Source organism: Amia ocellicauda, chromosome 7 (genome assembly GCF_036373705.1).
Source record: "Amia ocellicauda isolate fAmiCal2 chromosome 7, fAmiCal2.hap1, whole genome shotgun sequence".
Taxonomy (NCBI): domain Eukaryota; kingdom Metazoa; phylum Chordata; class Actinopteri; order Amiiformes; family Amiidae; genus Amia; species Amia ocellicauda.
Genome location: NC_089856.1, coordinates 3,588,443 through 3,645,309, shown reverse-complemented (window position 1 = coordinate 3,645,309; position 56,867 = coordinate 3,588,443). Strand labels below are relative to the sequence as shown.

At 46.4% G+C, this 56,867-nt stretch overlaps 2 protein-coding genes and 1 long non-coding RNA gene across 3 annotated transcripts; all 3 read right to left on the bottom strand.

Annotated features, from left to right (window-relative positions):
* Positions 1–15,410: 15,410 nt before the first annotated feature.
* LOC136752553 (ral guanine nucleotide dissociation stimulator-like 1) lies at positions 15,411–31,690 on the bottom strand. The gene is made up of 17 exons (XM_066707974.1): positions 31,135–31,690; positions 24,897–25,180; positions 24,380–24,436; positions 23,887–24,056; positions 23,603–23,730; positions 23,152–23,370; positions 22,933–23,036; positions 22,674–22,755; positions 21,799–21,870; positions 21,234–21,320; positions 21,049–21,081; positions 20,381–20,502; positions 20,091–20,186; positions 19,709–19,850; positions 19,260–19,508; positions 18,886–19,000; positions 15,411–18,695 (listed from the first exon to the last, which is right to left on the bottom strand). Exons 1-17 carry the CDS (start codon positions 31,153–31,155, stop codon positions 18,547–18,549), a joined length of 2,130 nt encoding a protein of 709 aa, XP_066564071.1. The 5' UTR covers positions 31,156–31,690; the 3' UTR covers positions 15,411–18,546.
* A 12,267-nt stretch (positions 31,691–43,957) lies between these two features.
* LOC136753797 (outer dynein arm-docking complex subunit 3) lies at positions 43,958–54,247 on the bottom strand. Its single transcript, XM_066710187.1, has 8 exons — positions 54,164–54,247; positions 53,575–53,722; positions 52,886–52,977; positions 51,366–51,526; positions 47,260–47,416; positions 46,370–46,513; positions 45,820–45,895; positions 43,958–45,172 (listed from the first exon to the last, which is right to left on the bottom strand). Exons 1-8 carry the CDS (start codon positions 54,245–54,247, stop codon positions 45,036–45,038), a joined length of 999 nt encoding a protein of 332 aa, XP_066566284.1. The 3' UTR covers positions 43,958–45,035.
* Positions 54,248–54,827: 580 nt separating this feature from the next.
* On the bottom strand, positions 54,828–56,116 carry LOC136752552 (uncharacterized). Its single transcript, XR_010817314.1, has 3 exons — positions 55,917–56,116; positions 55,103–55,269; positions 54,828–55,016 (listed from the first exon to the last, which is right to left on the bottom strand). It is a non-coding gene; the product is annotated as an uncharacterized LOC136752552 (long non-coding RNA).
* Between the last annotated feature and the right edge of the window lie 751 nt (positions 56,117–56,867).

Sequence of the window (56,867 nt, the reverse complement as noted above, 5' to 3'; positions counted from 1 at the left end):
TCTAGTGGAAGAGATTAACTAATTAAGTAAAATAAGTCTGAATTCAACCTAAACCCTAAGACTGATTTCCTACCTCGTTTTCAATGTGGAACTTAAAGTCACCCCCTGACTCTGTGCTTCAGTCCAATACAAACCCTGATGCAAAAACAAGCGCTATAATTAGACTACAGGTTTAGGTCTATAAAAGGGTCAGGGTACAAGTCAGCAGCTAATGTGTCACAGAAGATTAAGTCTAAAAAGTCTGTCGTTTCCTCTGCACTGCTGGTATGAAGATATGAACCTACTAGGTATCCCCAAGTCCAAGAACACAGATAACTACATAACTGACTCTTCTGATTGAAAACGCAGTTGGTAGAAACAGATGCTATAAGCAAGAGGTCCACCAGTCAATAGGGGGAATCGGTCAATATCTGAAATTGGGAGGAATGGCCTCAAGCGTTATTTTAAATGGTGAGCACCTAAAGCGTTTTACAGGAGCGTGGGACAGGGTCACACTGCAGGGCTGTGGAAGAGGGGAGAGGAAACATGGCGCACTTCGTAGGCAAGACCTAAACCCATGTTGTCAGGTACTGGAGACAGACAATGACCTGGTGCCCTTCCTCACTGTAAAACTAACTGAATTATCCAATTGCTGCATGAATAAATAAGGGAGAGACTGAATGGACGAACGAATGAACGAGTGACAGCATGCTTGACATTCCTTTGGAGTTGCGTTGGCTCACTGTGCGGCGTTGCCGGCAAACACACAAAGACCTGCATTGTCCCTGCGGCTCCTCCCTCTCCGCTGGACCACAAGGGAGGAGTGAGGCTCGCTCACTGGAGCCGCACCGCCATCGCTGCGGTCACCATGCTGTCGAGGACGACGGTGACAATAATGGCTTCCTGTTCTGCGGTCAGGGGTCAATGGTAGCACGCCACGTTAGCAAGACACAAGACTCCCCGGTACGCACCAGTAAACCCTTTCATGGCAGCTGAACCGGGGGCCCTCACTGAAGATCTCGCATTACCACACTCAGGATATGATGGTATTTATTTTGCGTGTTTATTTATTATTCATGCAGCCGACACCTTCGCCCAAGCCGGCTTACAAGGTTTACACAAGCATAACACCGGGCGATAAACAATCCACGGCTTTACAACATTACAGTCGGTGCTTAAGCAATGATATATGAAGATTAATACTGGATTAGAATTAATAAAGTGCAGAGAAAAAATATTGCCATAAACCATGAAGGAAACCCATTATCCTTGCATGTGTAATACAACACTCCCCCCAGACCCCTAAAAAAACAGTGACCTACGACCTCAAACCAAGACCGAAACCACATCAAAACTCTGACCTGAATTGCAACAGGACAGCTTAACTTATGGTTAAAATCCACTTTCTACTATATATTATTACAAAAACGAGGTATGGTACAGGACTAAGTTCGAGGCCAGCTCGGAGTTTTGATTTGGTCCCAGCCTGAGACTACTAGTTTTTTTGTTTGTTTGTTTATTGTAGTTTGTTTATCATCTTTCTTATTTGCATTATTCATGTATAATATACATTATGCTTATTGTACATGTATAATAATGTACGATAAGCAAGTTACCGCTAAATCCCAGGCATGTGCTACAGGGTTGGGTAGGCATAGCACAAGCTATAGTAAAATGATAGAAGTGCTAATTATACTTCAGTAATCAAGAGCACGAGGGAGCAGAGTTTACTGAGAAGAGAAGTGCATAAGAGCAAGAGCCCAGGGCAGTCCTGACCTCAGTCTCTAAGTTGTTTCACCTCAGATTTACAAAATAAATGTCAGCACAGCACACACAAAAAAACAAACTTTGTGATGGAGATAACTTTTCAAACACACTTTACATGCAATTGTGCACTGCAAAACACATGCTGCATGCTTTTAAATGTTTTTAAAAAGCTGCAACACAACACAGGCCATGACCGAGCACTGCGGCTTATTGCAACACCTGACGCTATCTCATTCTCACTCACTGGCTTCCTTCTCCAAATTACGGCAGCACTTCTCTTATCACCGCTGACAGGAAACGGCAGCCCCACTCGTATCTCGGGCAGACATGGGCCTTGCGGTTCCCAAAATGCACTCGGTCTCTGTGAGTCACGGGCCCGACTGAGTCCGTAGTCCAGGGCTGTTGTTACAGGAAGTTAGAGCTGGGACTCGTGGCTGGTTCTGACCCAGGCTGCGTCACTGTGGTCGGGAGAGGGGGGCGGGACACAATGAGCTTGTATTTTTCAAACCCCCTGCAGGCTCAGATCCAATATTTCTGAAGGCTTTTAGGTAGAGATCAGGAGCAAGTGTACCAGTATACTACCACCGCACACAACCGATAATATGAAAGCGACAACAGAGCAAGAGGCTTCAATCCCAAACTGACAGCTACCTACAAAACAAAACAAGAAAAAAAAAACGCATTTTCCACAATGTACACGTTGCCTGTTCACACCTCTCACACCAGCTGCAGGCTTTCCTGTTTTGTGCAGCAGTTGATACTTTCCACACCTATACTAAGATCAGAAGTAGCGTCTGAGGAACTGTGCCTATACAACTCAAATCAAACTGCTGACTAACAGCTTCAAATAAAGGGTGTGAACACTTTTGACTATGACTGCATGGAGTTCAGGCAGTTTGTCTTTTGAACTACTTTCTGGTTTGGGTGGGGGGGGGGGGGCAGGATAACGATTTCCTTGTAAGCTATAAAGATTGCCCAGTGGTATTTACTGCCTCAAACCCAGTTCTTTACTGATTTTAGTTCAATCTGCTTCCGGGGAATGCAGCACGCCATAAATTCATAAAAATGCAGAACAACTTCTGCATCAGCAGCTCAAATTCCAGTAACAACAGACGGCAATTCACCTGAAGTTAAATATTTCATTGAATCAAACACCCCCCCACCCTACGTACCAGACATTTCTGCATTTTGGGCCTCCTCTGCCCCCCAATTAAAACCATATAAAGGAGAATTCAAAATGTGGGACTGCAGAGCTTTCATATCAGTCACCAATCCGCTCGTATGCACGACCACCTACTATCACCCCCCCCAACACACACACTGAACGAAATCAACTGTCACTTCTCCTTTTGATCAAAACTACCCCCTTTTCTTTCATTTGAAAAAAAACACGAAAAATGTTAGAACGCTGTGGGATTCAGTCCACTTGTGAATGGTTTATCCAAGGAGTCCCCCTCCAACAAAACATGATTAACCTACAAGCCACCGTAAGCTTAGTTTTTAATGTGACTTAGTTCAGGTTCTAATACGGGGGGATTTTGCTGTCCCTCTCAGATGATCTTGTCGCACGAGATCCCGTTATCCCACTCTACGATATTAAACGCTGGCATTATCTAACCTGCGGATCTGGTAGCTGTCTTGGCCGAAAGCCAGCAACGAAAAAAACGATATAACAATCTGCATCATAATTTGCAAGGCTCAAGATAGTGGATCAAAATAAAAATAGACCCATAAACACAGTAAGTGCCGCTGGCCTATTGAGAGCACAATGTACACAAAGGCTGGGACACAGCTGGCATGTGACAGGCAGCTCACATGGAGGCCAGCCGCAACAAGTTACAGTAACACCTCGACACAGACCCAACCCAACCTCAAACACAGGCCTGGGGGCAGGTTATTGTGAAAGCCCAGCAGGATTAGGCAGATTACAGGGGCTAAACTACCTGTTCGCCTTTTCAGACGAAAGAGGAAATGGGGCAAGGATGTTTTTTGAATGCTGAAAGTTAGAAAATCCAGTAGAAAACAGTAGAAGCACACGTGCCCCAGAGAGCAGGATCAACATGCCCCAGGTCACGGTATGCATTTTCTAGGAAGTCTCCGCGTTTAACTCCTCCGTGACCCTCCATCACCTGCTGTTCAGTGTCTTGCGTTACTTGTTGCACTGCTACTGTGTGCTTTTCTTTTTCATGCTGCCGTTCCGTTGCGAACACAGCCCTGTCGTATTAAAATGAGTCCAGTCTTCTCTGGGGGCCTCCTAATGGCGTGGCCTGAACGCAGCGCCCCACTGAGCGAGGGGCCCGGTGGGCTGCAACCAGCAGGGTGAGTTCAACTTGGTAGGTATGAAAGGGAATAAGATCCACAATGATGCCCCGACCACAACAATTTATTTATCGTATTCACATGAACGTGGATTCTGATGCATGCAACATTCTTCCTGCGAAGACGAGGCGTTGATTTAGAGAAAAGATGTGAATGAAGAGGCGGGGGACCCAAAAAAAAAAAGTCACTAAAAGGCACTAAACAGAGACTCTGTGATAAAACCATCTTGTGTGCAAAACAGGGGGGCTAAGACAAAAACTGTGTTCAAAAACTCAACTGAGAAATTATAAATAAATGCACACATCCACCAGGGAGATTTTCTCAAACATTTCTTGAAGGCATCCTCCTCTTCCTCCTTCTTCTTCTTTCTCTTTCAGTGGCTTGCAAGGCAGGCAGGCAGGGTGAGGAAGCGCGAAGAGAGCGGTGCAGCTCAGGCCGAGGGCAGCCGCCACTTGAACGACGCGACGCCTGTTGCTGAGAGGCATGTGCCACTGCGGAGCGTGGAGCCGGCGTGTTTACTGGGAGAGCGGGGGGGGCAGGACTGTGAGTCATCAGAGCTCAGTGCTGCGCAGGCAAGCAGTCAATGAAGAGACACACACACACACACAGAGAAAAACAAACACTCACACAGAGACAAACAAACATACACATACAAACACACACAGAGACACACACACACACACACACACACACACACACACACACACACACAGAGACACACACACACACAGAGACACACACACACACACACAGACACAAACACACACACACACACACACACAGACAAACACAGACACACACATACACAGACAAACACACAGAGAGACACACTCACACACACACACACACACACACACACACACAGACAAACACACATGTACACAGACAAACAGACACACACACACACACACACACATAGACAAACACACACAGAGACACACACACACAGAGGGAGACATCTCTGCTCAGATTCTATAACTGCCTACTGTGTGAAAGGTTTTTTTTGTTTTGTTTTGTTGTTAATTCTGAATTATGTTTGTTTGATTTAATTCTCTCATTATTGGGGGCCTTTTCCCTGCCAACTCCACCTTTAAGAAGCAACAACCCCAATGTCAGCAGTCATTGCACATTTTCATTTCAATCTTGCTTCATCTCTTTATGGGAGCCTGTGGGCATGGAGGACATGAAATGACGTTCACAGAGACCCTTTCATCACATTTAGGCCATAAATGGAAATCAGCCAAAAGCTTTACGGTTAATCTCTTAAGACCAGGAGGCCCAGCGCAGCAGGTTTTATAGGTGCTGTTGAAATCAGTGAGGCAGACAAAGGGGGGATGGCTGTAATCCACATGAATCAGGAGGTCCATAGAACACCTCTGGGAGGAACTGAAACTGCAGATTCATAAATAAGCTGCGGAGACCGGTGCCTTTCCCGGTCCTTGCAACTGCACTGTGCCTTGTATCAAAAGGGGCTGCCACCCCCACACACATACCACCGCGGCGATCGGCGCTCTCGTTGGCCCCCTCGTTTCTCATCTGCGGCACGTCTTTCTTTCCTCCGCACCGGGCGAACTTTCAGGTTCATTTTCCCCGCAAGGGCTTCTCAGGAATCCCACATGGGGAGGCTGGGAAACTCGCTGCTCTCATCAAATGACAAGTCTTATCGCCGCTGCCGCCCATAACTGCGCGTTTGCAGCAGGCCGAGCAGATTGCCGGATGAAAGACTGTTGGTGGACGGAAAAGCGTGGGCGACAGACTGATTAGAAAAAGGTCGAAATCGAAGGCGCAAACGGAACATTCTGCTAGACCTTTGCTTTCTTGTGGCCTTATTATGGGATGCAGTGTGACCTAAATCTTTTAAGCTGCGCAGATTTTTCTGAAGAATCAAAAACATTCAGATGAATATTTGTGATGAAGTCAATCCATTTGATTGAATTGATGCAATACAAAATTAAATAAGTCCTTCCCAACATCAATTAACCAACCATGTTCATCTGATCCCTGAGGAAGTGGGGGGGGGGGTTCCCTCAGCAAGCAAAAAACGACTTTAAAAAGGTGCTTAAAGCAAATGGCAGTTCCTGGGAGTGATCCAGACACGCATCTATCTAGACCTGTAGATGGGTCCAATCTGCTCTTCTACCTTCACTTTATTCACTGTTCGTGGTGTGTATGAGCAGCTGATGCCCCCCCCCCCCGGCCTCCCTTCAGGGTCAATCCTCGAGACACGCAAGTGGAGCCGACACGCTGCTCGGCTGGTGAGCAAGATCACAAAATGGTTGGCTCGGGCTGGAAATCCAAACTTCCTGCCCAAACTGGGGGAAACAGGTGCAGCTCAGGAAGTCCCTCCACTGGGCTTCTCAACATGCCTCTCGGGTGAGTCATCGGTCATTGGGACACATCTGCTCCGGGACTGCGCGGGACTGGCCAGCGGCTCAGGAACGCACCTGCACAACCCCAGTTCGGTCACCTTCAGAGGAGCGCCCCTCAAGCCCCACTGCGGAGACGAGAGGAGACCCTGCGGCTCAGGGCTGCTCAGCTCCCAACCAGGTCTTCTGGCATCCATGCCCACCTGGACTCTTCCACAGTGGGGCTGCAGACACCTGCCCGCTGTACCCACCCGCCCCCCATCTCTAATTAGAGTCCCACCACATTTCCTTCCCTTAATCAAGTCGGTGATCCAAAGAGGAGGGACCGAGCTCAACCGTTTCCAGCCACAGCCTGAACCGAGGCCTGTTTGGAGCTGAAATCTGCAAAGACTGCCCCCCCATCACCTTCCCCTGTATGAGTGTTAGGGTATTTCGCTCCTGCCATCTATCGATCGACCTACGCTACAACACAAACAGGGCCCTGGCACAGTTGTCTGGGGTCTGGGTCATCTAGCTGTAAGTTGAACGCACTCACACAAGAACAATCCTGCGCAGGAGACACGTCTTCATGAACGCCAGGCAAATGCACCGAACACAGGGACGGCAAAAGAAGGACTGGAGGGACACGCTGAAAAGTCTTGTGCATTTTTCTCCGTACTGAGTTTCTTATTTATTTATATTTAAGACCAATTCTTTTTTTGGCCTAAAAGTCGTCTTGCTGTAACGACACCATTATAATAACCCTGCTGGAATCCAGGTCACAGAGATGGATATCGTGGTTCTCCTTCACAGGGCAGCCTCTGTGCCACCGGCCGCTCGAAAGAGAAGAACCGCCACCCCATCATCCAAGGAAGGCAGGACTCCCCCTCTCTGAGCAGCCAGGAAGCTATTTTCAGCGGCGAGGAATGGAGACACGAACGCCTCCTTCCAATCTAGGTCACTGGAGCGGCTCGGCGGGCTGGGCGGCTTTGTTTCCTCAGCAAACAAAAGACTCAAACAGGACGGGTGGCATTTTACACATTCGCCTGCTGGGAGCTCTCTCTGAGGACCAGCGCCACCACACACAACTGCACAGTGACCAGATGACATCACGCCAGATGTGGATTTTTCTAAACTGGAGCGAAAGCAGGGTGGTTCGGTACTCTCCAGGTATTGTACAGTAGCCTGGGTCCCACACAAGAGCTGCGGCTCAGAGGAGCAGTTAACCCGGGGGGTTCGAGCGTGGGGTCTGTCGATTGTAAGAATACACAGCGGCTCCGGGTCGGACTCGCAGCTGGAGACACTTAAAATACCATAAGTGCCCCATGACAGTTATTACTACCCAGCTGTACTGTTGAACACGTTGTCCAATCAGGAGTCCCCGTGCCGCCTCACAGCATTTTCAACAGCCAATCCAGTATTACTGGGCTAACCTACTGCCCACAATCTCAACCGAAGTGGCAACGAAAGGTAACCTGCCACCCTTTCTTTATGCCGAACCACCTCCACAGACAGCTCTGCTGTTAACGACAGCTTATGGCACCAATAAACAAACAACAGAGGACTTTTTTAAGCCTTTACTGATCTTAATTTCCTCCCAAATCACTACTGGGCCAACTGGGAACAGACCTAGCGAATCATTTCTCCATTTCTCTCGCATGGGAGAGTTGTGCCCACTACCTTGGGTACGGACCACGGGCACAGAGTTGGAGTGAGCCACCAGTCTCCTGTGCTCCAAGAGCGGACCAAACCACGCCGAGCGCACCGAGAGCGCACCTCCATCCTGCTCGTGGTTAGGCGGGTCTGAGCGCAGCGCACCGCGTGCACCGCAGGCCGCCCAGTTCGCGCGAGAGAGCCACCGCTGCGGGCACCCACACTGCGCCGAGATCTCTATCGGCCCAGGAAAGGAAGAAAAAAAGCACGGAGGAGGAATGTCAGGCAAGACAGAGGTTCGGCAGGTTGCAGCACATCCTGGCACTCAAAAGGATGCAACAACAACAACAACAGAAAAATAATGTGATCCCACTTCAATCCCTTCCCCGTGGCCGGCTCGATGCTACAACCAGGCCAAGACCTGGGCGGAGGTAGGGTGGCGCTGGGTTTTCCATCATTTCTAAGCACTTTAGAAAAACAGTTTTAAAATAATAATACAATGAAGTCTTGTTACAGGAAAACATAACCGCTGTAAGATGTACCCGCTATGGCCTCATTTCAAACACATTGCACAAAACAACCTGCGAAAACCACGACTCATGTCAGGCCAGCGCATCGCGTTTGTTTACTTCGCCGGTTCCCCTTATCTGCAAGGAATGGAGGGAGGGATTTGAACCCGACACTGTGGTCTGGCCGCTGTGGTTTCTCGCAGCATTTCACAATGATGGCCGGCGGTTGTGCAAGCGGAGTGCGAACCTGTGGGCTGATATGGGGTTGACCCGGTTGACGCGGAGAGAAGAGGGGGGGAAGACAAACAAACACGAGAAAGCGCCACTGTAGCTGCGCAGCCAGGATGTGAGGTTTGCCGTGTGAATCGGGTTTTATTGAAGAGGGCCAGGCATTGGCATCATCGCCCCCCAAGATCCGCTGTAGCGAATCAAATGCCAAATCTGTGCCGTTTAAGACGTCCATTCTGTCACCGTGATGTTTGGCCCGTGCCGAAATCACCGCCGAAATAGTCCATTCTGCAATCACAGTTACACTCATGGTCGACATGTAATCTGCACAAAACCTGCAGGTCCTCTCTCTTTTCCACGTTTGGCGCTTAACTACTTTCTCAGAGCACAGATGTATTCATAGCTATATTTATTCATAGAAATTGAACGCGGCACAGAAGTCCAGAGAGGTAGCGCTTCCTTACTGTGAACCGGCACAGAGAGACACGTCCCGGCCCACCCAGTGGCCGGCCATGGAGATGTACGATCCCGAATCGCGTCGTTGAGCCGAGAGCATCGACAGCAGCTCCCAACAGGTGTCGGTTGTTTCACACTCCGATCAGGGGTGGCCCTGTGGAGGTCTCATGCCTCCTGGTGGATCCTATGGGGAACTACAGGTCCCAAACACCTAATTAAAAATCAGTCTCTATGCTGAACTGTGCCCAATTCAGGGGACTCCAACCCAAACCCCAGCCCTGATCAAATTGTAACCTCGACTTTATCACCTCACCTCATTCTAGAGCAGAAGTATGAGAAAATACTCCACAGAATGCTTTCGAAACAAAGTAAACATTACCTGATGGACAGCATTAGCTTTGTCTGTCTCTCTAATAAAACACCTAGCATGAGAAAACCGGAGCCACTAATAATGAGCAACACTGCCATCGTGTGGCTGGATACGCAACTTACACAAACCAACTACAAGACCAACTTTTCTAATTTTATTTTTCTTGCTTCTGTGACTCAAGAGACAAAAATAATCAAGAAATCAGACAGGAATGACAGACAGGAAACATTCTTCCATCTCAGGCCTCAGTGCAGGAAGGCGGGGTAACTTGGAGCAAATATTGGCCACTGTGTAGCAAGCAGTGCAAGGCAACACGATTCTTCACGACTGTTAAAATCACAACCCGACGAACGCATGACAAACACACAGACGGGTAAACGCAGTTTTGCTGGGTGTCATCCTGCTGTCCTAACCAGCCCACACCACTACACACGAACAGCTGTCCACTGCCTAACCTGGCTCTGACACGGCTCTCAGCTCAGGGCCCATGAACACATACCAACAACACTATGTGCAAGTCACAACCCAGGAGGACAGTCTGCTCTATGAGGCTCCTTGTTGTTATATTGTGTGACAGGTTAACTACGTCTCTGGTGTGGCTGTTAGGGTTTTGTTATTGTATTTGAAAGATCTGGGGAGGTTGTGGGGGGTGCGTGGAATGAAGATGTGTCTTACAGAGCTACATTCTGTATCTGGTCTGCACACATTTCAATTGTGGGTTAAAAATATGAGTGTGTACTTACTCTGCCACCTAGTGGTGCATTTATGAAAGGGGTGACTCACTCTTTTTGAATAACAGGTTCATCTTTGGTAGCATTACAGTCACACTGGCGTGGGTGAAAGCAAACGCACGGAACAAACCTTCCCTTGCACAGCAACAACACTGCACCATGTGCAACACACAGGCTCACAGACCACAACCTGCACAGCTCAGCAGTTAGAGAAAGAGAAAACTGTACAAACGAATAGTGTGAAGAGACGCTTCAGCCGACCTCAAGAGACCAGCATACAATCAGAGAGCCCCTGCCACACACCAAGACCAGAGGAGCCTCTCACATCACACTGAGAAGAACTCAGGCACTTACCCCTCTCAGGCTGGTGTGAGTGCGATATGAGGGGGCCACTCCGTCTTCACCCCATGCCCTGATTGCCGCGCGGTCTGTCTGCCGGGTCTGCAGTGTGGGCAGTGAGTGCAGGGCCCTGCCACTGGGTCCCCGGGCTCAGCGTCCCTCCAGTCCCGGCAGGTGCCTCTCAGCTGGGACGGGCTACTAACACACACAAAATGTATAATGGAAAATGTATTAGAATTGACACTTCTTTAAACACAGGCATTTCAGTGGTAATCCTTCACTCAACACTGTTCTATTTAATCTACATAAAGGCACACATTCATCAGTGGATCTAAAATGAGGCAGACAGCAATCAATCAATTCATGTTTAATACTAGATCTGTTACTGAGGAAAGCTGATTTATAAATGAATACGGTTGTTCAATCACCCGTGGCCACAGAAAATAACCACACATTTCTAAAAAGAAAGGAAGACCGCGCAACAGACAACCACAGTGCATCTGTTTGGTATTAAAAAGCATTTCGGACTGTACTTGTAGTTTAGCAGTAATGTATACACTCACCTAAAGGATTATTAGGAACACCATACTAATACTGTGTTTGACCCCCTTTCGCCTTCAGAACTGCCTTAATTCTACGTGGCATTGATTCAACAAGGTGCTGAAAGCATTCTTTAGAAATGTTGGCCCATATTGATAGGATAGCATCTTGCAGTTGATGGAGATTTGTGGGATGCACATCCAGGGCACGAAGCTCCCGTTCCACCACATCCCAAAGATGCTCTATTGGGTTGAGATCTGGTGACTGTGGGGGCCAGTTTAGTACAGTGAACTCATTGTCATGTTCAAGAAACCAATTTGAAATGATTCGACCTTTGTGACATGGTGCATTATCCTGCTGGAAGTAGCCATCAGAGGATGGGTACATGGTGGTCATAAAGGGATGGACATGGTCAGAAACAATGCTCAGGTAGGCCGTGGCATTTAAACGATGCCCAATTGGCACTAAGGGGCCTAAAGTGTGCCAAGAAAACATCCCCCACACCATTACACCACCACCACCAGCCTGCACAGTGGTAACAAGGCATGATGGATCCATGTTCTCATTCTGTTTACGCCAAATTCTGACTCTACCATCTGAATGTCTCGACAGAAATCGAGACTCATCAGACCAGGCAACATTTTTCCAGTCTTCAACTGTCCAATTTTGGTGAGCTTGTGCAAATTGTAGCCTCTTTTTCCTATTTCTAGTGGAGATGAGTGGTACCCGGTGGGGTCTTCTGCTGTTGTAGCCCATCCGCCTCAAGGTTGTACGTGTTGTGGCTTCACAAATGCTTTGCTGCATACCTCGGTTGTAACGAGTGGTTATTTCAGTCAAAGTTGCTCTTCTATCAGCTTGAATCAGTCGGCCCATTCTCCTCTGACCTCTAGCATCAACAAGGCATTTTCGCCCACAGGACTGCCGCATACTGGATGTTTTTCCCTTTTCACACCATTCTTTGTAAACCCTAGAAATGGTTGTGCGTGAAAATCCCAGTAACTGAGCAGATTGTGAAATACTCAGACCGGCCCGTCTGGCACCAACAACCATGCCACGCTCAAAATTGCTTAAATCACCTTTCTTTCCCATTCAGACATTCAGTTTGGAGTTCAGGAGATTGTCTTGACCAGGACCACACCCCTAAATGCATTGAAGCAACTGCCATGTGATTGGTTGGTTAGATAATTGCATTAATGAGAAATTGAACAGGTGTTCCTAATAATCCTTTAGGTGAGTGTATATCAGTTTCTTTGTACTTCTTACACTGCTATGGTTTGTGATTTCCCCTCTGCCCCCTGACGTCAGCTCGATCTAGTATGACGTCAGGGCGTCTGGTCTGCCATTGTTACCTGTATTAGAACTAGAATGCACGCCTTGTGTTTTACATTTGACCTATGTCACTGTATTAGGCTTGATTTGCAAAAATGTAATAACGGCCTCAAATGTAAGTGCGTTTGCCAGATGAATCCAGGTGCAGGTGAAAGCAGGCGGTCCTCACTGTGACGGCAGCTGGACACTCTGATTTTGTTCCGACTTCTAAATAATCAACGCGGTTAATGAACTCTTGGTTATTTTATTTGAGTGCGTTAGTGCACTTTTCAGATAAATCCCCAGAAGTACACATTTCTCTGGATTATAATCCAATACAAGAGTCCGGCATGTTTGTTTGTTTACTACAGGTGTTTTACCAATTCCCAGAATGCGTTGCGTGATTGACTAAGTAAGTCCAGTCTAAGGAAAAGCCCTTTATTGCCAGTGTCAGTGTCTGTTGTTAATGTGCTGGATCACTGCACTAAGATGAAGACGAGGCCTGTTCGTGCAATCGGCCCCAAAATCACCCGTGACTCTCCGGTTCACGGAAGAGGGTGCGGTGCATTGTGGGTCGGAGGCGCCGCTTTTCCGATTTTTTCGTTTTACACTCTTTTGCTCGTTACTTATGTACTGTGGGTTGGATGTTGCATCTACGGTGTAATTGTAAACGTTGAATGCTTCACCATACACTATTTGTTAAAATAATCCACAAGATCAAAATCATTATACCGTGTAAAACAAAGATAATATGCACAAAAAAACGCCTGACACATGATTGAACACGTTTTTTTTTGTTAGTTTACACAGTCCATCCCCTCAAAAACACTCCCTGTGAAGAGTGTGCTATTGTGACACAGTGAAGTGTGCTATTGTGACACAGTGAAGAGTGTGCTGGCCCGCTGGCACCCCCTAGCGGAGTTCCGGAGTTCCCACCGGTGAGCGTCTGTGATAACCGCACTGTGGTTATAGCCATCAGGTGTCGCTCACAGGCCTGCAACATCAAGTGAAGTTCAACACCAACACAAATGTACTGTTTACGATACAGTGGATAAAGACATGTGCATGATATAATAAATAAATAGTCAAATCAAGCCAGACACTCAAAAAGGTAGTCTGGACCTTGAACTTACAGCCTGAGGAAATAAAAGGTGTATGATAAAAAATAACCGATCGATCAAGGGGAATTAATACAGAGGAACATGTCCTTGTATTCATTAGTACTGTTGCATCGCAGGAAACAAAACCATAGGTACACAATGAGTCATGCATTGTGTTCATTAGATAAATAAATCAAGTAAAGGTCGACACCAACACAAATGTACCGTTTACTGTTACTAGAATGCAAATATAAATCTGTTGCAGAGACATTTTATCCAGGTGACTGAACATACAGTACTGTGTAAAAGATTTAGGCAGGCGTGAAAAAATGCTGTAAAGAATGCTTTCAAAAATAGACATGTTAATAGATTATCAATTAACTAAATTCAAAGTGAGTGACCAGAAGAAAAATCTACATCAAATCCATATTTGGTGTGACCACCCTTTGCTTTCAAAACAGCATCAGTTCTTCTAGGTTCACTTGCACACAGTTTTTGAAGGAACTCGGCAGGTAGGTTGGCCCAAACATCTTGGAGAACTAACCACAGTTCTTCTGTGGATTTAGCAGCCTCAGTTGCTTCTCTCTCTTCATGTAATCCCAGACAGACTCGATGATGTTGAGATCAGGGCTCTGTGGGGGCCACACCATCACTTCCAGGACTCCTTGTTCTTCTTTACACTGATGATAGTTCTTAATGGCTGTCACTGTATGTTTGGGGTCGTTGTCATGCTGCAGAATAAATTTGGGGCCAATCAGATGCCTCCCTGATGGTATTGCATGATGGATAAGTATCTGTCTGTACTTCTTAGCATTGAGGAGCAAATCTGACCAAATCCCCAACTCCATTTGCAGAATTGCAATCATACACCCGACTATATCCCTAATAAATCACTGACGTTGTGTAAGCGTACCTAGAGGAATTGATGCTGTTTTGAAGGCAAAGGGTGGTCAGATGAAATATGGATTTGATGTAGATTTTTCTTGTTCAATCAGTTTGCATTTAGTTAAATAATAAATATAATCTATTAACATGTCTATTTTTGAAAGCATTTTTACTTTACAGCATTTTTTCCACACCTGCCTAAAACTCTTGCACAGTACTGTAAGGACATAAGAAAGTGTCCAGTCGAGAGGAGGCCATTCGCCCCATCGTGCTCGTTTGGTGTCCATTAATAACTAAGTGATCAAGGATCCTATCCAGTCTGTTTTTGAATGTTCCCAAATTGTCTCTTCAGCCACATCGCTGGGAGTTTGTTCAGATTGTGACGCCTCTCTGTGTGAAGAACTGTCTCCTGTTTTCTGTCTTGAATGCCTTGAAGCCCAATTTCCATTTGTGTCCCCGGGTGCGTGTGTCCCTGTATATCCCATCAGCAGCTACTTCATCGGTTTACAGACTGATGCAAGCAAGGGCCTGCTTCTTTATTGCAGAAAAACATTACTACCTGTAGTTTGATCTACACTTACCATTATAAAAGATCCAATGAGACAAGCAACAATTTAATTCTGACTCTCCCTCCTCCATCTCCTAATCAATCGTATTGTAAGCCCTCACCTGAATTCACCCCCTGTAGCTGCGGCTTTATTTTCAGTGAGATGATTTGCACTAAATGGGCAATATGTGCTTTAACATTTTCTGTAGCAGTTGTATATAAAATGGGTCCAGTCATTATCTTAGTCTCTGCTTACACAGTAGATGAATGTTAAACATATTAATAAAACAATTACCAAAAATGACACCAGTTGTAGAGAATAGATATTTATAATTTATAAACATTTATTAATTACTAATATACTATACATTATAAATACATTGACAGATAAAACAAATTTAAGTGCTTAAATTAAACATGTATATCGAAAAACAAACACAGACACGTGTACTAAACAGAGAGATGCTGAAGGCGAGTTTCATCAAGGCCTCTGAATGAACGTCAACAACGTGCAGTGCTTGTGAAACAGAAGTGCGGCAGGTGCTAGTCTGGGGTCCTGCAGAGGAACCTGGGCTGTTTGCACGCGTTCACAAAGTCCTTGATGAGACCCGACCTTAAGCACAATTAATACAAAAACAACTAAAAAACAAAGACAACAAACTTTCTTCATTACCCGTGACAACAGAACAGAATTAAGGTAGGCAGCTGGGGTGGGGGTGGTCAGCGCATGGCAGGAGTGAGGTCTGAACTACAAAACCCAAGAGAGAGCCGACTGAATCGGAGGTGGCATGAACTGTACGTAAACAACCGTTTTTAAAAGTGCAGTGTCTCGGGTCTCTAAAATCACTCTTCCACTCTCTTTAGTGGACGTGCAGGGAGCCGGGAGCCTTCTGGGCTTCGACTGCTTGGACGACAATCTGGATGTTATTCACACGTCAGCTAATCTGGTAGTCTATTTCTGTCGCTCAAATAGCAAGAACGGTTTCTGATACAGGATTCCTATCTTCCTAGCTTAACGAGAGACTTCACACTTTTGTCTCGCACTTAAAATAAAAAGATGCTTTCTCAGAGCGCCTATCCGCCCCCACAGATGTAGCACGCATGGGTTTTCAATTCCCTGGGAGCTTATTTTAAGCTCCCAAAAAGCTCGCCGATTATATTTAGCAGCAACCTGCGTCAGAGTTGTTGGGGCTGGGTGGAGGGAGAAGGGCGGGCCGGGTTATTTAAAAGGATGGCAAATCTGGTGAGAGCCTCGGGTTTCTATTGTTGTTTCACCGGCATTGTGCTTTTCAGGTCACTGTGACAGAACCTGCTTGGCGATACAGGACAGGGAGCGTCCTCTGCGTAGATCAATGGCAGTGGGGACGTCACAGCTCTCTGTGGGTCGGTCAGAGGGGGTGCCCATCACGCTGGAGGCCAGAGCGAGGGTTACGTCTATTTTTAACCACATACACCTCCCAAAAGATCTATTTCCGTCACCGATATGAGAAGGCTGTGAAAACACACCATGCACACATCCAGCATAGGTGGTCGAGTCCACCTATGCTGGATGTGTGAAATTTTCCACTGTCTTTTACCCATGTGCTCTTTAGAGTCTGGAGTCGGTGCCCAATTACCCAGCCCAACCCCATCAGCAGACACTGCAGTTTCAAAGGATCCTGTCCACCCCAGACTCTGCAACTCTTTTGAAGCCAAGCTGGAAAGTCACAGGCAGGAGATACGAGATTGAGGAACAGTGCTCCTCTGTAATTTGGTTTGCAACATCCTTCCACACAATAGGATCCCAATGCATTGTGCCTGATCTTCCCCCTCTACTACCTATTCTCCACCATGCACTCTGCCTCAGACCCCTTCATCCTCGCCACCCCCAACCCCGGCCAGCCACACGCCAGCAGTCCTATGTTGTTTTCCTAACCTGCAGTGGAATATGATCTAATAACCACGAAATATACAAAATATAGTATAAACACACATATTCCTGTATTCACTGCAAGGTCTAACACTGAAATGCAACATACCACATAGAAAGACACCACGGCTGCATGGAAACCACCATATGATGATTGGGATTGTGTTTTTCAGTTACTTGCTACACAGCATTCCGTGACAGTGAGAGAGAGAGAGAGAGAGAGACAGAGAGACAGAGAGACAGAGAGACAGGCGCTCGGGGCAGAGCGTACGCCATGTAATACTCAATATATAAAATCTGACCATGCCATTACTAATAGCGTGGTTATATTTGATATCTCGTGGTTCAATCACTCCTGGTAAACAATCCCAATAATCAAAATGATAGTTCCATGCAGCAGAGTACTTTATCATATATATGAGTGTTTTGTTTTGTTTTGTTTAAAACTAAAACAGCTCTTTGCAGGGCCTGGTCTGGAATGCAGCAGAGCAAGTCCGAATCTACAGCGGTCGTCGCCTGCCTCCAGCAAAGGCGAGACAAAGAGCGAATCTACTCCAGCACAGCGAAGAAAACAACCCACCAAGAGATGAGGAACATTCCTCCAGTGCACCCCTCAAGGTGAAATAGCTATATCATGGGGGGGGGGAATCACAAAGATCTCATGGGAGAATAAATATTATTCAGATACTCAAGTTACCCAACTTCTTTTCATGCGTCAGATTTCCCTTTAAAAAGGGGGAAGCGCATACAATGGCATTTTTCATAAAGTTAATTAGAAACACGATGTAAATGGGGAAGCAGCTGCATCTGAACAGCTACAATTATTGAAAATACCTCTGTGCTGTAAATGGTCTTGACCCCCCAGATGCACTAAATAAGCTTAAACTAAATTAAAACAACTTTTTCATAAGGAAGTCAAAATTCCCTACAGATTCTGCTCGAAGGAGATTTTTTTTCCCTGTAAAACTGTCCAGTTCTGCTTGTTGGGGGGACACATCTCCCATCCGATCGCAGACCTGACTCAGACCAAGACCAAGTGTTCACGCTGGTGAAGTTCCCCCAGCAAGATCCGAGCCCCTCTGTTCTGATACAGCCCACAACACCTCATATTGCACAAATCCCACTGGCTGTAACACGTCAGGAGCTCAGTCTCCGAGAGCTCCGCAACACTTCGGCACACAACTGCGGAACAGTTCTGCAAAAGTGCTTTAGCTTTGTCTGCTCGTTCGCCCAGCTAAGAGGACTTAGTCCATTGTACCGAAAAGGCAAACAACTTCCCCTCACAGTTTCCCTTCCAGGGTGATCTCTCAGTCCTGGGTGGTGAGGGTCCCCCAATTTCTGAATCCGAATTGATGACGAGGGACCCTTTTTACTTAGAACGTTTTTTGTTTAAATAAATAAACAAACATCTCACTGAAGACTTCAATACTGGATCCAGTTTGTGCCGTACAAAAACAAAGTTTCCATCTGGAGCTCTGCTACATCAGGAGCACTATCCCTTCTTGGTCGCCCAGCTGGCTGCGTGATCTCCGGGCCACGGGGAGGCGCTGCTCCATTCGCATCACTTGCCCGGACGGCCTTGTGAGGCTGGGCTGGTGGAGGAGCCCTGTGGAGTCCCGTGCCCACGCCAGTGCTGCCGCAGGATGAAGTCGTAGTTGGCCGTGGTGCACATGGCGTAGAAGACGTTGGCCTTGTCCGGGATCAGCAGCTCTGCACAGGAACACAAGACACAGGGCACAGGGCTCGGTTAGCGCGCCATTTCCAACACCAGTGTGTCACAAGGTCAATGAAAGTGTTCTTGAACATGCTAGTGATCCCCGATTTCTATTGGAAAACATGGGACTCCCCACACGCATGTGCTTAGCCTCTAGGCGGGCCTTGGCATTCGCAGGGGACTCACCTCGGTCCTGGGAGATGACCTGGCTGAGCGAGAAGTGCTGGCAGCCGCTGCTTTCCAAGTTGTGTTTCTCCAGCGCTCTCTGGATCACCTGGGCCGTCTTGTCCTGGCTGGTCAGCTGCGCAGCACCCAGGGATGAGAGAGACACGGTTATACGGCTGGCCCCGGGACATGCTTCCTCAACGCTCACAACCCAACCGCCGGAGCAGCCGGGGCGCACAAACCCCTCATACGGGCTATGAACCAAACCTTCTACTTCTTAAAAGCTAGGTCATCTAATCCCATCTGAAAGCCCAGAGCCCTTGTGGTCTGAGCTCATTCGTTATCTGAACTAATAAGTCAATTAGGTGAACCAATTGAACTCCCCCAGCACTCACCAGGATGCTCTTGTAGAGGTTCCCGTTGCTGCACTCAACGCTGACGCGGATCACGCAGCAGTCCTCCACCTGTCGGTTGTACATGGGCAGCGAGTTCATGGATACGGACCGCTTGTGCTGCAGGTGGCGCGGCACGGCCGACAGGTCGGGCTGGGAGTTGGAGCCGGAGGAGCCGGAGCAGGAGGAGCTGGACGAGCTGGCTGGGACGAAGATCTCCTCGGCCACGTCGTGGCAGGAGCTGGACAGCATCTGTGTGGAGACGAGAGGAGGATGAGAGGTGAGGACGAGGACCGGGATGCAGGAGACCTCCTCGGGTTGCTAGCCTCCATGGCATTTCAATTCCATGGTCTCAGCCGACGTGAAAGAGAAGCTAGCCGACACCGAACACCAAAGATCTTTATCCGATCTTTATTCTGAGCTACAGGAATCAAGCAAAGCATGTCGGGTACCTTGCATTTGGCTCTGCAGGGGGAGTAGGACGAGGAGGAGGACGAGGAGAGATCTTCCATATCAGATCCACTGGACCCCGAGGAGGAAACGCTGATCTGGTCCGGGTTCGTCTTCCCACATCCCTCGCTCACCGTGAGCCGCCTGTCCACACAACATGACGAAGAATAAGGACTGGGCAAGAAATGCATTTCAAAAACCAATCTGCAATATCAGCACCTGCTCTGCGTTTAAAACCATCGCCGCTGCCGTCACAGACCACAGTGAGCCCTGGTCTCATTAGACAACATCTACAGTGACCGTGACAATAGTGGCCATCAGGGCGTCTACAGACCAGTGCAGAAAATGCTTGTTTTGTTGTGTTTTTTTTAAGCAGGCACTTACGAGGTCACCTTCTTGGCCATCAGACGGCGACTCCATGAGCTGGGGGAGCCAGGGCAGGTGTCCACAGGGGGCTCCAGCTCACAGGAGAGGTCATAGCTGAGGGAAGAACAGAGGCAAATCAGGACACCTTGAACTCACCGCCCAACAATTGGCTCAGCTAAGGGTTCGTATCGAAGACCCAGAAGGCTCTCCAGACCCACGATCGGCCAACCCTGGTCTGGAAGAACCCAGAAGTCACAAAGGGAGGCCTGCTAACTTGGGATTATACACAGGTGTTGTCAATCCCTCACCTCTCCTGGTCGCTCAGCAGCCTGTGACTCTTCAGCCAGTCCGCGATCCGGGGGTGATGGCTGAGGCTGTATCTGGAGCAGGCAGACTGGAGCTGTCGGATCTGGGACAAGATCTCGAATTCCTGGGGGGGAAAGGAAGCAAGAGAGAGTGTGAGAAGTTTGGCAGGTTATCAAGTCCAATTATCACTTGGTTTCTGGCTCAAAGAGATGCGTTCCACCTGACATGGCATTCTGGATCCTCTGTAAACACTAGTTTGAGAGCCGTTTATTTGTTCCTGCTGAAGGTTTAATCTGTCTTAACTGACTGTGGTTTTACACGGCAGGCTTTCTTATGGCTACATTTTCCAATGTGCTGCCCCTCAACCCTTTCGTGTCTTTCCATTACACAAGTTTCTGAAGAACTGAAAAAAGGTACGGCCTCCTAAAATGGTAATAGCTGCTCTCTTCAAATGTTCTGGCTGAGCGTGCAGACCAAGGGTTAAAGCCCGGGGACTCGATCCTCCATTAGAAAGGTCTACAGCAATACACCCCGTCACGCAGTGTGTGTATTCTAGATAGCACTGCCAGAGTGGTGAAAGGGTTTCAACTGGCACTATTTGTTCTCTCCTTCCAATCTGTTGACACTAAAAGAGAAAGTCAAGTGAGGGGACAAACACAGGGACACTCACCCTCCTTCTCTTCTCGAAGTTGATCAGCCCACCCTGGGGAAAGAGGAGAACGGGAGCAAGAGATGAGCCAGAGGGAATACACAAGACACATAAAACATGCTTTTACAGATGTACGTCCTCAGGGATAATTGCTATGCTTGCCCACCACCCTAGGTAGATTTTAGGCCCCTGACTTGGCGTCTCACCTCTAGAGTGTCTGGGAGTGCGGTGTCCAGCATGGTCAGCACTGTCAGGTAGGTACCCAGGTACGGCACGTTGACACTGCTGGAGCTCTGAGGGAAGAGGAGAGAGAAGCGCGGTACTTAGAGGTCGGGTTTTCATTCTTTCGTGACAAAGGGAGTCAAATTCCACTGGTTTATGGGAACTTCCTGGTTGTGCAGGAGAAGAAAGACTTGTGTGCGAGTGAAACTAAAAATGCTTTCGCCTCCACATCGCGTCAGCTTTCTTGGGAGACAGTGACAATGACGTCAATGGAGAGTCGTTCCCCGTGCGCAATACTGAAGAAGGGGATATCGGGTGGCTGGAAAACAGCCCACACCACAGATCCCCCATCGCTGATAAGAACTGAAGATGGAAAACATCCTCCTGCTGGCAACCGTGTCCAAATCCTTATTTTTCTCTTTTTAAAATATATATATTTGTACAGTTATGCAACAGGCACTTAACCCCCCGCCCCCCAACTACAGAAACCACACACAGCGCCTCGGTCACACGCTGACGGCGGAAGATAGAGAGACCCCTGGGACCTACCGTCTGTGGGGATGCAGTGGAGCGTTTAGGGGACTGGGGAGACTCGTCCTCGCTCGGGGAGTTCCTCCCATCCTGTGAAAAAGCAAAGCAAAGGCAAATGAGAACCTTAGTACAAGCAAACTCGCCCCATGTTGCATCACGGACCGGTTCCCACAGAATTAATGTGGGGAATCACCCGCCTGACTCAATTCCAAGTGCATAAACCGGCCAGGGAAAGCAGAGCAGACGTGCCCAGTTCAGCCTGTACGGGACTCTCTGAACTGTACTTTTAATGCCCATAATGGTCAACAACAGCCGTTAATCAGCGCGGTTTCCAGTATTGCTTCATGCTTTCTTTACATCGTGCTTTTTCCGTTCTCCTCCCCCACCCCAGTCCTACCACAATGCCTCGCAAGCTAATCATTAAACTTAAGAGATTATTTCCCCAAACTATGATTATATCGAAATACAGATATGGGAGCAGATATTTAACCCTTTCTGGGGTTACTGTTATTTTCAGGGGGCCATTTAGTCTGAAGTGCTATTACTACTGGCCTCTCCAGGATTTAGGGAGCTGGAAACTAGGAATCTCAGCATTCGGGTCGGACGTCAGCCCCGGGGTTGCTGAGGTAACGTAAGGGCCTGTCCGTCTCGGCACAAAGGGACGGCCGAGTGCGATGTGTGCACAGACGGACAGTGTTTGTCTAGTGCCACCATGCTCCGCTAGCACAGAACAACAGGAGAGTCAATGTCTCTGGGCAGCGAGAGGGACTAACCGGCCGGTGAAGATCGCATTAAGACCAGGGCAGGCGCATCCGCTTTCCGATTCGCGGTGGAAAAAACCCAAAACTGCTACACGGGAAGGGGGGGTGAGACTCTGAGGAAGCAACCCGTACCTCAACGATCTCTCGGCAGCTGGGGATGCAGTTCTCGTCGGGGAAGGTTTCACACAGATTGTCGAAAACCGTGATGCTGTCCCTGGAAAGAGGCGGAGGAAGAAAAACACAACATGAGGAAACACAGCATTCGCAGTCCCAACGCTCTACAGCTGCATGGACACATGGACGGAGGGCCACTCTCTGGGCAACGATGGCACTTTTATTAACTGTCCAAGGGGATTTAGCCTTTCTTTACTCCCACAGTTGGATGCTTTACCTGCAGACAGCGGCCCAGGTCCTCTTCAGCCGGTAGACGGCGTTGGACTGGAGAGCCGACAGGATGGCCCGCAGGGAGGAGAAGTTCTTCAGCTGCCTGCACTCCTGCACACAGACGACACAGACGCACTGGGTTAGACGAGCGAGGATGGGAACGGGAAAGAGAAGGCCTTCGGCTGTGCAGGGGGTGCAAGTGAAACCTGGCCGGGGTGACACATACCTGGGCCACATTGATCCACTTCTCGATGAGCTGGGCGCGGTCGCAGGGCCGCGGGGCGCCCCCCTGGCACAGCAGGGTGCCCATGACGCAGTTGGTGACTCGGTTGAACTGGGCAATGGTGGCGCGGATGGTGGGTGCCAGGTGCTTGTTCTCCTTCTTGTCGCGCTGGGACCAGACGCAGCCCATGCACTGGAAGGGCAGCACCTTCACGAACAGCTCCTGAAGGACAGACAGACAGAGACGGAGAGAGTGTTCAGTAAGAGGCAGATCGCAGAGAACCTAGAGACGCCAAAATTCAATAGAAAGCCATCGTAATCCTTTCTTTCTCAGATCTCCAGCCATTTGAAAGGGTTTCTGCTACACACAGCCACGTCTCTAGTGACCCAAAAGCACTGCTAAAGAGTGCTGGCTCTGCTCTTGTCGTCAGTGGAATGGCCACCACCATGCTTACCGCGTCCAATCGGGTGAGCTGCTCGGCCACGTCCCCGGGGGGGAAGTCCAGGAAGTCGCGTACCTCCTCGTTGCCGTCCCACTCGGCTTCCGGACGGCCCACGGTGGCCTGGTGTTTCTTGGTGGTCTCTGTGGGGAAGCAACGGGTGGACAGATTTAATAACGGATATCACTGCGGGCCGAATTCATAAAGCTCTCGCTAGCCTCCAAATGAGAACACCCCCCCCAAGTGGGAAAGAAGCGTCACAATCTTTGCATTTCTTCATTTAATTTACATGTCAGTACCTTCGCCACGGAACTTCTTCAGCAGGGCCTCGACGCGTTGGCACAGCCGGCGAAAGCAGAGGCGTTTGCGAAGACGCACGCGCAGCAGCTTCAGGCAGGGGTAGTGGGGGGGGTCGCGGAAATCATTGCTGTATTCCTCCAGCCAGGTCTGGATCACAGGGATCAGATTGCTGAGGGGAGAGACAAGAAAGAGGGATCAAAATTCAGTGGGAGTGTATATCAGACCCAAGGCAGCATTTCACAGAGGAACAAATATTCAGCCCAAGACAAAACACTGATAACCGCACTGTTAATACATAGAGTCCCACGAGCAAGACATCAGCAATCAATTCAGAGTGAGTAAATTAGGAACAAAAAATAAGAAAGCACAGATTCTACTGTAAACGAGGAGAAGATGGAAACGTCGCTACAATCCGCAAGGCCGACTCTACGAAAAGGCTCTGAAACCAAAGCACGTGATGGGTCATATGATCGGCTGAATGAACGTCCTCACCTCTTCTTTGGGTAGATCTGGCAGATGTTGTCATCAAAGTCAACAGTGGTGTCATCCCTGTAGCAATACAAAAATCAGAAACTGGGTCAGTAAATCAGGTCTAGGAATGCCGAAGTGCGATACAAGGAAGTCTTTAGTGCTGCATCTTGGTAAACACTAGGTAACTATACAACACCGCTGTCATACCAGGCATTGACATTTAGAGAAATGCTCTGAAGGTCTTGGAGCCTCCGGTGAAGACATTTCACAAACCTGTTTAACACCCAAAGCTGCACGTGCAGCGGCTGAGAGCAGACTGCCTATTTTAACGTGTATTTCATGCTGTATTCAATTCTTCCGCATGCACAAGTGCATATTTTTGGCAAGGACTCCGTCTAACTTTGTCAGTTAGGCTGAGGCAAAACGAACAGCGAGGCGACTCCAGAAAACAGGATCGTTTTTCATTTCAAAATGGCAGACCGGTCACCAACGTTGGAAATTAACAGAAAGAGGGGAATGAAGAGTCTGGGAGCCATACCTGTGGAACAGCAGCTCGGTGAAGGTGTTGGTGTCCGTGAACGCGCGGTAGGTGGAGAGGAAGATCTTTGCGAAGTCGGCGTCGTCGCCGGGCTCCAGCAGCTCGGTGACCAGTCTGTCCAGCGTTGCCCCCTTGAGCCGCCGCACCTTGGTGGTCCGGTACTGGATGAAGTTGAAGCACGACTGGGCCTCCCCCTCTTCGGGCGGCTGCACGGGCTCCCTGCGCAGGGTGACGCCATACACTGCGCCCTCCTCCACCTCCTCACCCCACTCCTGCACAGGGTTCTGAGAGAGAGCGAGCGAGAGAGAAAGAGGTTAGAGAAGTGATCTGGAACTTGAAGACACCGACAAAGACACCTGCGTAAGAGGAATCATGTTAATTCGAACCACGGGACACTAAAACATTCACCCCCAGCATAGTGTTACATATGTCGCTCCCTACCTCCCTCCCCCATAAGAAAACACCACCAGTGAAGCTCTAAAATGACAAAATAACCTTCAATTACTATAAAGTTTAAGTCTCCCTCGACACAGTGTAAACACTTTTTTTCTCTCTGCAATGTCACACGTTCTTCCTTTGAAGAGAAGAATGCTCTAAATGGCCGAGAGCCGCCCACAGTTCAGTCATGGAATGGCGTGCACTTAAGAGAACAGCCTGTGTAATAAATCACAACACGCAGTGAACACCAAGCTCAGGGTCACATGGATCAGGCTTCAGCCCTCAGAGGAATTAAAACCGGCTCAGGTTGAACTGGTTTTAATGGAGCGTCTCGGTGCACTCGCATCAGGCTGCCCTCGAAATGGGACACGGGTGATTTGAATGGCAAAGCCTGCGTTTGCAAATGGAGGGAAAGCTGGCGCAGCGCATGAGAAAAAAGTAAACGACGGGGGCCAGATCTGATCTGCACAATCTTGAACGAACGTCATGTTCCACTGGAAACGGAGAATCAGCAGCAGAACGGCCAAGTCAGCAGATTAAAGGAGAAAAAAAAAAGAAATCTAACAGGGTAGATGTGCATTGTGCGTCAGGGGCGGGAATAAAGGTAGGCAACAGTTGCCATTGTCTACCAGATTACTTCACTCGCCTAGCAACCTTGCCAGGTGTTATTTAAGTGGACTCAGTGTCCTTTAAAACAGAATGATCGAGTGAATGAATAAAAAAGTGCTGTATCTGTACCCATTAAATACCAGCGGTTCACGGAGATCCAGTGAGCACGTCTATCTGGGTTTAATGATTCCCACACACTGAAACAAGACAGGTTCTGCTTCAGTCCACGCTGTAACATTGGCGCCGGTGTGCAGAACCGGCTCCCGCTTTCCCTGACCATAAACAAGCAGAATCGCGTGCCACAGTGCGTCCTTCACAAGGCCGTAGCTACAGTGCACGGCTCAAAGGTGTTTCCAACACAAACCCCAGCCCGCCTGGTTTCAGTGTGTACACACACACACTCCAAGTCCCCAAGACAACATCCTAAATTTAGTTAGCCTTTTTAGAACATCTGCTGGCAGCTTCTAGTAGAAAAAGAGCAACAAAAGTTCTAGATTTCTTAGCTTTCCTTTTTAATGATAAGTTTTCGAAAAGACTCTCTTTATTATTTTTGGTTATGAAAGTTTTTTTTTAGATATTTTGCATGCTGGTCACTTTACAAAAGCAGATGTCTAAGAATACAATTATTCAGAAAACCAATGAGAAGGGAAATCTTGCATCCAGTGCATTATTATTGAAACTCTCTCCAATGGGCATATTTTCCCAGTAGTGAGAGGAATGTAGGTGAAAACATAATTGTGTATTAGCAAAGAAACTAGATTTTCTGCAGTGTTGCACAGCACATGCACAACACCCCGGAGCAGGGAGGACACCTGAAACAAGGCACGTGTCCTTCTGCCCTGGTATTTCACTGAGCTGACAGCGCCGGGGGCAAGCCACAGGATTATTCTTCCACGAGCTCAGCAAAAACAAGAAAGACAAAACTAGAGCGACTTCAACAGAGACCTTTAATTAACATAAGGACGTGTTAAAACAGATATAGCAGTCTTAGCAAAAAATCCGAGCTGGAAACAAGACTCTGATATATGCATTGCAGGCCCTTCGGGGTTCGGGGTTTCAGGCCCGTTTGCCTATTTTAGTTCCAGGAAAGCAGGCTTGCGACTAAGAGTCTCTTTTCAATCTTGTTTACAGGGCATTACCGAGTGGAGGGAAGTACAGTGCCTTCCAGGTTTTCTCCATTTAGATCAGCTAATCCCCCAGACTGGAGAGCGACTGCAGCCCAACAGACCTCCTACGCACAACAGAACAAAACAGCCTCGGGGGGAAACCGATGACAGGGCTTCCCTTGGGGCAGGTCTCCACCGCAGGGAAATCTTGTTATTTATTTAGTTTCGGCCCCCTCCTAGTCTTGTTAAGAGAGCAAGAACCTCAGCAGCATAAACGTTATTCTATGGAATACTGGTTTAGTCTACGAGGGGGTTCTGGTGTGCAGGAACTCCTCATAGTTCTTCTCCAGGTATATTGAGGTGGGATAGTGGTCTTGATTGCTTTATAGCTTTCTTTGGCCATTACCCAGCATTCACACAAGTGACTGGCACTGATTTGGCAGGGGTGGACTCTGCAACGGAGGTTGCTGTAGAAGCTGGGGAGGGATAAGGTATCGAGAGACGCACACAAACAAGTTACGAATCAAGGGCCCAAGTCGAGTCCACTTGTGAATCTCAGACTCAGTATCTGGTGCCACCTTTTTCATTAATGTCAAGCCAACCGTATCCCCCCCTTGTGAAAGGGGCCTAGGAGGGAGAGAGCTACACAAGTATCACAGGTTTAAATCCCAGATGCTGGCTGCCACCAAAAACACTCAAATTGCAGAGGCTGTATGAAAAGCTCTGGGAGAAAAAGTTAAATAAACAAAACGTCCAAGGAAAACAAGGCCAGGACATTAGATTTTACTATGAAGCAACTTGTGGCTTGCATGTGGTTGCAAGAAAGTCTTGGCGTCCACAGAGTCAGCACAAATCTGAATCCCTCTAGGCTCTTAATGGATGGAGTACCACACAAAAAAAATTATACAGCTGGGAGATTAACTGGGTTCAACTGGGGAAGTTTCTTTTTTTTTTTTTTCATATTCCTAGTATTTCCTTATGTTTGAAAAGCACAGACGTAGACAGCGTGCAAGTATGGGGTGCCATGACATCTCAGCTCTGCGATAAACCACCGCTGGCAGGCAATCTCAGTCAGTGAATTAACTGCTGTCTGGGTCGTTGCATGCATCACATGTCACTGAAGCAAGACGTTGTGCTTTACTAATGCTGGGAATGGCCCAGAAAGCTATTAATCAAAAATTATGATTAAAACCAGGATAAATGGGCAGTTTGTTTTATCCCCCACCTTGATATCCCAGGGGAAGAACTGAAGTACGTATGAGGAGCACTTACACAAACCACTTCATACAGGGTGGAAGAGAGTGGATTCTACCATGGCTCTCCCAATGTAAGATACACAGAGGCAAACTAGAAAAAACGAAAAGGAAAGATCTAGGGCAAGTGCCTAGCAGTAGCAACACACGATTTTAATATCCCAGGCCGTGGTCATGTGGTGACCATAACAACCCTGCATTTCATTTGTATTTTAAAACTCTATTAGCATGTCTCCGCCATTGATGCCCGAGTCCTATGCAAAGAGGGCTCGACTTATCAAAGGCCTAGGGGGTTAGCACTCATGTCGACGCTTTGAGGACTGCGCAGGTTCTTTATTTCATCCTTCAAAAACAGGAGATTCGAGATCCCTCCTCCACCAAGAAAGACACTACTCCCACTGAAAACACCAAAAAGTTCAACTGTATTGCCAAATTGGGATGGAACAGCCGATAGCATGTTTAAATATGAATGCATCTTTTTTTCATTGCCATGGGGGGTGGGGGGTGAATTTCAGTGAATTTCCTCCCTGTATTTCACAGAACAGCAATCGAACACTGGGATCTCTCACCATGAGAAAACCTCAACCCCTGGAGGAGAACTGAAGTCATAAGAAAAGCACTTTGAGACACAAAAGAAAGTCTAAAAGAGGTCAAATTATCAACTCTCGTCACTCCCGTGAAAACCCAGAGCGCTGTTTTTCTGTAGTACCAAAGAGTGTAGACATCATTGTAATTAAACAAATAGGCTGATGTGATATTGCTGTATAATCAGCAATGATAATGTTTTTCCATTCCAATTCCACATTTTCCTCCAATATCAAGGGCAAAGAGATCTGGAACTGAAATTTGGAATGGGGTCTGAAAAAGGGAATTGAAAAACTCCACTCCCCTTCAAAGCCCTGGCTAACAACCAGACCAAAGCAAGCCAGCCTTCCCCTTTTTTTATTTTTCTGGCCATCAAAACGCTCTTGTAGGAAATGCATGATTCAGGATTTCTAAAGCTGCCTCCTCAGCTGGAACCGATGGAAAACTGGGGGCTAGAAACACAACAAAAATAAACCAAAACACTGACTCAAGGTCTATTCTGGAAAATGCAGAATTAGCAAAGTGCCATTTCCAAACTCTGGTACTTCTTTAAAATGGTTCTTTATTTTGATTATCAAAGCCAGTGGCGGTGGCAGCATCAGAGCTAAGGAAACAAAGTAGCAGGGCCATTCTTGGTAAAGGCAGCTGACAACAATATCTAGCTGACAAAGGCAACTGCATCAATATAAAAGGAGAATATGTAGTATTTAACAACAGAATGAGTGATGCTGTGTCTCTCACGCCTGTCACACTAGTCTCAGAGCAGGCATGTCTGGGCAGATTTACGGTAAATCACTTTGTATTAAAAACAACAAGAACACAAAGGTAAGAAATGCTGTCTATCACCAACGGCTCATTTCCACAGTGTACTGAAACAGGCTGACTTTGGCAGGTGTCTCAGTGACCTTTTTTGTTAATACCTGAAAACAGATTAACTGAACGGCATTTGGTCACAGCCAGTTTTTTTTTTTTTTCGTTTTTTTTTTGCCGAGCTCGGAATAATAGAAACACAGTGCAAAGATTAGAAGTGACTCACTTCCTTACATAAGCTCAAAAACAAACCTAGACGCCAAGAAAAGGCCTCCGATTCACTGCAGCCTGTATGATAAAGTGAGACTGTAGCTAGGATCCCACACATCTATGCAGCATCTCCCTACGGACCTGTCCATGGGTCCTCAGTTCCTTGGGTAATGCTTCTTTAAGACTGGGTGCTAATAGACCCTCATCACCACCTCCTACCTGAATTGAGATACCCTTCTCCATCTTAAGCCCTTCAACATTATGCATCTGATTCTCACTGCTATTGCCTGTGCTGAAAATGGAGAGCAAAGGGGTCACATGGTGCAGGGAACTGGCTTCCAGTTCGAACCCGATCCCTGGCACAGACTGGACATTATCCCGAGCGAGTGACCGGAGCTCAGGGCTGGAGTGACTGAAGGCGAGGCCCTTGGCCTGCCAGCCCCTCGCCTCTGCAAGGGGCTTTGACTGAACGTGGGCGGCTATAGAACAGAGCATTCTTATAGTGATTAGGAAACAAAATACCCAGTTTAAAAGTCATGTGGCTATGAAAATGATAGCCTGCCAACTGGTTTAACTGCACTTCTTAAAGCCCCCCATGCCAGGCCAAGACCGCTGAGTTGACTCTGCCTTATCTGCCTTGTTCCCTAGCATAGTGTACATTTCTGTCTCAGTTCAAGTACACCTGGAGGAGAATAGAAAAGGCAAATGCCAATCCCAGCCCCGAGACTGCCGAGCCCTGTTTCAGAGTAAAAAGTGCCAGGCAACTACAAGTTCAAATGAACTCAAACAAGGGAAGCCCTCTTCTATAAGCACACCCTGAGAGACCAGGGACACTGCGAGGATTTAACTGCAAGGAGCAATAACACCACATCAAGGAATATGTGCAGAACTAGCTATGGAAAATACTGAGGTTTATAAAGACAGGCACCCTGGCACTGGCACGTGTGCACCCAACATCTTGTAACAATTAGGAAGCCAGTTTAATAAGCAGGAAAATCAAAGTCACTCCATTAAACATAAAGCAATAAAATAAATACTTTTTCCAATCACTTATCTCTATCGACTGAAATACCTACTGCTATGTTTTGTCTCCCAAAATAAACTTAAATGTATAGTAAAGCATGTGAGCAAGCAAGAACCAAAAGCAAAGTCAAGCAATACAAATGAAGACATGACCAAGATTACTCACAATCATACTATGATAATAAAATTATAATAAATAATTACCATTGTTATTTCCTTCCCCATTTTTCCAATTCGTTCCAGATTGTTATTCGTGTTCCAGGTATGTAGTTATTTAATCCTCCTTTTCCACTTGGATAGTACTGAAATGCAGTTTTCAATTTCCCAGAAAGTATATATAAAAGCAATTGAAAGCAATCACGGCTCTACTCACTCGGCAGCTACACGGACAGTGGTTACATTTTGACAGCGCATAAGCAGATCGTCAGGGACCAAAGTTTCACAGAAATCCATAGAAAGACTAAATTACAGCACAAGTATGTCTATACGTGCAGACATGCAGCGCAGAAGTGTAGATTAAGCCTGGTATCGGTCGTCCAGTTTCGCCCAGCAGCTCTTACAAAATCAACAATTTCTCGGTTTAAACGTGTAGAATTAAAAGGAGAAGAAGATGAGTTTCAGAAATGCGTGTTGCGAGTCGTTCCGAGCTGGGGATGGCAGACGTGTCGTTTCTGTGCACTTGTGCACTTGTTGCGCAGTCAGACGCAGCTGTGCGGGCCGATACCGGCAGCGATACTGAAGCGCAGGCAGCTCGGAAGCGCGATATGAACACGGGGAGCTGCCTGCTGCGCCTGCGGGGGAGTGGCTGCGAAGAACTACAGCTCTGCGCAGACCTGCACACACCCAGCGATCGCACTGGTGGAGCCAGTGCGCAGATCTGCGCAGAACTGCGGGGATATGCGCGACTCGAACGCAACCATAAGCTGGCCGGACAGAGAGGCGGCTGCGCAGTTCAGACGGTACCTGATGAAGTGCTGCGGATATAAACGTGGTCCTGACCGATGAAATAAACGGTGAAGGACACGAGTGTCAGATTGAAAGGTCTTCTGTCTCATCCTGGCTGATAAAATAAAGTCAGCAGGAAAAGATGCGGTCACCCCCTGCATGGCACCCCGACACAGGGCAGAGGAAGGGAGAGGGCAGCTGTGCCCGTATACTGGAGGTACAGTTTACCCAGCGGATGTTTATATAAAAAAACACAATAAAATCTGTGTTATGTTGACATCAGATAATTAATTGGATTTGGTTACTGTGTTGTACTTTTTTTTTTTCTTACCCATTATGATTAGGTTTAATTTGTCTCCAGTTTGTTATGTAATATTTTGTGTTAGTCCTGTATTAATGTTTTTGAGCTGCACTAAGCATGACAATAGTTAATGTTTTATTCATATATATCAGTTCTGAGTTCAGTTGATATAAGTCGGGTAAAAGCAGGTCTCGAACAGAGGTGGAGGTGGAACAGAAGGAGTACATCACCATTCCAGTGATGTCACAATAGCATGATCTAGTTTGATGGCGATAGCAGACAATGTTCAATGTTCTGAACACCAAAACAAAAATGAAAATAAAGGAGGAGATATGGCATAGTATGGTAGTACAGTTAAGAAGCACATTCCTACATCCCACATTACGTAACTCACAAAACACACATAGTTACTTCAAACCTCGAAATGCAAAATGCCAAGTGTGTCCACTAAACTCCACAATTATAAAATTTTAATTAAAAAAACATTTAGCTTTGTATTAAAATAGCAGCCTTCACAATAAACAAATCTGTGCAGAAGGGCAACAATAGGGAAGCCATGGTATTAGACAGCCAAGCCAACGTTGAAGTGTTCACCGGCTGGAGCTGCTTACATCATTACTTCTCAGAGCCACAGTAAAAAGGACCCAATTGTTCCCGTAATGAGCCTAAATATAGCTGAAGAAAACATGTTGTCGGGCCCCCAATTCACTCCACATCCATTCTATTCTCTGCCTTTTATTTCCCTCTACAATCTCCCACAGAGTTACATAAAGCAAGCACAGGGTGACAGCAAGGGCACGCTAATTAACATGAACAAAGGGTGACCGCATGAAGCCGTCAGGCCCAAAGAGCGCCAGGCCTCAGAGCCAATCCTGAAGTGGTAGTACTGAGAGAGGACAGGGTTGGGGGTCACCGTCCCCACACCCATAAACACACACAAATGCACTCGAACACACCGCTCTTTCATACACACAGAATGAGACTAACATTGTTATTAGAAGGCTTTGTTTAAGCTGGTGCTGTTCAAGCAAATCTAAGATCCTCTGAAAGGGTACCAGTGTGGTGCATCTGAAACACCTGTTTGTTTGTTGTTGTTGTTGTTGTTGTTTTTGAAATGGGAAATTAATATGAGGTTCGGTGGAAGCACATGGCACTCTGAAAATCAAAGCCATCTGCCCACAGAGGAAACACAAGGAAGTCACAAGGAGAGATTCCCCCGAAAAGTGCCACCCATTCCCGTCGTACCCAGACAGGACATGGCTTGTCAAAGAGACGGTTTGTCCAGAAGACTCCTGGAAAAAATGGTTTATGATTTCCTCTCCCTACCCAATGATATAGCCTGTGTCCCTTGTCATTTCCAAGAACCATCGTCGCTTCTTCTTTAAACTGTTGTTAACTGAAGCTGACGACCTCTATGCCTAATATTTATAAATCACGCTTGTGAAATTTGCGAACGAATAATTGCATGAAGAGTGTGGCTGGATCGGTTGTGTGGCCTACGACATAGCCCTCAGTGTGTAACTTATGGGGGGGGGGGGGCAGACAAGGCACAAAAACTGGATGCAAACGGGTTGGGGGGGGCAGACAAGAGGAGTCAAGACTATGACTCGAACAGATGTTGTCCGCTGTGGTGGAAACGGGCTGGTACTGACCGGGTCGAAATCATGCGCCAGGTCCAAAGTCTGGAAGCTCTTCAGCAAGATTCCCGGAGAAAAGTCCAGTTCAGAGTCCAGACGGCGTTGACCCAAAAATAGACGCCTCATGACAAACTTGGCTGCTGGGGGCTCTGGTTGCTCCACCCCTGCTAAAGGAGAACAAGGTGTTGAGCTGTACCTGAGGATGTCACGTCTTCACCTGGAGACTGGTGGGGGGAGCGTGTGACTTTACCAGTGTTGGGCGTCACTGGTCCAGGAGGTTCCACAGTCCAGGACATCTCGTAGGCCTCTTTAGGAAAGACAATAAGTCAAGGAAATGTATGTTTTTTTAGTGCCACATCCCTTTCTTCTACAAAAAAAAGGTTGAACACAAACCAGAAGACCCAAAGAAACTCCAGGACCAGGCCTCACCACCACTTTTTAAGACCATCAGGTAACGTTTATTAATGTGGGAAAGAGGAAGAAAATAGGTAATTTGCCAACACAAGGGAAGTAGCAACTTCCCCCAGCACCTCCCTAACCGAGTCTGTTAGGCTCCAAAACAGTGTGGAATCGAAATCAGTCTTGGAATCCACCGAGACAACTGGCCAGCAGATGGAGGCGACAGATTTTCTCCAATCAAATATTATAATTTTACTTATACCCCTCGAGCTCCAATCCAAACACTTCCAAAAGGAATGCTATAAAGGGTCGAGTAGAAACAGGCGACGAATCAAAGGGTTGTGACCATGAGTAAGGCCAAAGGTCAGGGTTGGTCACACGGCTCTGGGACATGGGGAGGCCTACCACAGACGGGATTCTTAAGGGGCCTGCAAAACTGGAAAGTAATTAGCACTCTCCCTACAAAGGATTTCCCATCAATTTGGAGAACTTTATGACATCACACATACAGTATAGAGATTGCCATCACCTTCAGGAATCAGTTTGGATGTTTGTGGCGTTCGGCTGGGTTTCGTTTCTCCGGGCTGTATTTTTGGGTTCCTATAAAATGAAATGAAAACATAAAAAACGAAAATTATCTTCTTCCCTAGTCCCCCATTTTTCTTTTTTTGAGGTTCAGTAAACTTCTATTAATCCAATGTGTCATAGTTCTTTTCAGATCAAACGGGAAGAGGAAACAAAATAAACAATCTGAGACCACAATAAAAAGTCCCTGGGTTTCATAAATCTAAATAAACATTGCCAGTCAGTTAAAAGGGTTAGGAAGAGGCTGCCACTGTGACAACCACTACATTTTCTCTGGAGCTTAGATTGTCACCAGCTCTTTTTCCTCAGTTTTAAAAGGGAAGGAGGAACTGGGAAGTCTGAGACTCTTGACAGTAAATTCAGGACATCCAAAAATATCAGCGCAGTTTAACACAAAGCCACTTCTTCATACACGTGATTATTCTGCCATTTACTTACTTCCTTATCCAAATTAGTGACAGTAAAATGTGAAAAATTAAAGACTGGGGAGAAAAGATTCCCCGGCTTATTCCAATCTTGCCTTCACAAGGAGAGCTGGCATACGAACTTAACATAACAAAAGGCAAAAATTGCTGTTATGTCAGTTATGTCAACAACAAACAATATCCTAGCCTTTCAATCATCTCTTGCAGCTGTCCTCGAATGTTTAGCTTCAATCACCTCAGTGTTATTTTACACCCCTACTAGCAAGCTCCGTCCAAACAGCCGAGGAACATTACAGATAGCACTACAAAATCAGCTTTGTCCGGGGCTGGGGTTGCAAAACGCAGAATCACCTCACATTGTAATTACAGATTGTCATTGTCATTATGTGCATGGGTGAAAATTATCCTACTTAAAATAGCATCTTCGCTGTTCATTTTGGGAGCCAGCACCTCTCATGGTTGGATGCATCAATAGAGAGGGGCAAGCTTGCTCTATTGGAGTCATTCTTGCAAGTCCAGGTGAGTGGTGGATATAAAAAAATCTCCCCTTTATTGACAAAGACAAGCCACAGACACAAAGATACTTACTATTTGAGTTCAAATCTGCAATATGGTCTCGGACATCCAGTTTGGCCTGGAGCCAGGCTTGATCCCTGAGGGATTTTCCAAGGGGATAAAATCAATGTCAGGGTAATGACAGTGGGGTACAAAGTCAAAAGAGGTGGGATTGGATTCCTTGCATCTCAGATAGCGTGCTGGGGCTCTGCACTCATGTCATGTGTCCCAAATGAGTTTCAGTGGTATATCTGTGTGTATATATACACAGTAGTGTGCAAACGTTTTAGGCAGGTGTGAAACAATGCTGTAAGAGTGCTTTCAAAAATAGACATGTTAATGGATTATATGCATCAATTAACTAAATGGAAAGTGAGTGAAAAGAAGAAAAATCAAAATCAAATCTATATTTGGTGTATCCACCCGTTGTCTTCAAAAAGGCAAGGCCCGCCAGCCCTGTCCGGTCGACATACACACACATACAAGTGTTTCCCAACCAGCTCACCAGCAGTGACAGGCGATAGGGCGTGTGAACGGCCACCACTGAGAAAACTGAAACAATAACTGAATTAACAGTTCTTTAAAATACATTCCTGGCTGAATTCAAGATCGGTGTGACTCAAAATAGTTTAAGTTAAGAGGGTGTGCCATATGTAATACATGAACAGGTTACCAAGCTACCTACCCTACACATACCGATCTTCACGTCACGCACAGCTCACTGAACACCTAGACCCACATGACCACCACAGCACACAACCAGTCACCTGCCACCACAATTCTCATTTTTATTATATGATATATGTGGCTTGCACTGTGTGTATGTATAGCGTAGCTTTGGTCTCATGTTACACTGTTAATTACGTTCATGGGGATTGATTTATAGATTTAATTACATGGGGAAAGAAGGGGTTACGGGGTCTGGTTGACTGAGAGCCGATTTGCTTTGGGCTGAACCTGCATTATGGAAATACTAGGTGTACTCATAATACAGAACACATACATGACACATACATGGATAAAAATAGATTTGACTGACGTGCATCACAGCACTTCATCATCAGGAAAGCCTGGGCCAAGCCTCGCCTGACATGAAGGATAATTGAACGCAGACGAGCGGTACTGTGAGCTCAGGAGCGAGTCTGGCGACGCGTTTTTTCTTCACCTCCAATGACACTGGCGGCGCTTTAACTTTGTATCTTTACTTACCTGTGCCAGCACCCCATGCCAGCAGAACAGATGTAGGTGTTGTCAGCACCATCACTGGTATCGACCTGGAAATGCACTGAGTGAAGATCTCGAATTAGGTATGAAATAAAAACCGAGGGGTTCAGTCGTCCATTGCCGCCCTCTGCCCTCCGAGGATCGCAGCGGATATGAGGTCAGCGGCAGGGGAGGGACTTCCTGTCCTGTTTGAAAGCCGGATATGAAACGAATGATTGAACATTTCAACAATACACTGTTGTTTAAAAGCTAATAAAAAACGAGATTAAAAACTGACTACACATGCAAATTGTCTACATCTGCCCCTACTAGCATTAGCACACTAGTATAGGTTAGTAACGACAGGATATAATCTCGAAAAACCCACAGATTTCAGTGCTGTGCATCTGGAACTGAAGATGGTCTAAAGCAGGGTCTGTCTTATATGGAGCCTAAAGCACATTAAGTCGCACGCATAATGATGTGCATTATCTCTGTTGTGTATAATTTGCTCTGTTGATGTACACGGTTTTTCAGTTCTGCACTTCTTTTGGTACCCGTGTCTCAAACCCAGGACGAGGACGCCTTTCACAGTGTTGACTCTAATGATAACAGCATCTAAGTGTAAGTGCACTGCATGCTGGGTCGAGCCCAGTAATCCAGTAACAACATGCATGTAGGGCAGTATGCCTGGTGCTGCAGGCCAGGCACCCAGGCTTTCATTAATCACGGAGACTGACACCTGCGCAAACAATGCGTGGAATCACGTCCTTCGGGTCCGGGCCACACGTACACAGCCTGAAACCACGGCCGCAGTATCGGCGCTGCAGATGCGCAGAGAGGCAGGCCGACATGTTAGGCCGGGAGAGGAGGCGTGTGAGGAGCAGGTGATAGGGACAGGAGGTCGGAGGCGATACAATCACGCCACCACATGATGGGGACTAAGAAAACACATGAAGGAATGTCATGAATGTGCAGAAAAACCCCGGCCTGGCTTTTCTATAGCCCCAGGCGGGAGCAGAGGACTACTGCGTCTGGCTCAGTATAGTTGTGTGCAGGTCTGGATGCCTTAATTGCCAACATCACTGATGCGCTGCGGACACTTGCAAACAGGTGCCACCACGGATGCTCTGTTTTCTCTGTGCATTTTCATGTGCGGGATCCTCCACGCACACCACGTCGCAGATCAATCCGTGCGCCGCGGCGCTGGAGGGTCGCACATTCGAAGATCGTTGTGCGCCATTGTTAGCAGACCCCCACTTTATAAATTCTTCTTAATCATTTAAATGCTGTTATTATTATTATTATTATTATTATTATTATTATTATTATTGCTGATTGACCATGGAAAATCATAGGGAATAGCATATTAGTGGAGAATCATTTGAAGAAAGAGGAAGAAACAAGGCCATATGTTTCCCTGGAAGCTATTTTTCAAGAGTTAATTTGCATGGCAAATAACTTCAAGAGAAATCAGCAATTATTAACAAACACATTATATAATGGATGCAACCAGCGCCAACTTGTTAGTGTGAATTAGTAAAGCCATGGGATTCAGGGAGCTGTGAATGCATTTCTCTTTAAAATGTCAGTCCTGCTGCCAAGGGGAAACAACAGACATTGTAATGAACTTGTTACTGGATGCTGCCTCTAAGAAATCACCATGGTATATTTGCATGGTGCATGTTTCCTTGATTTTGTTTCCCCCAGGCATATAACAGTGCATCAAAGTTTGTACCATGTGATTTCTGTCATTGCGAAGGGATTTGTCTTTTCTTCATATTTCCACCCACTTCTCTGTGCTTGAAAAGGAGTTCAGCATGGGAACTGTTTGCAGGCAGAATGGGATTAAGAAGTGAAAAGTATAGCATGAAATCCGTAGCAAGTACCAACACCGCAGATTGCAATGCCCGCTTCCTCCGATCTCCTTAAACTGACCCTCTCTCTGTGTGTCGGCTATTCTACAGTAGGAGGAGGAAGTAGGAGGACGATGGACGATAATCCATATGCATTTAAGTGCCAGGGTTGAACCAAGCAAAGACTTTTTTAAAAAACACAAACAAAAACATAGAAAAACAATAAAAACATGCATTTGCAGGAACAAGAAACTGAAACAAATCAGGCCCAGATCATTCAGAACACAAAGGTAATTTTTTTACACTGGTTTCTGGACTAGATTCTTTTACCATCATTAATGCATGGAGTAAATGTCCAATTCACCTGGTGGAAGCTGGTCAGGGATCTATCAAAGGTCTAGATGATGGATTCATTTTATGCATTTGTGAGCTTTACTAGGGTCAACAGCCCATTTTTATCATATGTCAGTTGTCAGGCACCCATGTTGTTTTCCTGAACAGCTAAACCTTGACTTCAGTGCTTGAGGAAGCCCCTCCCCAATCATCAATCTGCTTCTTTAAAACTATGTGATGTGATCGGTGTCAGTCGGTTCATCTGATGGCAAAGAACTGATAACATACCAACCCTGCTTTGTGCTGCTACTCTGTGTCATGTCAGTCCTGTGTTACATAAATCAGAAAACAAAGAAGATTCAGTGTCTGACACATGTTTGGAGGTGGGGGATCAGGTACAGTTTAAGATTTGGTGCCATTTTTTCAATTGTGTAATGTTATGTGGGGAAGAAAGAGGTCTGCCCAGTTTTCAAACCTGTCCATTGCTCTGCACCAGGTAAAGCGTGCCTTGTCCTCCCCCACAAAGCTGAATTACACAGGGCAGTGTGCAGCAGTGCAGTGTAGGGGATTGTGGTGAGTTGCAAAGCGCGAGGTTGGAATAGGTGTGTTTGTGGTCGGAGTGCAGGCCTGCATTAGGCAAATTCCAGTGTCGCATGACAGCGGCAAGAATTAAACAGAATTTGGGATTGGCAAGTGTGTCACAGCTTTAAACTGGTAATGACTTCGAAGGCATGCATTAAACAAAAGCATTTAACCTCCTTACATAAGCATGCTATGGCTATATATATATATATATATATATATATATATATATATATATATATATATAATCTATATACTGTTCTTCTTTTCTTTCTGTTTTTAAAAAATGACAATAAATCATAAACGTAGTTGAACCAAGAAACTAAAATAAGCTCTGCCTCAATCTGCTGCTCAGTCGCCTGGTCTTTTCTTGGTAACTGTAGGTGCCGATTTGCATTCGATTTTAAACCTCACTGATGGATTTTTGTTGTTGCTTGATCTGGTTTGCAAAAGATGACCAGCACATCTCAGGTCACAAATGTCACTGAAACAGCACCTAGGGAAGGACGGTTCTGCAAACAGCACCAAAACGGGGATCAGAGCTGTAAGTGATTTCAAATGCTTTCAATTTGTACCCACTTAGTGTAGAGGGGCTGCCTCTTCGTTGCCTATGGATCCAGTTATTGCACCTGCAATGGCAGCTGAAGTCAGGCAGTAATTGGAGATACAGGCACGGACTGTCCAGACGGTTTTTGCATTCACTCTTCAGCTTAGGCCTGTCTGGAAGCCACATGTTCTTTTGCACAGTCGCTCAGGAGTTTCACTCCAAACCCCGAGCTGACATTGCTGTCTTCAGGTCAGTCAGAACGGTGTGCTTTCAGATCCTCGGCCTGGTAGGAGCATGAGACTTCAGCCCAATGCCCACCATTGATTGCTATTCTTATGTAATACCCCCCCTTGAAGAAATTTCACTCTTTGCCACTGAAGTTTGCATAGTGAAAACAACACTGATTACAAGCAAACATTGATTTGAAAATGCTGCTGAGCTCTGACAACCAGGAATACAGCTTTACCTTTAGATCTTTACTGAACAAAAGCAACCAGAACAAAAGGAACATAGAGATCTTTGTTCCTAAAGCAGACCCAACCCTCTCTGCTCCAACGCCGGGCCGCTGGGGCTAACTGTGAGTCTGATGGAAGTCTGTGCATTCATCAACCTGCGGGCACCTACCGCCCAATCGTGTATCAGTGTGCAGTTTGCCCTCTGCTCTGTATCAAGAGCGCAGCCTGGCCTGTTCCTTGGAATGGAAAAATCAACTGGCTGGACGCTGAGGCATTGTGTGTGCGTGTGTGTGTGTGTGTGTGTGTGGCTGTGGCTCTGCGAGGAGGGCATCGGAGAATAATTACACAGTAGAGCAGGCTGGCATGAGGGGGAACTTGTGCCACAGACAGATTAAGAAGGCACCAGACTGGTAAACGGTTGTGCCTGCTACTCCGACTACATTAACATAAGTAGGTATAATTTGCGATTTCAGTGCCACTAAACATATTTGCTTTTGTGTTAAGGGACAATAATAACAATTATAATAATTGCACGAAAAAAACGTGGATGTCCTGACTTGGAAAGGAGTAGCAAAACAAAACAATAAACCGAGGTGAAATTCTTTGGTGGCAGTGCCTTACGTTGAGTCGTGCCTTTGATGAAAGCGGTGGCCTGCTTTCATAACCGGCAATCCTGACGTGATCCATTACATAACGCTACATAAAGGAACACAAACGCCCTGCAGTCCTGACTCTGCGATGACAGATCGGTGGGGCACTGAGGTATGGCACTTAGGTTCCCCTCCCAAGTGCAGGATTGTTGTTTTAAAACCACAGTGACGCTCCACTGACTCCACGGTCAGAAGAGAACACAATCATGATGAAACTATTTAGTTTGTTTGGTTGTGTGTTTGGTTGTTGTTGAGGAAATCTGACCAAATGCACAGCTGCACTGCAGAAGAACACGCGTGTTCAGAGCAAGCTTCGGTAATGCAGAACTTTTTATTTCTTGTTAATTTAAGTGAGAAGTGTTGATAGACATTGCCCATCACAGTGCAAGACTTACATTGGTATTAAACCACCAGTGGAACGAGACATTAAAAACAGTACAGGTTGTGCTTAATCTCATCCTGTCTGACCCAATGACCAAACTGACCCAGCTCTTCAGTTACTGTCTCAAACGCACTGCTCTTGTTCTCCAATATTAGTTTCCCTCAGACAAGGGGAACTCAACACTGAACCAGCCAAAGATGACCGGATAGGAATAGTCTCTCATGAGCATCAGTCCCCATGAGCTCAGCTGCCGAGTCGTGTTTCGTCAGACCCCGGCCTTTCTGTCACAACTGAAGCTTGTCCAGTGGAAAGGTACATCACCTCGGGCAAGTCTTATCGGTCAAAAGCTCTAGATACAAGCCTGGCATTCACAATGACCCGTTCTGGGGCCACGGCTCCCGTTTATCTAAAAGGCACAGATTGTTTTAATCAGCCACATGCCTGTTTTGTTTAGAATAAATCCAGTTTCCCTCTTGCTAGAAGTCTGTGTTCTGCCTCCTCTGACCCCACCTGGAGCACTTGATCCAGAACACACGCACACACTTTGATCATTCACAACCACGCCCCAACACGGAGCACACGTTTTCCCCAAAGCCCAGACAGGCTTTGAAAGCACCTGAAACCGTGAATTCATGAGTGAAAACCTTTCAGAAAAGATCCCATCTTAAACTGGCTTAGGTACATGTATACCTGAACCTAATATCTCATGTGTTGTTCTTCTACTGCGATGCTGACGCAGAGACACACCAGAGCTTTGTTATAGTGTTCAGATTCCTATTGTACCACGGCTTTTTAATCGTGTCCCCTTTCTAATGATAACAAAAAGCATGGCATCCCAGAACAAACTCATTGTGGCTTTACCTATTGACATGAAACAGTCTTTCTTTTCTGGACTGGTGGGGGCATGTTTCACATTCACTACAAGAAGGGGGGACATCTTTGGAAATGTATTTGTTGAGCTTTAATAATCCCAGGTGATGGTAGAAATGTGAGGAAATATCCACATTTTAGTAGCAAATTAGAAAAATAACATAAAAAAGAATGGAGAAAAATGCAGTGAACAGTATTTGATTAAGCAGAGAATATTGTCACCATCTCAACCAACTTTAGTGGTGTTTCAACTAGTTAACAGCAAGGGACAATGACAGAAAAATACAATGTTCTTAGTGTATATTTTTGTTTTATTGCTGCAGATATATATATGAATCAGATACGGGGTGTTTTCCCCTTCCCTAAGATATATTCATTTCTATGGAAGCCCTTAGGGGACACATTGAGAGTGAGAGAAAAAGCTAATTTGGTGTTCCCTCACAAAATGATTTGAAAAATTATATTTGGCTTAGAAGTACTTCTAAATACTACTTCCAATGCCAGAGCATGCAGTGACTACATCAAGCTTGTGACTCTAAGACAGAGAAATGAAAATCACACCCTCAAGACTCACCATCACAATAAGAGCAGAGGTTAGCATGTTGGGCTAGGGGGTGATATTCCTGCCTATAACTTTCTGGCTCATCAGTTTAATTTGCAAAGCAACGCAAAATACTTTGTAATACTTCAATAAACACCCCTCATCAAACGGTATTGTTAGTTAATGTGAACAAGCCAGCAACTAATACATCAACAAGTCATGAAAAGTAATTTGTTAATGGTAACTAATGCATTAACTACTGCATGAATCCATGTACTGGTTTGTCTTTCTTCATGTCTGAATATTCAGATGCAGTAACTAAAGTGAACTAAACAGGACTCCTTTCAAGGATGACATATTTAGATGTTTGTTAATCCTAAGAGTTGTCAAAATAGTCACCAGATTTTCCACGAAAAATGTAATGATCTTATGAAATAACATTAAACACTGCAAAACAGGTTGAGAAGGGTCGGTGCCATCTGGGTCATCTGTGTGGGGGGTGCTTTACATGAATGATTCAAGCCTTATTAATGACTTCACAGTTTCATCACACGTTACAAAGTTAATTAGTAAATACATCTCAGTATAGTGTATGCGTCTCAGTCTCAGTATGTAGTGTATGTGTCTCAGTATATAGTGTATGCGTCTCAGTATGTAGTGTATGTGTCTCAGTATGTAGTGTATGTGTCTCAGTATGTAGCGTATGCGTCTCAGTATGTAGTGTATGTGTCTCAGTATGTAGTGTATGTGTCTCAGTATAGTGTATGCGTCTCAGTCTCAGTATGTAGTGTATGCGTCTCAGTATGTAGCGTATACGTCTCAGTATGTAGCGTATGCGTCTCAGTATGTAGCGTATGTGTCTCAGTATGTAGCGTATGCGTCTCAGTATATAGTGTATGTGTCTCAGTATAGTGTATGTGTCTCAGTATATAGCGTATGCGTCTCAGTATAGTGTATGCGTCTCAGTATATAGTGTATGCGTCTCAGTATAGTGTATGCGTCTCAGTATGTAGTGTATTATGTCCCTAATGGCGCCTCATAGTGCAGTGCCTGAACCTCAGCCTGTTGACAGGTCCACCAAAATGTGTTAACAAGACCCCATTACTGTTAACTAATGCACAAGGAACACTAGTAATGCATTGGCAAGTCATGAACAGTTTGCACTACATCAGGCACTTCCAGAAGGATTAACGAATTCACTAATTAGCTTTGTAACGTGTGATGAAACTGTGAAGTCATTAATAAGGCATGAATCATACATGTAAAGCACCCCCCACACAGATGACCTGGATGGCACCGACCCATCTCAACCTGTTTTGCAGAGGAAGACGGCAGCATGGAGTTCAGAAAGTAAGTCATACATCCATTAAAGCCCTGTCCATTCATCTCAACACTTACTACTGCTGCTCTGTTGTGAGAATATAATAATCCCTGTTAAATATTTGGACTGAGTCATTGACCCACAAATGAATAATGAGCTCGTTAACCATGGTGCACAAAGGTACAGACAAATCAACTAAAGCATATTAAAGACCGCGACTGAACTCTGACCATCTTTCAGTCCTGGGGCAGATCTGGGCATTAAAAAGCAGAGCCACGCCTATCAGACTGAAAAAACAAGAGAAGAATGGTCAGAGTTCATTATTCGTACATTCGTTATCAAGTACGCAATAGCGAACATGAAGCGGTGGTAGAAACTCAACTAAATCCAGCCCCCTTTACCTTAGTAGGCTGTGAAAGTCAACATAAATCAACTGTGGTGCCAGATTATAAACTGGAGGAGAGTGGGAGTGGAAGAACCCAATTAGGAATCAAGAACTGATAAATACTGTAGGGCTACTAATTGCCCTTCTTCTTCTTCTTCTTGCTCCTCTTCTCCTTCCCCTTGGTCTGGGAGTCGACGATGCGCTGCGACTGGCGCTCCAGCATGTCGCGCGTGAACACTTCTGGTTCGTCCTCGTCACTGTCCTCTTCTTCTACGACACAGCAGGGGACAGAAGAGGGTCACACGCCGGAAGGGGGGAACTTTTATCAGAACCGCTCAGTACAAATGGGTCTGCTCTGGCCCTGGATAGTGGCTTTGAAAGCTCTAGCAAGCTCAGCGAGAGATGTTACAACTGTGACAAAAAGCACTCTGTTACACACGCTGCTTCCAGAGGTGTCGGAAATATGATGGTAGTGGAAATCAACGCAAGGAAAGAGAAAATGACATTAATGGTAACGTGTCCTATTTCAGAGTCTCAGCCCCTGGATTGGTTAAATGCCTTGGCTTTAAAAATGCCCGATCCCAAATACTTCATCACCACAGTCACTCTTTCATCAAGACTGGCATTGAGACAGCTACTGCATTACTCAAACCAGGCTCGGCACTGAAACGTGATAAGACTCTGTAACTATTCAGGGAAGAATGAGAAAAATGGAACATGCGGACCAGATACAGATCCCAGACCTGCAGCTCGGCGATTGCTCTGATAACAGGGTCAGACGCAGGACAGAGCTACGATTACGACACTGCTCGACTGAAGCCGGGGTTCAGGACTCCCTCGGCACAAGGCAACGTTGTTTTGGATATTATTTAGAAAGTCGTGTCAGCGCCGGGCGGCGGCGGGTTCAAGTCACTCACCGTCATCGCTCTGTATCTCGGGGAGTTTGATCCTTATGTTGTAGTACGGGATAAAATGTGCGATGCTGGCGAGGAACTAGAAACAAGCAATGGCAGATTACACACCAGGTTACACGCCCACAGTTCAACAGGAGCCCAAAAACGCTCAACAATGTTAAATGTTAACAATGTTAACAATGCATAAAACAATAAATAATCAGTTTGAGTAAATAAATGCATAATCACTGAATCCTGGACTCGGGTAGTAGTCGTTTAGATCCCGTGTTTAGTGGAAGACAGCATTGGCCAAGAGATTACGCAGGCTACAGTTGGACATATAGCAATCTGTGCCCTGTCAGAATCGTCCACCGGTGTACAGATGTTTCGGGCTGATAGTCGCAGGCTGTAGCTGCCGCCGGCCTGGATTCCAGGACAGCAACAGGGTCTTTTGCTTACAATGTAACCAAGACATTTACATCTCATGGTCCATTTGTCTCAGGTATCTGCATCTGGTGATTAAGTCCCCAGATCTGTCCTCTGTGTAGGTGCACTGCGGCGGCGCTCCTCTCACCTTCTTCTCGTTCATCTCTTTCATGATGGCACCGAGTTCTTTGCCCTTCAGCTTCTCCATCAGCAGCAGCACTTTCTGCGCCGCCTGGGAGAGGAGCTCCTCCGAGGACAGGGTCACGGGGGCGGCCGGGACGTGGCTCTTGGGCTGTGGAGAGACAGAGACAGAGGGAGGGACAGAGACAGAGGGACAGAGACAGAGGGAAGGGAGAGGGACAGAGAGAGAGAAATAAATGTGTGATTAAGTGAGATCCCTCGCCGTCCCTCCAGACCTTCTTTCCAAATTTCAGCTGGAAATTTACATTAAGATGTCTATGGGCATAGAATGGGTCTTAACTACCCCTGTCCTAGATGTGCGAAATGCCTAGAAATGCCTAGCTTTGTACCCCACAGATCAGTTCCTCTGATTCATCAACTCAAACTCCAATTACGGCACCTACTACATGCAATTTGACCCAGACACTGCAGTCCTGATTTCTTTCTCCATAAGCCTGGTTTAAACACACACAGGCAGGTAGCTGCTGCGTACAAAATACATGCACTGTTTACATTCAAACATGTCGATGTTGCTGCTACAGACGGACACTGGCTTCAAAACACAACGCTGATGGAAGACTTTCCACTTTACAAATCGTACACTAGTACAGTGTACTATTCTAGTTTCCCATTCTAACTTTCCAGGCATTGTTTTTAGTCACTAAAGGCTCATTTGTGGAAAGCTGAACCACAGTGTCAGACAGCTCTCCTCCCCGTGTCAAACCACTATAGTAGATCTCCGCAGTGCCCTTTCACTTCCAGCTTTCTACAAGCTGGGCTCTGTGGTCCAGGAGCCACTAATCTGTGTGCCGGGCCGGCTGCAGATCTCTCCGCGGGGAGAAAGGGGGCGGGGCTTACCTGCTTGATGTGGTCCAGCTTGTCATTCAGGAACTTCACCTTGGAGTTCACTTTGTTCAGGTTGCAAGTCACCTGCTGAGAATTCTCTTCGGCTACGTCTCGGCGCTTTTCCACGGCCCCCAGGCGAGCCATGACCTCCTCCACCATCTGCTGCGCACTGTGGGAGACGGGCATAGAGAGAGACCCCATTAACCAGGGCTAGCCCCAACCCCCCCCGCCAAACAACATGTAAACAGACACAGAGGCACGACCCTGAACCGAAATTCGGCGAGTTGGCATGACGTCTGCACGCCTGGTCAGAATCGACTACCGCTGTCGAGTTCTTTAAACAGTAGCTTTCTGTTTTGTATTTTGCTTGTGTGGCTGTGAGGAAGTATTGTATTTATTTATTTTGTTTGACTGAATCAATGGAAAAGCTGTAATTTATTTGGATGATCATAAGTCACTAGACTCCTGCAAGGCTTTGATCAGTGCAACTGGGGGATTTTTTCCAACAGAGCGCTCAAATACATAATTGAACCCTTAATTGAACTAATAAATTCCTAAACCAGAGCCTTTTAATTGTTTTAAACAGTAGGGGGTTTAAGTTAAGTATAGAATTGTATGAGGAAAACTCGAATCTAAGCAGATTGTTACTTGAGTTAAGGTTCAATTAATAAATTGAGAACTTGGTTGGAACAAAACCCAGCAGGGTAGGGCGTCCTCCAGGACCAGGGATGGGAACCATTGATATAAGTGAGCAAGGGATTTAGATATAATTTTTTGCTGCATGCTGGGGCAGGAAGAAACAGCTTATCCAGCTGTGTGCAGCTGTGCTTCCGGGTTTAACAATGGTTTAGAAACAGAAGAGTTTGTAAACTGAGATAGCTTATACAGGATCCCTTACTTACAGTGAGGGAAAAAAGTATTGGATCCCCTGCTGATTTTGTACGTTTGCCCACTGACAAAGAAATGATCAGTCTATAATTTTAATGGTAGGTGTATTTTAACAGTGAGAGACCATTAAACCCAGAAAAACACATTTAAAAAAAGTTATAAGTTGATTTGCATGTTAATGAGGGAAATAAGTATTTGACCCCTTCGACTTAGTACTTGGTGGCAAAACCCTTGTTGGCAATCACAGAGGTCAGACGTTTCTTGTAGTTGGCCACCAGGTTTGCACACATCTCAGGAGGGATTTTGTCCCACTCCTCTTTGCAGATCCTCTCCAAGCCATTAAGGTTTCGAGGCTGACATTTGGCAACTCGAACTTTCAGCTCCCTCCACAGATTTTCTATGGGATTAAGGTCTGGCGACTGGCTAGGCCACTCCAGGACCTTAATGTGCTTCTTCTTGAGCCACTCCTTTGTTGCCTTGGCTGTGTGTTTTGGGTCATTGTCATGCTGGAATACCCATCCACGACCCATTTTCAATGCCCTGGCTGAGGGAAGGAGGTTCTCACCCAAGATTTGACGGTACATGGCCCCGTCCATCGTCCCTTTGATGCGGTGCAGTTGTCCTGTCCCCTTAGCAGAAAAACACCCCCAAAGCATAATGTTTCCACCTCCATGTTTGACGGTGGGGATGGTGTTCTTGGGGTCATTCCTCCTCCTCCAAACACGGCGAGTTGAGTTGATGCCAAAGAGCTCGATTTTGGTCTCATCTGACCATAACACTTTCACCCAGTTCTCCTCTGAATCATTCAGATGTTCATTGGCAAACTTCAGACGGGCCTGTACATGTGCTTTCTTGAGCAGGGGGACCTTGCGGGCGCTGCAGGATTTCAGTCCTTCACGGCGTAGTGTGTTACCAATTGTTTTCTTGGTGACTATGGTCCCAGCTGCCTTGAGATCATTAACAAGATCCTCCCGTGTAGTTCTGGGCTGATTCCTCACCGTTCTCATGATCATCGAAACTCCACGAGGTGAGATCTTGCATGGAGCCCCAGACCGAGGGAGACTGACAGTTATTTTGTGTTTCTTCCATTTGCGAATAATCGCACCAACTGTTGTCACCTTCTCACCAAGCTGCTTGGCGATGGTCTTGTAGCCCATTCCAGCCTTGTGTAGGTCTACAATCTTGTCCCTGACATCCTTGGACAGCTCTTTGGTCTTGGCCATGGTGGAGAGTTTGGAATCTGATTGATTGATTGCTTCTGTGGACAGGTGTCTTTTATACAGGTATGAGCTGAGATTAGGAGCACTCCCTTTAAGAGAGAGCTCCTAATCTCAGCCTCTTACCTGTATAAAAGACACCTGGGAGCCAGAAATCTTGCTGATTGATAGGGGATCAAATACTTATTTCCCTCATTAACATGCAAATCAATTTATAACTTTTTTGAAATGCGTTTTTCTGGATTTTTTTGCTGTTGTTCTGTCTCTCACTGTTAAAATACACCTACCATTAAAATTATAGACTGATCATTTCTTTGTCAGTGGGCAAACGTACAATATCAGCAGGGGATCAAATACTTTTTTCCCTCACTGTATGACGAAAGGCGCTGAATACACAGTTGTCACTGTATTATTCGACACACAGGAGATGGGGGCGGAAGGGCACTGAGGCAAACTGTGAATAGACAGACAGTACAACTGCAGGGGATGGTGCACAGCTAAATACCTCTGAGGAACAGTCAGCAGAAGGAGGCTTTAACAATACACACGAGGACACAGCAACCCTGGGCTCAGTGTACAGGAGCCACACACAATGAAACACACACTCAACTTCAAGCACCAGATACACAAAGGGTTGCTGGGCAGCCCTGGGCAGCCCTGAGATTTTGATCAAAATGGGAAAAGAGACAAATGCAAAAGCGGCACGACCAAGAAAAAGCATGCAAATGATGCCCACTACACCACATACAGTCAGGGCAAGGGAGGCAACGAAAACAAACAAACAAAACGGCAGGCCAGGATTTCGAAGGGGATTTTCAGGGCACAAACTGATTTATCTCCAATCACAGCTGCGATCATCAGTGAGGCGTCCGCTGCTTAGGTAATAGGATCGCTGTGTCACACTGCTCAGCAACGTGTGAATGGTACTAGATATGAAAAATCACTTTCACCGAATGACAAGACAGTCGGCTGGGGAGGTTAAAACTACCTCAGGCTGCAGGTCTTTGATGTTTAAGTGATGGGATTAGTGGCAATCTGCAAAAACACAAAATCTATAAGAGCACAAACTCTATGTGGCACCACTTCTCTAACCTATTCAATTATTATTATTATTATTTGCCATGCCTCAAGAGATTAATTTTGGACATGCGTCCTTCATCCTCCTGGTCCGGGAGAGCCACAGCCCCCCAGTTTGACTCTCAAGCTCAAAAGCCACAGACTTGGGAATGGTGGCAACTTATAGCGGTGATGTCAGTCCTGGCCTTCAGTCATTAAGAGCTTTTGGGGCGAAGCGAAAAAACCATAGAAACTCCTGACTCCCCAGGACTGGGAGAGAGCCTCAGTAATGTAGGATGACCTGAACCAACCTTGTTAACCTTTAGGCAACAGACAATATCTCATGCCCATCATAATCCACGGAAAACAAAATACACACACAAAAACTACTGATGATGTACAGACGGGTGACAAATTAATGGAAAATGCCCCAACAGCATAACAGAGCCTCCGGACCCCCTCACTGTAGGGACCAGCAGTCAGGCCTGTACCGTTCTCTTGGTGTCCCACACATGCACTCGCCCACTTGTTGAGAATATGGTGAAGGGTGACTCATCTGATCAGATCACTTTTTTACACACCTCTGTAGACCAGTGCCTATGGTTTTTGAACCATTGAACTCTCAAATTTGTATCAAAATCGAGGTCAGCTGCACCTGTTCAGCATTAGTATACATACCACAGAGCATGATAGGATGTTAATTGCATAATTGTATAATGCAGTACACTGTTTGGAGGCATCTGCATCATTATGTTCCTCCACTCATTTATTCAGGTTTTTCCTTTCATTTGTTATTTGTGTGACACAAGACCGAACACATAAGTGAGCACAGTACAACACAGCAGGGGAAGTTCAGCCTGACGTAGTGCAAGAGATGTTTGAAAACTGGACAATTGCCCTTTGTCTGGTGACTGAACTGAAGGGGGGCGGGGGATAGGACGGTGATATAAGCAGTACCTGGAGCGCTTGGCCTGCTCTGAGTCCTTCATCTCCTTTAACTCGGCCTCCAGTCTGTTCTTCTCCTCCCTCAGTGTGAGCAGGGACTTGTTGTTGTCCTCTTTCATCTTCTCCAGACGTGTCTGAGTGCCGCGCTGAGAAGCAAAGCGCTGCACCACCTCCTACAGACAAACAGACAGACAGACAGACACCGAGACAGACACACACACACAGAGCTGAGGTCAGTCTTGGTACCAAAAAGGGTTTTTCTGCCACAATTACATTAGCCCTCTCTTCCGCATCCCCTCCGTTATCAGATCGATGTAGCTGGAACCCCAGTCCTAGCCGAGACCAAGACGTGAGGGTGAGCCCGTGTGAAATGACCCGTGTGGAGACGCAACCCTCACACTATTGGGAGCCTGTGTGTGTTGTCTGGGAGAGGATAAGGCTTCCCAGACGCAACAGATAACAGATAACTACTGTAACCCCTGAAAGTAATTGCTACACTAGTCAAAATGTGAAACTAAAAACTACCTAAAATGTAAACCTGACACCAGTTTCTTTATTTCAGGCTTCTAACGTGCGTCTGTGTTATGAGCTGGACTGCAGGTCAATGGCTTGCTGCCTAATGAGGCCACACCCTGCCTCGTTAAGTGTGCACTGAACTGCTCTTCACACCTCTGGAGAAAGGAGAGTATGTGTAAACATTGCCAGGTTGCCAGGCCTTTTCACGTGTGAAGAATTCAGCCAGGGTGTGAAATGCCCGAGTTTACATCCAGGACAAATTACTCCTCGTGTTATAATGAGCGACTGATCCCCACCTTTTCTTCAAATGACCCATTCATGGGCTTTGTGTTCGTAATGTTCTATTAAAAGTGCAGTCTCAATGCACTTTGCAAGACTTCTCAAAGGCAATAGTTGGCCCATGTTCTGACCACAAGACTTTTGAAACCCCAACCCAAACTGGACCCCTAACCCTGCTGTGCAAGTGACGTCAGGTGAGGCGCGCCAGCTGGACCTGGGCTCTTCATATTGTAAACCATTAGGCCGGCCCAGTCTGGGACATGCGACCTTCTCTGCTGCAGAGTGACTTATACAGGTAAGTCGCATCGTGTTGTGAGGGAGCCCTCTACTGCCCACAGAGGGGTATCGCATATGTATCACTAGTCGCCTGCAAAGAGGGAGCGATCCTGTCAGGAGACTGCAGAATAAATGCCTGTAGGTACGGGCCAAAATAAAAGCAGACCCTCATCCAGAACTGTGTTCACTCATGAGAAAACACCACAAGAGCGACTGCTGAACTTCATATCCAGAATCGGTCAGGTTTTGAGAACAGGAGACCAGAGGCACCTCTACACAGAGAGAGGTGGGGGGTGGAACAAGCCCACAGTTTGGGATGATTCTCAAATGGAGGCGACTCTCGGGTCAAAGTGCCGAGCAGCCTGGGTTTATCTCCAGTGGTTTACAAATATTAATAATCAACACAGGCCCATCAGAAGCCACAAGGCAGGAAGGAAAGAGTGTAGCCTAAACCCTCTCACCGGTAAGGGCTCAGGCCGCTGCTTCTCGTCCTGCTGCTGGAGCTGCAGAATCATGTCCTTGTACTGCTCATAGTTCGCAGTCTTGTCCCCCTCTGGAAATCAGACATTATCTTTATACCAGCACAGACCAGGGTTGATTACATTAGGATTATGTAGATTTTGGCCATTCATATAGACAGTAGTGGACACACACACACACACACACACACACACACACACACACACACACACACACACACACACACACACACACGTTCACCTTGAAAACAGTGACATCTAAAACTTTTCTTCGCAGATCCATGAGGCTTTCAATTGACTGACTTCAATATAGTGACAAAAGCCGGCTGTAGTCAAGTTGTTCACATCCAGGTCTGTTAAAATCCTGCTTTACACTGCGCACAGGGACAGTGTCCGGCTGCTTAACTGAACTAATTACAGTGACTAAAGCAGGCTTTCATGACAGCAGAGAGATTTCCCAAACCGAGCAGAGGCGCTGTGGGGAACCTGAACAGACACCGTGTCCACATGGCGCATGGAGGATAACTAGCAACTGTGCGGCTCCTACTGTCTCTTTAAGTCCAGTGACGTTTCCGACAGAAGCTGCAACAGCGACGTCGCTCTTGCTGGTTTTGATACAGATGTGAGCGGATCAATGGCTGCCCTGCTTCAGGAGCTGCACAAACACCTACCGATTATCCGGATCCTCCTCCGCAGCTCGTCGATCTGCTCGGCGATGACGTCCTGCTCGTCGCCCGCATCACGCGTGCTCTCACGTGCAGACAGTCGGGACAAATGACGCCCCTGAGCGCGAGCCGCCGCACAGCCCCGCACCGTCGCCTAGCAACCGCCCGCCGTCGCACATACACACACGGAACGCGTGGCGCCGGGACGAGGCTCGGAGCAGTGCATGCTGGGTGTTGTAGTTTTACACGCGTACCTCTGGAGAAACGCTGCTCTCTCCCAAAGCCAAAGGAGACGCGTTTCCTCTGGAATCAGGATAGTGAGCTTTGTGCACACAATTGAAAGTAGAAAGCACCACACAGATTAAGTTATCTTTTTTTTTTTAATTAGCAGTCATAAAACGTTACGTTTTTGTAATCTGAACCCGAGGCAGTCTTCCTACCCTCACTGCCAGGATGGGGACCACGGGCACCACACTGTGACTGAACAAGCACTGACTGTGGCGACACAGCGGCAAAGACAGGGCATCGGCATTTTGAAAAAGCTTAGCACCCCACCTTCGTGTTTGTAATTCACACAAATTATTGGCAGGATCACCTCCTTGCTGGACGCCACCACAGTCTCCCTCAATAGGTGGTCTCTCGTCACAATGAGGACGTCTCTCTCTGCAATAGAGCCCATTAGTCTATTCAGAGTGTAATTTAAAATGTCAAATGTATGCAAATTTCAATTAAGGGTTCAATTAAGTAATTGAGAGCTCAATTGGAACAGAAACCAGCAGGGTGGGGGGTCCTCCAGGAACAAGGTTGAGAACCACTGAGCTGAGAGCTCAGACATTTTAGTTTTAAATGAGTTCAAGTCTGATCAATAATCTACAATCTACAATTCTGTTGCAGAACACAAGTTTGTTGGAGCAATGGTACACAATCTGTAGTTCACCCCCTCTCAAGCTGATTTTGTTGTGTGTCTGGGAGCAAGGCAACTTACAATGCCTTTGGGCCTGAATGGCAGGGGGTCTGACTCCAGGTCGGTCACTCTCTTGCTCTGCTGCAGCTTTTAACAGAGTGGTCCTCTGGGGTAGGGTGACATACTGCTGCACTACAGTGGATGAACACCTGAGGGGGTAAGAGAGCCTTGTTCATCTCCATTTGGACACTTGCTAGCCCTCAAAAGGCAAAGCCCTTACAATAAAACAACAAGAAAAAAAGCCCTATATGTACAGCTTGCCCATATGAATTTGAAAGGCAGAAAATATTGCAGCTCCAGCCATTCACACAATCACACACATTCACCCAGGCAGATTTCCTAGTCCAGTACCTTCTCCTTCTGGACTTCCAGAGCCATGGCATCTCGACAATGAGCCGGTTGTAGTGAGACAGGTAGGGCAGCTCGAGGGGAGCGCACAACTGGAACTAAACTTGTCAGGTAGTTGTCTGTTTGGGATGGGCACCTGGATGGGGGGGTCATTTAGGAGTCAGTCCACTAGTCAGCAAGGTAAAAATAACTGATCCGGGAGTCGGGATGGGGAGAGCTTACCCATCTAACAGGAGGTCCGACTGGGGAGAGGATGAGAGGGCCAGAGGTGTTGACCCAGCAGTCTTCCAGAGTCAGGATGATGTTGGGGTCAGTCCTCTCCAGGATCCACAATCACCGGGTCCCACGGGACTTTGGTCATGGGATAATTCTGGTCACCATTAGAAGAACTATACGACAGGTAATGCTTACAATACTGGATACGCCCACAGTGTAGCACCGTCATCACTTGTCAGTGCTGTCTCTAGTAACAAAACATCATATTCTTTTAAACAAATATCTAATGTAATCCATTCATGCAATAAGATTAAGTAAACACTCTCAATATGTTTTAAACAAACCTGTGTCTGTAAGTATATTTACATAATTTACACATTACAATAGCTTGGGGGTGCAGTCTGAAGACCTTAATGGTCTTGGTTGCATTGACTGTAAAAAGTTTGAACAGCGTCAGCACAACTAACTACTAACATTCTTACAGACATAAAGAATGAAAACACCATTTTAAACATTTTTCCCCCTGACAATAAGTAAATGAAACGAAAGCATACTTATTTAACTTATGAAAGACATTTCAATGAGCACAGCAGTCTTTGTTAGTTAGATAACTCTCCAAGGTCAAACAAAAGTAGTAACTTTCTCTTACAGAAATAAAGAATGAGCCCCATGATGTTAAGAAAAAATAAATACTAAAATACTAAAGTAACTTTAGACATTAAATATGTATACATAATTAAGTATATGCATATTAAACCAGTAGATTTATACTTTTTCTAGTTAAATCTCCAGTCTCAGCATCTCGGGGAGTGAGACCTACCTAGCAGCACTCAAACAGAGCTCAGACAGAGGCCAGAAGGAGCAGCAGCCACAGAGGCAACAGTGAAAGAGAAGCGCAGAGGGACACACAGTCACACTAGTCACACCGGATCATGTGTCAATCAAGCAGGTCTTCAGTGCGACAGGGATACACACTGTTGCTGTTTTTCCACCCACAACAAAAAGGTGCAGAAAAATAGAGATGGACTAGAAATAAGGAAAACAGACAAATAAATAACAAACGTAATGTAATGTTTGGGTCCAGGAGGTGGTGAAGAGATCCCTCCTTTAATAATAATTTGACTGGAATCAGACTGGTTAATATCAACGGGTTTTATTCACACACTTCAATCACGCAGCTCTCTTTTCTCCCTCACTACAACTCCTCTTTCTATCATAAACTTCATGTCTTCATCAACCTGTTCGATGTGTCCCTGTATACACATTAAATTAGTATTGTTTTAATGACCTCCTTGATTTCTTTACACTCCGAGTCATCCAAAGTTTTGCTAAAAAGGTCTGATGTGATCGCACTGGGGAGAATTCGGTGGGGGAGGAGAGTCCAGCTAAAAATATAAAAAATAATAAAAAATAAAAGGTCAGGCTTCTGCCGAGACCAGCCTGTCGGGACCAAAAGGTTAAAAGCTGCGAGGAATCCGGCCCCGTACATTCACAGCCGCTCTCTTATCTTAACTCCATGACACAGATCTGTCAGAGCAGACCGAACAGCACAATGTGACATTAAAACAGTACAAATGCAGGGTGTCTGTCTAGTTAGTTAGATAGTTGTATTAATTCTCAGCATTGACACTGTTAAGGCTGTACAGAAACACGTGAGAACTGTAAGGTCTTGATGTTTTTATTTTTCCTCACCAAGGTATTATCAATTCCATACAGGATCGGTAAACTAAATGAAAATAAAATTAAATGTTTGTGCTTTAAAATATTAATT

Excerpts from the sequence above, each read along its gene's own strand:
- LOC136752553 (XM_066707974.1), bottom strand. The coding sequence starts at position 31,155 with ATGGGGAAGGAAATAACAATG. Across the intron at positions 19,001-19,259 it reads ACCTCTACAAGAGCATCCTG|CTGACCAGCCAGGACAAGAC; the intron begins GTGAGTGCTGGG and ends GGTGCTGCGCAG. Across the intron at positions 18,696-18,885 it reads GGTCATCTCCCAGGACCGAG|AGCTGCTGATCCCGGACAAG; the intron begins GTGAGTCCCCTG and ends GTTCCTGTGCAG.
- LOC136753797 (XM_066710187.1), bottom strand. The coding sequence starts at position 54,247 with ATGGGCTCTATTGCAGAGAGAGACGTCCTCATTGTGACGAGAGACCAC. Across the intron at positions 47,417-51,365 it reads GAGCAGGCCAAGCGCTCCAG|TGCGCAGCAGATGGTGGAGG; the intron begins GTACTGCTTATA and ends CGTCTCCCACAG. Across the intron at positions 45,173-45,819 it reads CGAGATACAGAGCGATGACG|AAGAAGAGGACAGTGACGAG; the intron begins GTGAGTGACTTG and ends GCTGTGTCGTAG.